Source organism: Xenopus laevis, chromosome 4L, assembly GCF_017654675.1.
Source record: "Xenopus laevis strain J_2021 chromosome 4L, Xenopus_laevis_v10.1, whole genome shotgun sequence".
Classification (NCBI taxonomy): Eukaryota; Metazoa; Chordata; class Amphibia; order Anura; family Pipidae; genus Xenopus; species Xenopus laevis.
The window spans coordinates 44374760-44430142 of NC_054377.1; the positions used below are offsets into that span (position 1 = coordinate 44374760).

A 55383-nucleotide genomic window follows, 5' to 3' on the forward strand; every position below is an offset into this window, starting at 1 on the left:
TACATTGAGATGCCATAACACATGACATAATATATTGACAAATACATGGGTCATACAGTAGAAGTGGTAGAGAACTTTGGCCTAGTCTAAGCCATCATGTGGTGATGGTCTTCATGGTCTGACTGGATGTGTAGCAGGCACTTTAGTGTGATATCAAGCCAATTTCTGTCCTTTTTACTTTGTAAAGGTCCAGTGGCTCCATTAGTTCCATTGTGAACCAGGCCATAGATGACTACTTCCTATTAAGCTGTTCGAGTATTGACAGTAGGAAAGTAGTCCTCGGCATTCTGGTTCTACAGTGCCGATCTGACAGAGGACTACACTGCTTCAATTTCTGGAGAGATAACTGACAATAGCACAGAAAATAAAATTATCAGAAAGGTAAATCGCTTTATTCAGCATGGTGTCATATATTTTGGGCAGAAGTTATTGGGTTATTTCTGGATTCTCCCATTCTACTGTGCAAAAACTGGTTTATGATATTAATATCTTCCACTTTTGGTCCAGCAGATTTGAAGTTATATATACTAGGCCTTCTGTACAAAAACCAGTGCATACAGGAAAGAGAAATAAGTAGGAATCTTCCGAAGTTGCAGATTCATAATATTTCCATTCCTACATTTATGAAATGTTAAGATGAATAAATCAGTCACTCTCTGACCAAGGTTAGCTGAGTACAAACTAAGGGCCGTATTACACAAGTGTTTTACTTGATCTGTATATTCTTTTACGTTTATTTTGGCAACTGTACAAATGCTACTTTTTAAATTGTCCACGCATTTTTGCTGATTAAGCAAATTTGGGCAGCAATGCAGATTCCATGCACCCCCTATGGGGCTTTGTTGAAACAGTTTATACAAACACCTTTGCAGGATGGAATTTTTAATATGAAGTGCATGTAAAAAAAAAAAAGAGGCTGATAAAGTCACCTGTATAAACTGCCCTTGAATTCTTGCCAAGCCAGTATATTTTAGGAAGGGGGGGGGGGGGTGTTTCTGGAATCTAAGTTTATAAAGTAGCAAGCAATTCAGGGAAGCTATGCTGAATAACATCTTATGGATCATCAGACTGCTAAACACTTAGATTTTATTCTCTGGCAGTATGCCCCATTACACTCAAAACCTAACCTGAACCCTGTCCCCTTCATGGTTCATAAATCTTGTCTCGGGGCCCCTAACTGGATTTCCCCTATACCCCTTGTTGTCCTTAACTCGGATCCTTGTTACTACAAGACACATCTGCCAGGGGAGTAATGCTATAAGACTGTGTGAGGAAACATTCAACTGTGAGAGCATTCAATGATGAAAGAAAGGTTTATGGCACCACCAATGGGGAAAAATGAAACCTGTATCTAGTAGCTGCTTCTCCCTGTACCTGCTAGAGTCAGGATGTATATATACTATAGCATGCTCAGGGGAGGTATAAAAGCTGTAGTTTGCAAAAAGAAATACAGTGCCTGGCTGAGTTTGGCTCAAGTATACTGGTATTTTTCTATATTGGCTATTAATCAATGTGAAGTTAGAACCTGTTTTTCCACATGAAAAGTACATTGTGGGAAACAGCAGAAACTGTGAGACACTGGTTGGAGTAAGTAGAAACGTCACCAAAGACAATGTGAAGGGTTAATTTTCTCCTAAATGATTAACAATACACAAACATGTCTTGCTCTTTCAATTTGCCATATGTAATACAGGTATTGGACCTATTATCCAGAATGCTCGGGACCTGGGCTTTTCTGAATAAGGGGTCTTTCTGTAATTTGGATTTCCATGTTTTCAGTCTACTAAAAAAAATAATGAGATAAACCCAATTGGATTGTTCTGTCTGCAATTAATTATAGCTTAGTGGGGATCTACGAAGTACTGTTTTAGGGTAGGACTACAGCGTGCAGCATCTGCATCCGACAGTCGTGTCACATCTGAACAACGCTGCGACTTCATCCGACATTTCTTACCGACTTATCTCTTACCTCATTTCCCTCGCATGTGACTTGTCGCAGCGAAAATGTCCGTATAGTCCTACCCTTATAGTTACAAATAGAAAGGAAATCATGTTTAAAAAGTTAAATTATTTGATTTAAATGGGAAATGGCTGTCTTTCTGGATGAGTTTCCAGATAACCGATCCATAGCTGTACTTGTTCCAGCAGTGTTCACAGTAGCTAAGGCATTAAGTAGCGTATGTTACAAGGTATAGTCAAAGCAGCACAGCAAATATATAGTGAATAAAGTACCCCCTCTTGTAAAATATAAGGATATTATAAGTTACCAAGGAGTTTCATGACCATATAAAAACACGAGGCCGAAGGTCGAGTGCTTTTATACAGGTCATGGAACTCCGAGTTTACTTCTAATATCCTCATATTTTACAACTGGGGGTACTTTATTTATTATAATACACAAATTTCAGTGAGTCATGTGACAGAAATGACATCAGAACTCACCGTTTATAACTGATGACATCAGAACTCACCGTTTATAAGGATATAATACACAAAAGCCATGAATATCTTGTAAATTATATCCTTATAAACGGTGAGTTCTGATGTCATCGGTTATAAACGGTGAGTTCTGATGTCGTTTCTGTCACATGACTCACTAAAATTTGTGTATTATAATAAATAAAGTACCCCCAGTTGCAAAATATGAGGATATTAGAAGTTACTGAGGAGTTCCATGACCATATAAAAGCATGAGGCTTAAGGGTGATTGGTTTTTATACAGGTCATGGAACTCCGAGGTAACTTCTAATATCCTTATATTTTGCAACTGGGGGTACTTTATTTATTATAATACAGAAGTTTCAGTGAGTCACGTGACAGAAATGACATCAGAACTCTCCGTTTATACGGATATAATTTACAAGATATTCATAGCTTTTGTGTATTATATCCATATAATACACAAAAGCCATGAATATCCTGTAAATTATATCCTTATAAACGGTGAGTTCTGATGTCATCAGTTATAAACGGTGAGTTCTGTCACATGACTCACCGAAACTTGTGTATTATAATAAATAAAGTACCCCCAGTTGCAAAATATGAGGATATTAGAAGTTACCTCAGAGTTCCATGACCTGTATAAAAACACTCGGCCTTCGGCCTCGTGTTTTTATATGGTCATGAAACTCCTCGGTAACTTATAATATCCTTATATTTTACAAGAGGGGGTACTTTATTCACTATATAATTTACAAGATATTCATGGCTTTTGTGTATTATATTTGGTATAAATTCTTTCTCCTGACTTTCATACTAACTCTGATATGCAAATTGGTTTTAATATAGTCTCAATACTATGCAATAACCAGAGAATTCCTGTCCTGTGGGACATGCATGCATGTATTGCATGCTACAGATTGTCTATAGGTGCCTAGTTTATTGAGGCAGTTCACACAGATAAACCTCAATGAAACATGTTGAGCATCTCCCTGTTTGTAAGTAGTTCACTGTTGTATGGTTGTACACTTTAACATCAGGCATGACCCAGGACAGAACTGCAGTTCCAAGACTGCTGGCCTATTGAAGAAATATTAAAGTGCCTATAACCCTTCAAATTAAATTTGCCTGACACATTGATGACCCAGGGGAGAATTTCATATGCAAGTGACTTCCCCAGTCAATTTTTTCTGTATAGTGTGCTCACAGTGCAAATACATTGCTGTTCTGAGCTCTAGAGAGTTGAATCTGCCTCCCCAGATATAGTTAATCCATATTGGAAGCAAAACCAGCCTATAGGGTTTATTTAATGTTAAATTAAAGCATGAAGATCCAAATTATGGAAACATCCATTAACTGGAAAACCCCAGGTCCTAAGTATTCTGGATAACAGTTCCCATACTTGTATAACCAGGAGGACATAATACAAAAAGGGAAGGGGACTGGTATATATCTTTGTAGAGCAGTGGGGCCCAAACTGCAACAGGAAGGCCCAGAGTAGCCACAGGGGGAAAGGTTGCTTTGGGGGTAAAAAAATCTTTTTTAGTTAAATGTCACAATTTAGTTAAATGTCACAACCTATTACATACTGTCTTTGTTCTGTGTCACCAGAAAGTGAAGCACTGAATGCACATTATAAAGGGGAGCTTCTGACTTTGTTTTGTGTTAAAACTGCCTTAAAGGGGACCCGTCACCCAAAAAAATTATTCCAAATCCTATTTTATCAGATTAGTCAAGGAAAATGAACTTTAATTACACTATATAAATTATTTGAATCTTGTTTCCTTCAGTCTGGGATTTCAAAATTATAGCAAGCAGGCAGCAGCCATTTTGTGGACACTGTTATTAAGACAAGCCTTGCATCATCTCAGAATTTTGTTTGTGCACCAGAATGGGGGACCCGATGTCCATCCCCATGCCCTGGCCACACAGTTATATGGTAAAGAGAATGGGGGAATGTGTGGAGAGCTGTGACATCTAAGAAGTGCTGAATTGAAAGTGAAAGTAATTGTCTGCCCCGCCTCTATGCCACGGGCATAGAGGAGGGGCAGACAATATTTGATTGGCAGCTGAGATTTTTAAATGAGCTTACAACTGCTATGAATGCTTAAATAAAAAATAAAAATTGGATTACATGTTTAATTTGAAAAGGACTTTTATTATACAGATTTTTGTGATTGGGTTACAGGTCCACTTTAATATAGCCAGCAAGAAGTAGTGAGTGCTGTAACTTCATTTGTGCTGCGTTGTACAATTATGACGTGGCAGTACATATAAGAAGCTTGCACCACTTGCCAGTACCTTCACATGTGAAGTTATTTTAGTGCTCCTTACACACAAAACCCTAAGACGCTGGAAATGTAGTGCAAACTATTCAAGGGTTTTTGGTACATAAAAAGAAAATATTAAAGGGGTGGTTCACATTTAAGTTAAATTTTAGTCTGTTACAGAATGGCTAATTCTAAGAAACGTTTCAATTGGCCTTAATTTTTATTTAATTTGGACCCTAGCAATCAGATTGCGGAAACTGCAAACTGGAGAGCTGCTGAATAAGGGTAGGACTACATGGACGTTTTCGGCACTATCCGATGCGACACGACCGTCGGATGCAGACGCTGCACGCTGCATCTGCATCCGACAGTCATGTAGCGTCGGATCAACGCTGCTATAGAATGCGACAATGCATTCACTTACCTTGACTTTTTTGCATGCGACTTGTCGCAGACGTTTTGTCGCAGCGCGCCGGATCGCACTGAAAACGTCCATGTAGTCCTACCCTAAAAAGCTAAATAACTTAAAATCCCAAATAATAAAAAATACATCCAATTGTAAATTGTCTCAGACTATCACTCTACATCATACTAAAAGTTAATTTAAAGGTGAACAACCCCTTTAAATACATTGTAAACTAGATGCACACTTACACATATACTTTGAGGGTGTATAGCACTTTAAATTTGGCTGTGTTTTTCTCTTCTGTTAACATGAACTGACCCCATTTCAGGTTTCTTGGGCAGGGACTAACTTGGCAGATGAAAAGAACAGAAATTGCAGGTGGTACAACATGTACAACTGTGGAATAACGGAAAAGTATAAACACAGCCAAAATCAACATGATACAAATGCAGGTTGCTCTGCAAGAAAAATCTAATGAAAGGGACACTTGTTAGAAAAAAATAACACCATACCCCATTAATTTTCCTCTCAATGTTCTTTAATGGCACAATATGTTTAGTGAGAGTATCTCAACAGGCAGTGTGTATGCTCAAGTCTTTTTGACATAGAAAATAGATATTCTCATTGAATATCTATTCATACATAGTTAAGTAGTAACTGAAGAAGTTAAAAGTCACACCCATAAAGTTCAACTGTTGAAATAAATTCTAACTAGAAGGAAGGAAAAAATCACTGGAGAAAAAAATCCTTCCTGACTCTCAAAGGGCAACTGGATTATTCCCTGGACCAGTTTACTACTAAGACAATTAATTTCACCGGACATTGTTTCTAATGTATCTGCCAATACAATCACTTTTGAAAGAGAATTCCACAACTTCACACCTCTCAATTTTAGAAAGCTTTTGACAGCTTTCCTATAATCTCAAGGGAAGCCCATTATCCCACTCTTTTAAGTACATCTTCTCCACTATAAACAAAAACGTGGCCAGCTATTCTTCATAATTGAGACTTTCTAAATGTTTATCAGCTTTTTCACCATTTTCTGTACTCTCTATTTAACTTATGTCCCTTTAGAGCACTAAAGAGATTTACAGCGTTTTTTTAAAAAAAAAAAAACGACTGTTCCAAATTAGGAAATCCAAAAAGGACTTTCTTGGTTGATATGGCAATTAGCCAATTGCCGAGTTACTGTCTCACTCCGACATCACTTGTTCTACCATGTGACATCTCCAACCTGCCCCTGTGATGTCATTGTCCCAACCCCATGATGTTGCCAGCTGCACTTAGTCCTTCTCCATCAAGAATTTCCCTACTGTACTCCCATTAAAGGGATTGTTCACCTTCGGGCTGATCCGATCATGGGCCCTAGGACCCAATGATCAGATCATAATGCTGCCAATATGGGCAGTCGGAATGTGGGACTGCAACATTGAACAGATGCGGCCACGATTTTCGGTCAGATATCAATCGGGGAAGCCCGTCGCAGGGCCCAATAGGCATGGCCACCTTTAGTTGTTTTCAGATTGTCCACTAGAAATAAAACCTTTTTCAATTGCTTTCCATTCCATTTTTTTCCCCCAAAATCTAAGTTTAAACTTGGTGTTTGTCTGGCAGCTCAGTAATCCAAGGGCAATATTCCGAACTGTTATAATTTTGCAACATTTAGTTGATACATTTCTCAGCAGCACCTAGCAGTATTAGCAACTATTGTATCAATTATAGCAGCTGTCTAAATGAAACGCAGGGATTCTGCTCAGCAGGGACAAAGCCAAGAAATGTATCAACTACAGATGCACCGAATAAACTATTTTGGATTCAGTCGAACCCCGAATCCTTTGTGAAAGATTCAGCTGAATTCTGAACCAAACCCTAATATGCATATGTGCATCACAAGGCTAAAAATGTTTTTTGGGACAAAAAAATGACATGATTCGGATTCAGTTTGGCCAGGCAAGAGGATTTAGCTGAATCCTGCTGAAAAAGGCCGAATCCTGGCTGAATTCTGAACCGAATGCTGGATTCCTAGTATCAACTAATACTAATGTATCAATTTAGAAGAGTTTACAGAGTCGGCGACCCCCCAACCTCCCAGAGCTGCTTTAGAAAGAAAAAGAAGGTTAAAAACGAAACATTTCACTTCAATATTAGAAAAATGGTCACAAATATAAAATAGAAAGTAATAGGAAAAAGTCCTTATTTCTGGTGAACTATCTGAAAACAACTGAACTGAAAAATTAGCTTGCCTATTTATAAATGGAAATACATTACCTTACATTTATCAATACTGAATCTCATCTGCTACTTTGCCTGCAGAGAGGACACATCTGGATGGACTGAATTTTTCTGCATAGTTTTGTGTTGTCAGCAAACACAGATACGTTGCTTTAAGCTCCCTCCTCTGACTCATTAAAAAAACAGATTAAATAGACATGGGACCAGTATATTAAGGGGTTAAAGATAAGGGCAAAAGTAAATGAGGGTTAGTGGTTATGGTGGCAGCTAAGGAAGAGCAACTCTCAGGTACCTATAGAGAAAAACATTTTTTATTCTAAAGCCTTCATCCACCACTGAATACTGTGGCAAAATCCAGAAGCGGAGCTAAAGGCACTGTCGGCTCTAAACACTTTGCATACTTGCATTTAAAAAAAAAAACATTGTTTGATGTTTTCTATTGCTGTCTGTAATAAATAAGATTTTTCTATACATGTCTAATAATAATTCTCGAGGTAAGCAGTATTGTAAACTACCTTTGTACAGATACAGTTTTGTAAAGAAGGAAATTACTTATTAACCAATCCTTTTTATTACTATGAAACACAGAATGAACCCTGTCTATACAGTATATATTTCTACAATGCTTTCAACAGTGTGCTTTTCCTAAATTTATTTTTTTGAGTTTTAAAAATCAAGCCACATGAGCCTTTTGTCCATCAGGTTCCAGTACACCAATCAAATACCTTTTAGCATTGCCAGTATGCAGGTCACACAATGTAGCCTACAATTATACCAATCTGTGATTTATGTCATAAGTGGTGAATTTCTAAAGCACACCATATGAGACATGTTTCCAAGTGTGCGGGTAGGTTTTCCTAAGTGATCCATATAAATGACTGTATGTTGGGTAATGTGATGTATTTAGCTCGTCTTCCATGTTGCACAATCAGCACTTCCATTCTTTCAGTGTATAACACCGTCTTGTGTATTCCATGATAAACACCTGCCTACTTAGCATTTCCCAAGGCATTGATATATATACAGTAGTGTATCCAATAAGGTGGGTCGATTCCTTAATAGGCAATCAATAAACAATTTACGCTTATCACAAACACATTCTAATGCTTGTCAACATCGGGGTAGGCATGTCTGTACAAGCACAGTACTTGAAATATAAGTGCTCTAGGTTTAGCATCTATCTGCATTCTGCCAGGGGTAATGTTCTAATCCATGTCCCCCATAAGGAATAGTCTCTGTGGGTATCCGCTGGGTACTCTGGTTTCCTCCCATACTCCAAAAACACATAGAACAGAAACAATATTGGCTGTTAACATCCACTGGCCAGACCATAAAATAATGGGACCACAAAGATCAGTGTAATTTTCCCTTTTGGTATTTGGTGAAAATTACCAATATCCAAGTGAAGACAAACATTGGCCAGTGTTGATAATGATACATTCTGCTGTCTCCCCATTCATCTCTGTGTTATCATAGGATAACAATTTTTCCTTTTTAAGTTGCGCCTCACTGTATTGCATGAAAATTGCATAATATGACTATTATCCACATGGCCAACTCTCTTAGAGGAGCCACCTGGCAACTCGCCTCGTTGGTGCAGTGCCCCTGATTATCCAAATAAAAATGTTCTGCTAGAGTGTATGCAGGCCTTTTTGGACATAGTCAAGGGTATTTGGCTACAACAGTTTTGCCTAAAAGCACCGCCATTCATATGAACATTTGCCCATCCGTTTTTTCCACTTTTTTTTTCATTTCATGATATTATCAGTTTTTACACTGGTAGTATCATGAATGTGTAACCTGAGCACACCCTTCTGAGAGAGAGGGCAGGGCAATATAAAGAAGGCATACATCACTAAAGCATTAATACGCTTTTTTTCAGATTTTGTTCACAGAAATAAAGACTTTTTTTCAATTGCTTTCCATCTTATTTTTTAAAATTTTTCTAAAATTGAAGTTTCAATTGAATGTTCCTGTTTGGTGTTTCAGTTTCAGTGGTAGCTTAGTAATCAGATTCTGAACTGTTACAATTTGCTACATTTCTCAGCAGCATCTGTGGAATATTAGCAACTATTGTATCAATTAAAACAGCCTCATTTAATGAAACTAAGCTCAGCAGGGACAAAGATAAGAAATGTATCAACTAAATGTGTCCATTTAGAACAGAGTTAGTGACCCCCCGCCACCTAGAGCTGCTTTAGAAAGACATAAGAAGGTGTAAAATTAAACTCTAGACTTCAATATGAGAAAAACTGTCAATTTTTCCACTTCCATGCGTTTTCGGCAGACTCCGACGTGCTGCGCCAAATCAGATTCAACGGATTTAATGTAAGCAATAGCAATGTTGGATGGTGTCACAGTGTTCATCCAACAAGAGATGCAGACAATGCATGCTGCGTCTGCATCCGACAGTCGTGTTGTGTCAGATGAACACTGCAACAAGATCCGACATTTGTATATTACCTTATTTTCAGTTGTATCCGATTTGACGCCTGCATTTTGGTGCAGTGCATTGGATCTGCCGAAAACGCATAGAAGTCGTCCGTGTAGTTCTACCCTAAGATGCACAAAAACAATGCATAATTATTACCCATTATATTTTAGTTCTAGGAGTATACAGTGGGCCACAATCAGGGGGGCACGGGGGAGGAATCCTCCCGGGCCCAGAGGATTTCAAGGTTAAAAAGGCCCCAGCCATGCTGCACATCCCAGCAGGGGCAGGCCAAACCAACCAGGTGCCTTAAGCAACCCAGCCGGCCACCTTGATGCCCGCAGTGACATCATGCACTGAGGGGGGGCAAGCAGAATAGAGGCGGTAGTGGCAAACCTGGGCACCAGGGAGCACTGAAACTAGGGGTAGGCAGAAGACCCTTCAACAAGAACCTGCCCATCGTCCCCTCATTGTTGCACCCTAGGCAGGTGCCTCTTCTGCCTATCCCTAGTTTCGGACCTGCTTCACAGATTAGTCGGGCCCAGGCCCGGACTGGCAATCTGTGGGTTCTGGCAAATGCCAGAGGGGCTGCTATAAAGTGCCATAGAAAGTCAGTATTTAGTTGGCTGGTGGGGTCTGTTTGGGCCTCTGTGTAGGCTGATTGGGCCTCTTTGTACCTGTAATGCCAGGGCCTATTTTGACTCTCAGTCCAGCCCTGGTCGGGCACCTCTTGAGCAGGCACCGAAGTAGCCAAATTTGCCGAAGGAGCTGAAGCCACCAAAAGGAGCAGAGTCGCTGTCGCTGAGGAGAAAGAAGAAGGCCGTCTGCTGAGGAGGGAGAAGACAACCCAACCAACTTAAAAGGTAAGTTCCACTCAACACCAAACGGGGCGCCCCTAGGCCGTGTCTGCTCATCTCCCCCTCTCCGCATCTCTCTCCCCTCCCATCCGCCTCCCCTTCTGCTTCCCCCTTCACGTCTCCCTCCCCTTCCCCCTCCACTTCTGATACCCCCTCACCTTCCGCTTCCCCTCCCTTTATGCAGCAGTGTGCGTATGCGAAGTTGCGCAGGCAACTGACTTTAATGCCGCTGGACGGCATGCTGCCCTAGGCCAGGGCCTATGTGGTCTTGCCACAAATCCGGTCCTGCCCCTGTCCAGTAAGGGTTTTTTTTTTAAAACAACAGTGTTTGGTGGCCCTAAAAACACATAACTTGAAATCACAATGCAACACAAAGATCAGCCCTCCCCCGACAGCCACAAGTGGTGTAACACAAAGGGAGGCAGTCTCAACAACTCCTCAGTGGTCATGGAGGAGAGGGGGGCCAGTGAAGATTCTTAAAATGTAGTTTTTGTGCCACTTTCATGCTATATGATTTGCATCATCCAATCACAATTCAGTTATGCACCAGGCAGAGATTGAGTAATTACACATGAAGCAGACAAGATCTCTAGCTTGTTTATCCGCCATAAGGGTAGGGACACACTGGGCGATTTGGGGAGATTTAGTCGCCTGGCGACTAATCGCAGCGACTTTTCTCCCCGAATGCCTCCCCTCACTCTGCGCCTGGATAAAATGAAAAGTCGCCGGCGCTAATCACACACGGCGATTCGTTTTGCGAAATCGCCCGAAGTTGCCTCACGAGGAAACTTCGGAAAACAAATCGCCGCGTGTGATTAGCGCAGGCGATTTTTCATTTTATCCAGGCGCAGAGTGAGGGGAGGCATTCGGGGAAGATTGGTCGTGGAAAGTCGCGGCGATTAGTCGCCAGGCGACTAAATCTCCCCAAATCGCCCAGTGTGTCCCTACCCTAAAGCATGACAGAACTGCCGCATTTGAAAAATGCCTCTTAACTTGTTATCCCCCAGCTGAACAGAAACATGAAGACATATTTTCCAAAGGGACTCCGTTTACTTAACATTACACAGAGTTTACAGCGAGGGAAATGTTGGTTTTTGAAAAGTATGTCCCTTTATCAAACCCCTTTGTTATAAAACGACCCCATCACCCCACTCTCTATATGTCTCCTTTACTATCTCCCTCCTGCATGAAACCCTCAGGACTTCTCCGCAGGCTGCTCCTTCCGTAAACAGTCCGCCATTCCTTCTTCTTCTTCTTCCCTTGTTGTTACCGGGATCCTAGTCACTCCCCCGCTCTCCTGCATGACACTTGGAGGAGGGCGCATTTCACTTTACGGCAGCTGCTTGGAGAAAACGGAAGTTTTACGGCAGCGCCTGGGAGAAAAGAAAACAGAGAGGTGAGAGCGACAAAAAGCAGCCGGTGCGCTGCGAGGAGAGAAGGTTCTGTGTATTGACTGAATAGGAGCAGTGAATATCAGGAGCTGACATATTTGTACCCGCAAGTATCCTGACATACACCGGTAAGTACATGGGCTGGGAATGTCTTTGACTTCAGGATGAGGGTTTCTCCTACCTGCCAAATGGCGCTGTATGTAAATATAATACATATATGTCTCAACCCTGACAGGGAATGCTGGGTGTTGTAGTCTAGAGGGAACTGGCCGTAGGCTATAGAGCTCTGTACTTTTATTTGAATAAAGTAATGTCCAGTTTGCAGATGAGGGAGGGGTTATACATTCTAGACACAGAAGAGCTGGCTTTGTTATTATTCAAGTCCAGTATGGGCAATTCTGTGTAAAATAATAAATGCAGCCTTATTTAGAGTGAAAATATAATGTCATTGTTCTCTCATAAACATAATGCTCGTAATAAAGAACTTTATACATTTTATGGCCTTTCATTTGTGGAAGATGGTAATGCCATGCCGTGGAACAGAGCTGTTAATAAATAATAAAATTATTTAGTGAATAAAGTACCCCCTCTTGTAAAATATAAGAATATTATAAGTTACCGAGGAGTTCCATGACCATATAAAAGCATGAGGCTTAAGGGTGATTGGTTTTTATACAGGTCATGGAACTCTGAGGTAACTTCTAATATCCTTATATTTTGCAACTGGGGGTACTTTATTTATTATAATACAGAAGTTTCAGTGAGTCACGTGACAGAAATGACATCAGAACTCACCGTTTATAACTGATGACATCAGAACGCACCGTTTAAAAGGATAGAATTTACAAGATATTCATGGCTTTAGCGTATTATATCCATATATTCTTACTGTGTCTAGTGAGCCTTTCGAAATGGAATCTGTAAGTCTAATGAAATCATAGCTATAAGTTAATTTATTGTGTATACAGGCACTTGTCAAACAAGCATCTAAATACATAGTATCATCTGACCTAATACTTTACAGACTTTCTGAAAAACAATTTTGTCAGTAGAAAATGTGCTGCTCTTCTGACAAGCATTTTTACATTTACACACAGCGCACTCCCTGTCAGAACCACAGAGCAAACCATTGTGCTGCTATACTGTTTGGCAGCTAAATGGGTTAAATGTACACATTAAAACCTACTGAATTTTATATTTTCCTGCAGTTTACACCACTTTACTCCTGCCTGAATTTACACTTTATGGCATTTTAATGATGTGTTTCTGCAATTCCACTGAGAACTTTAAGAACCAGTAAAGCCAAAAAATGGAAGGATTGCATCTGCATTTAAATATGATGTGCTGTTAACCTTTCACTGGTGCAAAATTGTGTGTTTGCTGAAACTTGTATATAGTTAGTAACAATAAGTTTTTGTGTAACCATGGGGGTAGCCATGCAGTATTATGTGTCCTATTGGAGAAGGAACCTTGTGTGCAGCACATACATTAATTCACCTGTATGGACATAAATGTACAAAAAAAAGTAGCCATGTACTTTATCTGCATTTAAAATGCACATCCTATCATCCCTTAGCTGGAATATTCAGTACACTTGTGGTGGCAGGGGAATTTCTGCCACTTCAGATTATAAGAACATCAGAAAACACTCTGCTGCAGAACTGCCAGAAATAGAATTTCCAACACACGGTTAACCCCCGACTGCACTGACCTCAAAGTTGACATATTCAATGGGGTGGATAGCATGTTATAGAAATGCTGGCAAGCACCCCACATTAACTCTCTCTGCCGCTACATCAATATATAAATAAATATATATAATATATATATATATATATATATATATATATATATATATATATATATATCGGAAGGATATGTAGTAAAAGTGCTTACTAGGGAGCTATTAGTAGAATCCGACCACACAGTGTTTTGGGGAAAAAGAAAACCTAGAAGTGAATTTATTCACATCTGCATTGCTGCCACTAGTGTAGGGAAAGGTTGACTGCAGCTTTTGTTGTAGAAAAAAAGAATGTGAGCACATGATAAGTGTTGTGTTCTGCTACCCGTAAAGCAGATTAATTATAGACACATAATAAACTTCTGTTGCTCTGTTTCCCTGACAGTTTTTTCCTTGGTGACATTCGGGACCTCAGCTGATCCCTGGAGACTCTCTGCCTTGAGCCAATGCTGGATCTGGAGGTTGTACCAGAGAGATCTTTAGGAAACCAGCAATGGGAATTTACACTAGGTGAGGCTGTGAATAATAATTAATAGATTGCACTAGGCTTATACAAGTGTTCTTGAATGGTTGGGTGTGCTTAAAGATGCTTTGTTAAAAGGTGCATATTCGTGATCTTTTCCAGCACATTGGTTGGCTTTCCAATTTGAAAACATGATTGCAGTTTGGTCATTCAAGTGCTGGAGCGAAGACTGTTTATTATCATTGTAGACTAGCAGAGGTCTAAAAGACAAAGCTGCAGAGAAAGCAGCAGTGCAGAGAGAGGAATGAATACTCCAGTATGAAAAAAAGATAAAAAAAGAGATGCTGAGTCAAAGATATTCAGTATATGTCTATTTATTGGAAATATATTCCAACTAAAATTTAAATTATTTAAATATTTCTTTAGCAGTATACACAGAGGCAGGCCAAGCCATCCGGGCGCTCTATGCAACCTGGCCAGCCAGCTCTCTGCCCCAACTCGTGCGCACGAATGTGAACAATTGGCTGAGCATGCTCTGTCCACCTGTCTGCCATGATGCACACATAAACAGGTGCACGCACTGATGACCCGGCGGCGCAGAGGATACATGGAAAACAATAAGGGGACAAGGCCAGCAGAAGAGGTATGTGCCTGGCGCCCCCTTGCCACTGCGCCCTAGGCACATGCCTCCTCTGCCTACCTCTAGTTCCGGCCCTGCATTGAGGATGTTTACATTTGCCGCATGAGTGCTTCGTGGGGCAATACCAAGTTTTAGGACCCCTTTTCTTGATTAAAACTATTTCTGAATAAAGATCCCTTTCTTCATCTTAAAGGGGACCTGTCACCCAGACATAAAAAGCTGTATAATAAAAGTACTTTTCAAATTAAGCATGAAACCCAAGATTTCAATCATTTATAAAGTATAAGTGAAGTTTATTTTGCTTGAAAATACAGTTAGGATTTGGAAATAAAATAAAATTTGGAATTATTTCTTAGGGTGTCCTGTCCCCTTTAAGAGAGAGAGCATTATTTTGGTTGTGCCAAAGGTAATGCAGGTGTGGGATCTTATGGGAAAACACAATATCTAGAAATCTCAGGGAAGGCCATCTCTGACTTAGGACTGTAGTTCCACATTCCCCTTTTTTAGTAGCTTTCTGCAGCAGCTCACCCAATCTTAATCCACATGCCAATCCCCTCTTTTGCTGCTTGGTTTGCACGGCCTCTGACTGTGCACCCCCCCCCCAAAAATCTTTAAAAATGCGTTACTGCTCCAAAACTTTTTTTTCTGCATTTTGTGTTGAAATAAATGATGTACTCTATTAAGATGTATTTTAACCTGATCAGGTGAATCTGTTCATAGCTATTTAAACAGACAACATATGCATCTACTGAATATTTTCTGTATCTTGTGATCATGTAGCCCTTGTTGTACATGTGTATGGTCCTCTTTTTATTGTACAAAACAGCAGGAAGTGAAGGAGCTGTAGAGCTGTGGCTTCACTTCCTCTCAGATGACTGATGGAAATTTCTGTTTGGACCGATTATCATCAATCCAGCAGGATCCCTGTGCCAAATGACTAGATCACATTGTGCAAAACCACCAGGAGAAGAGCACATCCATGTCCCAATGCCACAAAACAACCAGATATTGGTCAGGAAGGCCATCATTTTGGGCCATATATGGGGCAGTAAGCTACCTACTTACTCAGGAGTGGTCAAGTTGGCAGAGACTTGAAGCTGACCATACAGTGGGCAATATTAAGCTACTGAGAGATGTTCAAAACACTGCTGCGTGTCAAAAAGCAAATGTGGGATTAGTATGTGTGCTGGGGTTTGGCTTGGTGACTGCACTTTGTGGTTCAGCTTAGTTCCTGGCTTCTTATCTATTTGCTCTACTGGAATTCAAGCAAATTTAATTTCCTGTGATAATTGTGTATTGCCACCAGGAATGTCATATGAATCGGTCATTTTGACAGATGTAACCCTTTACTTTTTACAGGATCAACAAATTTAAAATGGCAGTGACACTGTAAAATGTCAAAAAATGTCATGTAGTATAAACTCTTCACCTGCCAATGACGTCGGGGAAGTGACATACTGCAAACAACATAGTTTGTACTTTACCCACTTTAAGGTTATTGTAGGGGAAGAATGTATTGCTTTGAAACTTGTCTTTCCCAAACTGGATTAGGCTACAAATGCATAACAACATGTATTGGGATTCTTTACTTCTTAAGGGATGTGGTTGCCTTGGGCTGATAAATTTCTGTGCCTCCAAAGATGCCTCAGTATCTCACAATCTTCTTTGCTGCTGATTCGCAACACGTCATTTGCTGCTTTCAGTTACCTAAGCTTAGGGTCCAACTCACAATCAATTGTACAGATAGAATATAAAAGTCACAATACAAGGCTTATTCGTAATTCTTTCAGATTCTCATTACTTGGCTAAAATACAGCAATGCTAGCCAAAATCATTTTTAGGGTGTTGTTCTCCTTTAAAAGTAGAAGGAAAGATATAATCACTGTGGATGCCGAGTTGCTAGGTTCCCATAGTGATTATAATCACTAACCTCAGACCCTGTCTCCTATTTGCGAAAACTGCACTTGCTAGGGGCACTGTTGTAGTGAGCGCTGCCATCTTGCTTCCATTCTCTGTAGTTCTCACTGCTGGTCTGGGTTGTGCACATAGTAAAACAAAACTTTGCCTCCATTGTGAATGCTCAGTGCTAGGGCATCAGTGGGAACAATAAACAAGATAGCAGTGCTCCCTACAATAGTACTCTGGGTGTTACATTGTGTTTATAATTAAACACAGTGTTGCAGAATACGGGTGCTATATAAATTTATAAATCATAATGCTTGCCTTTAATCCTATGAGGTTTTTCATTCTACATTTCCAGTGATTCTAAAGTTGCTTGTACATATTCCCTTTTAAAAGCAGCATTTTTCTGACTGTTTACATTACACACTCTGCACTACTAGCTCTGACTTACTCAAGTAATTGAAATTCACTTTTTTCTGTCTTGGTTACAGGAATGCCCTTTGCTCAGGGAGTAGCCATCCTCCAAAAGAATTGCAGGACCATCAGAAATGTTCAGATCCTTTATAGTGATCAGGTAAATCTACACAAAATAATGCATTTTGGTCAGAAATTACTGATATAAGTTTTATACTTTTAGATGATAAACTTTACCTCCTGCATTAGTCATTATTTATGTGTGTTTTCAATATATACACCAAGCCAGTGTTCCCTCTAAGCTGTGGCCAGCGCACACAACAAATTGTGGTGAGCACAATTATGTTTGAAAACAAAACATTTAGCATTTATTCTGAACTGCACACACAGTTTAAAATGTGCGCACAAAATAATTTTTTACACATTTCCGAGACTCAATTAAAGGGAACATTGCATCAAGCTATTGAACAGCACTGCAGAATCATTTTGCACATTATTACATAATAATACATAATAATACCCCATTATGATCAACCTCAGTTTGCTTTGGTCAACAGAATTATGTTAGGAAAATTACTCTATTCAAGTACATATGATCATACAGTGTGGTTTAAAAAAAGCCAACATGTCTGACTTGCAGTATAAGACATACACACATCCATCTAACCATTCCATTAGCTTTATGGTTGAATACTGTATGGTTTATTCTTACAAGGAGACTCATTTGCAGGTTGATTATCGCCCCCAACCGCTGATGGAAGGCTCCGGCATACCAGAACTGTCTCTCGTAGCTAAAACCTAGAGAAATAGTAATGTGGAATAATAAAGTTATATTGCAGTTTTAACTGGAATGTGTAATTCAGTAATCTTATTCTATTCCCAAAATTATTCTGAGGAACCAAGAAAGTGTGGTTGATTCTAAATCAAAAGTGCTTTCAATTGCACTCTTCAGTCCAACAAATAGTAAACCAATAAGCCCAATGCATGTCAAACCTAAGCCCCATTTATTGGACTCGGGTGAATTGTTCCTCTGAAACAATAATGTTCGTATTAAATGAGAAGGGCAGTTAAAACCCTGGGGGGGGGGGGTTTATTTTCTCCTTTTGCTTTAAAAAATTCATATACTGTATTAAATTCATACATTTACAGTTTTGATAGGAGTGTTATTTACTTTTGCTTTAAAAGCCGGATTCATTTCCCCCATCTGCCATTTGGTACCTGTGGTTACTAAATGCCAACCCTCCTTTTGATCAGAAGGGTGCACTTTAAATCTATATTACTCACTGGACTGAAAGGTAGTGGAAAGATCTCAAAAAGGTTGGATACAGATGACTATTTCCAGCCTTCCAGATGTTTCAACCAGCAGCTCAGATCTGTTGGTCCAGTAGGATGTGGTGGGAGTCCTACAGGGACTAAAGGATTGAAGATGCCAGGGTCAGTTAAAAACACAGTTCTTTTCATTCGGCTTTTTGACTTCAGATTTTAGCAGTATTCAGCATAATGGGTGATATACTGTATTTACGAGTAATTAGGAAACTGCATAAGAGCTTTTGTGAATTAGTGGTGATATGTTTATCTATTTTACAGTGTCCTTTAAACCATGACCTCATCCTCAGCTTGACTCAGGATGGAATTAAACTGCTGTTTGATGCCTTTAATCAGAGACTTAAGGTGAGTTGTTATTTACACGAAGAATGGAAAAGTTATACAGAAGGTTTTCCCAACATTTTATTACACAACTTTCTCTTTTTGCCTAGGTGATAGAAGTCTATGATTTGACCAAAGTGAAATTAAAATACTGGTAAGAGTCACTACATGGTTTGATATGTATTGAAATTAATCATTGTATAACAGTTTGCTATGTTGTAACTAATGTTGGCCGGGAAGCACCAAATGCAGGATTTAATTTGCGATTCAAGCTAATTCCAGTGCTTTATGTAGAATAAAGTCATGTGATTAAAACATCTGGTAAGGAAATGCAAAAATTGTTCACAGATGACCCAACATCTTGCTTTTACTCAAATTTCAATATGAAAACTAGGGTTAGGATTTATGTTTGTTATTCGCCAAATACAAAAATTATATATATATTATACATATATTGTTTGCGCCTCTTTTTTGCCCCCTTATTCACAAAAGTCAAGTATTATCGGTGACTAGTTTTTCCTCTCACTTTCACAGTGGAGTTCACTTCAACTCGCAAGCCATCGCACCTACCATAGAACAAATAGATCAATCATTTGGAGCAACACACCCAGGAGGTAAGATGATACATGGTACATCCTAGATTTCAGACTGGTCTACTTGTCTTGGTATTTAAACTTATTTTCTGTTTCAGTATACAATTCTGCAGAGCAACTCTTCCACCTAAATTTCCGTGGTCTGTCTTTCTCTTTCCAATTGGATTCCTGGACAGAAGCTCCCAAGTATGAGGTTAGACATTTTTCTTGTTCTGCCAGAGCAAAGAGTAGAACCATGTAAAACTGGCTGTGAGATGTCATCAAGAATAGGTTTAATTTGTTTTAATTGTAAAATATGTTGCAGTAATTTGCAAACTTTTGATGACTAGACAGATGTGTGTTGGCTATTAGCAGAGTTTGTACAGTGAGCCTTGGACCAGATGTAAGCAAATGTCCGTTTTGATTTTTTTTTTAAAGCCAAACTTTGCCCATGGATTAGCTTCCCTCCAAATCCCACATGGGGCCATGGTGAAGCGAATGTTCATCTACAGCGGAAATAGCCTCCAAGACACAAAGTGAGTTGCAGTTACTGGAAGGAATAAAATTGTGTGCTTAGCTAATTTTTAGTTGTATTTCTTGCTGTTCTCCAATTTTTCTTTTACAGGGCTCCCAGTATGCCACTTGGGTGTTACCATGGCAATGTATACACAGAGAGTGTTGATGTTCTTCGAGATGAATCTGGACCATTGGGGCTTCGACTTCGTCTACTAAGTACTGGTATGAAAACTGTAAACATATTCATATATTGATGAGTTGCTATTCTTGCCCTTCATTTACTAAAATAAGTAAAATTTGCTGTCCAAGCAGTGCATTAGTTTCCCAGGCAAAAATGTTCTGCTTATTTTCAACATGGGCTGACATCAGTCTCGGCTCTTATAGCATGCACTCATCTGGAGTAATACCTGGTTTCTGATGAGCGCTCTGTTTACAAACATAACAATGAACATGATGATCTAGTGGGTGGGCTTGTAAGTTTGCTGAACAGGAAGGTTTTTTAAAAAGTTGGCCACAAGTATTTCTCCATTTTTTTTTTTTCTTTGGTGAAGCACGTTATTACTTTTAAGTCTACTCAGCTCTTTCTGTTTTTCTCAAAAGGCTGTGGCCCAGGTGTGATGGGAGATGCCAAGTTAAGAGTTTCAGAACGATGTATACACTTTGGATATTCTTGCCAAGATGTGATGAGCACTTTAGGGGCACCCCATAAAGTATTCTTCAAGTCTGAAGACAAGGTAAGGATCACAGAAGAGAGGTTAGGAAATAAAAAAAAAAAAAAAAAAAAAAAAAAAAAAAAAAACAGAAAGCATAGAAAGTTGAAGTTACACATTGTAACCTTGTAGATCTCCTAAATCAGATCTCTCCCCATATATTGCTCCCATGCCATGATACATTTAGTTTGAAAAACAAAAAGACACAAAGTAGAGCGTAAATATTTTATAGCAATAAATGAGGAGAGATCTCATTTTGGAGACCCTCAAAGTTACGATGTGTAACTACAACCTGCTGTGGTTAGGAATAATGTTTTGGAGATATTGGTTTGCATAACAACTAGGTGTGAAGCTAAGGATGCGCCAAGTGCAGGATTTGCCAAGTGCAGGATTTGGTTTGAGACACAGCTGAATCCCATTACTTTTTATAAGATTTGTAAATGCTATCAGTCAATTTGCATCAATTTTAGTGCTTTGAACTTTCAATGGTAAATGAGACTTTTCATTTTTTTAAACAGACATTTAAAGGGAAAACTCAAAATTTTAGAGGAAAAAAACCCTAAAATTTTTAGAGATTTATTATACTCCAAAGCTGCTAAAAATCTGAATCCAGAAATACTCCACCTATAACCTGTAGAAGTCAGTGGAAGATGTCCCTGAAGTTGTTTAGTGACAGTGATCTGCGCTGGATAATCTGATAAAGTTGGGGTTTTCAGGTGTGAACTTGAAAAGATCGTTTGATTCAAGCAACAATTTGTACAATTTGACGTGTCGTACGATCGTGAAGCAACTTTTTCCTGAACCAACTTTTATGAGCCGATTACTTGATAAATTAGCTAAATTCATGGATGGGAGTTAGGTCGACTTTGTTTTAATAAAAAAAATGAGATTTGAGTTTTAGTAAATACCCCATATTTATTTGAAAAGGAAAATGTTTTATCACTAGTTATAGGTCACAGACTACATCAGCAATAAACTAATTTCTTGTGATTTCAGATGAAAATCCATTCCCCATCTCCTCACAAACAGGTTCCTTCTAAGTGCAACGATTATTATTACAACTATTTTACCATGGGAGTGGTAAGTCTAGCAATTGAACTAGCATTTATCAAACGTTTGATTTATTGTTTCACAACTAGACTTTGTGCTCTGTTGTATAAAAGTTTGAAATAAAACACTTTACCAATACTTAGTTAAAATATCTTGTGTCTAAATGTCGTAGTAAATCTATCTACTCGGTAATATGCACAAAAGCTGTCAAACAAATTTTTAACAAACAGGGAAGCATGTCCTGTGTCACACAGGACATTTTAGATGGCTGTCCTTTTGATGTTCTAAAAATGCATATTTAGTAAATATGCCCTATTTTGCCTTTTTATTTCATTATAAATAATCATTAAAATAAAAAAAAAATATAGGTTATTACAAGGGAGTTTTATGTACAGTTTATAGTTCATAAGTTTACATACCTCTGGCAGAGTTTGGCAGAGCTTGTAAAATGTTAACCATTTTTGGAAAATCTGATCCGGCAAAATACCAATATAATATTATTTTGGAATCAGGTGACACTATCTATCATCACAGAATGGTGTGTGTGTTTTTTTAATCATAATTTTTGAAAACACGCCGATTGTCCTATTCAGAAGTTTACATAACCTTGAATGTTCGGGCTGATAATATATACTCAATTGACACACACAGGTTGATATTGTAATGAAGGGGAAGTACCCATGCTTGTGCCTTAGCTTTTGAGAAACCATTTTGCATTTCCGTCATGGCTACATTAACTGGTTACTGAAGCACGGGGAAAACAAAATAACTGCCAAAGCATCTGCAAACAAAAGTAGTTCAACTTTATAAAGCAGGAAAAGTATATTAACAGTTCTCCATTTGAAAATGGCAAATAGTGCTTTGCAGTCTTCAAACACAACAAGTGGAAAATTAGGGATTCTGTCAGGCAAAAATATTTTAGATGAATATACTGTATAATGATCTTGCACACTAATCAAGCACAAAAAAGGCAAGTGGTACTGCAATTAAACTTCTTTATTAAAGATTTATGTGGAACTCCTAAATATTTTAGACACAGCAGCCAGGGAAATTTATTGGGATGCTAAAAAATGCAAGAAACTTCTACTGAAATACAGGCTTCTATGAAGCAAAATGGTGTGTCTGTTTCAGCATGCACAAAAAAAAAACCCTTAAAGGGGTTGTTCAACTTTAAATTCTTTTAGTATGATATAAACAGTGATAATCTGAGTCAATTTGCAATTAGTTTTAACTTTTTATTTGTGGTCTTTGAGTTATTTAGCTTTTTATTCAGCAGCTCTCCAGTTTGCAGTTTCAGCAATCTGGTTGCTAGGATCCAAATTACCCTAGCAACCATGCATTGATTTTAATAAGGGACTGAAATATGAATAGGGGATGACCTGAACAGAAAGTTTAGTAGCAATAACAATACATTTGTAGCCTTACAAAGCATTTGGTTTTTAGATGGGGTCAGTGACCCCCTTTTGAAAGCTAGAAAGCGTCAGAAGAAGGCGGCAAATAATTAAAAAAAACATTAAATAAAAAAAAAAATAATGAAGACCAATTGAAAAATTGCCCAGAATTGGCCATTCTATAACATATTAAAACATAACTTGAAGGTGAACCACCCCTTTAAAGGGGCCCCATCACCCGAAAGAATTATTCAAAATCCTATTTAAATCCTAAATTAAATGTAATTACACTATATAAATTATTTGAATCTTGTTTCCTTCAATCTGGGAACTCGTAATTATAGCAAGCAGGCAGGAGCCATTTTGTGGACACTGTTATTAAGGCAGAATCTTGTTTTAGCACCAGAATGGGGGACCTGATGTCCAGACAATATTTGATTGACAGCTGAGATTTTTAAATGTTTACAACAGCTATGAATGCTTTAATAAAAAATAGAAATTGGATTTCATGTTTAATTTGAAAAGGGCTTTTATTATACAGCTTTTTATGTCGGGAGACAGTTCCACTTTAAGTCTACTAAAAACATTTAGACATACTAGATAAACATTAGATTGTTTGCCACCAGTATGGATTCGTTCAGCTTCATTACCATCAAGTACAAGGTACTGTTTAAGTATTACAGAGAAAAAATTGTTTTTAAAAATAAGAATTATTAACTTAATATGGACTCGGTGGGGGAAGGCCTTCTTGTAATTCTGAGCTTTCGGAATATTGTGTTTCCAGATAAGAGATCCCATATCTGATTGAGCATTTAAATTATTGAGCAGGAAATGTAGTTCAAATTCACAGACAAGCCCATGGTCCCATATATGTGCACAGGGTCCCTAAAGGGGAAATCGTGGAGGGATCCCCTAATTTGGCCAAACCAGTGAAAGGGTGACCATAGACGTAACAATTACGGTCTTTCTTGGAAAGGATCTTTGCAAGTACGATTGTTTGTTTCAAACACACGTGTAGAGCTGAATCGTCAGATAAAGAGATAGAAACTAGAATTCTACCTGTATCTGACGATTCAGCACTAACAATGGCCGATGTTTGGGTGCCTTAAAAGACACCCAATCAAAATTTTCCGTTCAGCCGATGGATGAGCCGACTGATATCCAAGTCGATATGGGTCGGCTCTTTTCCCACCATACACACTGAATATTAATATATATTACGGTAGAACCCCAAATTTACGTCTTTCAAGGGACTGTGAAAAAAAAACGTAAAACCCGGGAAAATGTAAAATAAGGTGAACATGTTAAGGATACAGATATGTGTAGGAGTCTTTTTTTTTTTTTTTTTTTTTTTAACTTTAAAACATAGTTAGTAGCTTAGTTATTTAACATGCTTCAGCAACAAAGTAAAGCTATTTCACCATCTTTGTGACTTTCTCCCGTTCCTTCCTTTTCCAGTCTTGTACGCTGGTCCCTTTCTCTGCCTTCCCGTACTGCTTCTTTCCCCCGCCTTCTCTTGCACAGCAGCCACTTCACTTGTCTTTTCCCCGGTCCCTTCAACCTGCCTCTTCAGATGGCTTTTAACTCTTTCCCCCAACCCCTCTTTTTCCAGAACACCAGCCGTTTTTGTGTCTACTCACAATATTGTGCCCCCGGGTCTCTTTCTCCAACTTTAGTCTGCCCGCCTGTTTTCTCAAATGGTTTCTTGCTGCTTTCTTTCACTCTCTCGCCCCCTCCTTCTTCAATTGAGCACCCGCTCCTAGTAGGGTTCTTGTGTCCCGGTCCCTTCTGCTCCTCCAGCACAGCACCTCCCATGAGCATGCCAGGACACACATGCGGCTGCATGCAGTAGAAACTTTACAAGGAAGTATGAACGCTGAAAATAACAGGAATTTTGCAAACATATAGTTCTTGGCAAGGGACAGGGCTCATATATCAATGCCCGGGGATGTAAATTTGGGGTTATACTGTATATAATATATTAATAATATTATCTGTATGTCTATGGCCACCTTTAGTCTAACAGGAGAGCTGGGTATACAAGGTAAGGTTGCACTGTGATTCAAACTTCCCCAGCTAGGTGCAGTTTTTTCCCCTAACCGGAGCCTAGCAGTTGGTGGCTTAACATTTTGGCATATAATTGAGATTGTGAGATTTTAATAAAAAGGTAATAATGTGGCAGCATTTTGCCTTTTGAATCTTCAGGAGCTAAAAGACCTTGCATCAACCTGTTTGCTTTTCTCATCGTAACAAATGACAATAGGTTTTATAGATATGATATAAAACCATTTTGGAACAAATCTCAGATGTTCATTATTATGCTGCACTGTGTTCTGTTTTTGAGGTATGACTGAGAGCCCAGCAGGCACTGATTCATTGCATATTTATGATGTTTGCAGGATATTCTCTTTGATGCAAACACACACAGGGTCAAGAAGTTTGTCTTGCACACAAATTATCCTGGACATTACAATTTCAACATGTGAGTAGATCGGAGAAGTGCTAAAGCATGTGACATGGTTTAAGACTAGGTTTTAGAACTAATTTGCATTGTATTTGTGTGTGTAAAATGGAGTAAATAAGCTGATACATTCACTTATTATAAAGTTGTTGTTTTTTTTGTTTGTTTTTTTTGCTGGTACTCCACTGTTCAATAGACTGTGATAGCCTAGTGTCACATAAAATCATAACTGAAAGATTCTAAAAATGTATTGAAATATCAGTCAGGAAATCAATAGCAAAGACTGTATTGTTATAGACTAGAGAATGGCAACTATCTTTTAAATACAAATAAAAAGTGATCATGTTGTACCTTCTGTTATGTGAATATAGTGCATACATTTTACGAATAAATATTTTATAAGTAATGACCTCCCTAAGTGCAATTTATGTTAATAATAATAATAATAATAATTCACCCAAAAGTTTAGTGAACATACAGTGGCAAAATGCAACAGGTCAAGTGCCTTCATTCATATTATTACATTAATTGTGTTCAAATATGTATAAAATAAATGATTTATATAGTCGCTAAAATAACAAGCTCACTTTCTGTTTCTGCAGATACCATCGCTGTGATTTCCGGATTCCTTTAACAGTAAAGCGAGGTTCGTTGTCTGTCATCAACTTAAACAAGTACAGAGTGAATATTAGTAAATGGTCAAAGCAATTATAGTTTTAGTACTGTAATCAGGGGCGTAACAATAGAGGAAGCAGACCCTGCGGCTGCAGGGGGGCCCAGGAGGTATAGGGGCCCCACGAGGCCCTAATTCATATACAATTTCAATAAATATTGGAGAAACAAGTCAACCTCTAAACATTTTGGGGGCCTGAAAAATAATTTGCTGTGGGGCCCAGTAATATCTAGTTACGCCACTGACTGTAATAATAAAAAAATACAGCCCAATCTGACCATTTGAGGCTAGTGTAAATCATAATAATGTTTTGTCTTTTATCTGGATTGGGAATGCAATTGCCCTTTGCACTATTTGCTTGACTGCCAGCCAGATAACTGTGGTGTAAGATAGCTGAAAGTCACAAGAGCAAAGCCAAAATGCTTTCCCAACTAGCTAAGGAACCACCCTTCCAACATAATAGGTGGGTATGTAATAATAGGTGCAACGATTGTTCTAATATTTGAAAGCAAGCATGTGGTTGCTCTGCGTTATTAGTCCTGGAGCAAATTTGCACCTTGTTCTACATCCTGTATTAAGTTGTGCCCAGTAATGAAAGACTTGACTAATGCCTCCATTTTTTAATTTTTCTGCAGCTCCCCATGCCACCCGTTAGCTAGGGTCACATTTACTCTAGCAACAACACAGTGATTTAAATTTAGAGTGGAGTGTGAGTAGGAGAGAACATCTACAGTTAAGTAGTAAAAGGAACAATAACAAAGTAGCCTTAGGGCAATGACAGGCGTAGCTAACCCAATTCATCTGGATTAAAAGGTATTTTCTGGTGCCCTGTTATGTGCAGGAGAGATGATCTCCTTCAGACGACAAAGCACCGTGTGTGGCATTGCCTTTTCAGAACATTAACTTTTTTGGTTGCAGGGCTAAGGGACCTGACAACTAGACAGCGCTTTAAAATGCAAGCATAAAAAGGGCACAGCAGGAAGCCAAATAATTAAAAAGTCATAAAAATAGGCTAATCTTTATCATACTGAATGTAATTCTTTTGAGTGGTGAACATGGCAGCTATGACCAGCACCACTCGATGCTGGCCAAAGATTGGTAGTTGTATACTCTATGATATATGGCATTCGTAAGTGTTTCATAGTGTTACTATCATTTAAGTTTCTATTATATAAGTGGAAATAACACATTTTTTTTTCTCTTGCACAGATAATTCAGTAACCCAAACAGAAATATGTACCACATACAGCAAGGTTAGTACACACCAAAATCATTTAGGGTATATACAATCATTAATTGTAAAACCCTACAAGAGAGTGCAGTATGTAAGTACCAGGCAGAGCTTTTACAAAGTTATTCTTTTCTGGGTAAGATATATATGCGTAATAACATTGCATAATTGATCTGTTTACGCAAGGCTGATAACAAAATACCCAAACTTTGCAGCACAGTGCCATCTTATGAACTTGCTCAATAAAAATGACTGCACTGTGTTTCTGACTCATGGCTTTATAATTGGGGTGTGTGTGTATATATATATATATATATATATATAATTTTTTTTTTTGGCTGGAATAGATCAAAATTCACTGACTAAGTTGTGATTTGATTGCAGTGGGACAGTATTCAGGAGTTTCTGGGGCACCCTGTGGAGAAACCAGTTGTACTTCACAGGTAAAAGATACTTAAGAACATTTCTGGAACTGCTTTTACCTATTGCTTTAATATCTAATGCAAATCAGGGTTTAGTTTAAAACAAATCATAGTAAAACATGTTTGTGTCTGGAAAAAATGTTTTTGAGCAGTGTTAAATGTTTTTTGTTTTTTTATGTGTTATTTTTCAGTTTTAACATTTTGTACTTTGGGCCGGTATTTTACTGGCCTGGTCTGTAAAAATGATGGTTGATCCCAATGTTATTAATAGGGAAAAAAGATAAATATATAGGAAGGCCGGTATTTTTTCCCGGAAAAGGTGGCAACCTGGCAACCCTACGTGTATGGGGCCCTCTGACAGGCCTGCCTGACTGATATATGGCGAAAATCACCCAGATATCTATTGGTCAGGTTTTACCACCAATAGCCTGTAGGTGTCACCCCCCCCCCAATAGACTGTATCCCCCTGAAGGTGGGCATATTGGGGAAAAATCCGCTCATTTGGTGATAATCGCTTTGCTCTGACCACACATGACAGATCTGGCCACTGAACCCAATCACTAATTCACTGGATCTATAGTTTCCCCACAACTGAAGTGCCAAAGAGGGCAGTCTGTAATGCAAGGGAATTATTTGTCTAATAGTAATCTGATCATCTACTTGACAAGAACCAAACATGGAGTAGCTTCTATCTCTCTGTTTGCCCTGTTTAGCTCAAGAAAAAAAAATTGTGGGTAACACAATTGGGGAAAAAAGTATGTTCAGACCAAGCCATATTCAATCAACACAATGCGGGATACAGTGCCTTTAAAGTTACATTATGCCACAGAAAAAAATCTTGAGAAAGCAAAAACTGAAAATGCTATATTTTGTAGAGCCACCTTTGCAGCAATACAGGCAACGGCACAAGGAGATGTTTGCTGCCTGAAGTAAAAATGCGCCACTGGTTACAAATGTCCCTAATTTTCTCCCATATATAATCCTGCCCACCTACACTGGTAGTGGCATCTTACTATGGAGTTGTTTTTGGTCAGTGGGTACTGGGCATCTGGCCTGCTAAAGCATCTGTGCTTTTAAAAAATATCATTCAATTCCAGTTTTGGTATCGGTAAAATACAAGAAATTTATCAGGAGTGTCTGTTTGTATGTCCTGGATCAGGTGCATTTATGTCATGCAAGTCTGACCTCAAAAGGTAAAAGTGTACATTAGGGTGAAGATTAATCTCCCTGAAATAAATCTCCTCCTTTAGCGGGGGGGACTAATCTGCTCTGAAGCCATTCTTCCCTATGTTTATCTACATATGTATATCAGTGGAGGAAAAAAAACTGTGTATAACTGCAGAGGCATTCATCATGAACATTCAATTAAATGTATTATTATTAAGGATATTGCTGAACACAGTGGACAGTGGAAAATGGCTTGGCTAAGGCAAGCAGTGCTGCAAACTCCATTTCGACCTGCAAGTGAGAAATGTTCTGAGCAGGTCAAAAAGTAACCTTGAAATGTTATTGTCTATGCTAACATAAAAAGAGAGTACTTTCTCTTTAATCCCAAAACATCATGTCTATATATTATACATTTATTGTACTTCCTCTTAGTATAATAGTGCCACAGTGTCTGCTATAAAGTAATGGGGATTTCGATAAAATCTTTCTTGTTCTATTATGAGTCCTAGGGCAGCTAAATGGATGTATTGGGAGGTAAATCTTGCATCTTTTTTTTTTTTTATAATATGAGAATGAGCCTGCATGTTGGAAGAGTTTATATCAACAGTCATACGTTCATTTGCACTCCTATATTATAGACAAAGATCTTTTAGCTTTGTATCTAAATACAGATTCATCTACAAAAAAGAGATTTTTTTTAGCTATATACAGTAGGTCCTTCATAATCAACACATTATAAGGACAAATGGATAGTTTTACATTATAAGCAGGAAACTACTCTTGTACAGACTCAGACTTCAGCGATACAATTACTGTCTTAGAGTGAAAGCGAGTTCTAACATTACATTATACAGAGTGAGGATAATTAAATACAGGTACCCCATAAGAATGAGAGAATATACTCAATGTATAATGTGATAAATTTAAAGCTTTCATAAACAAATGTCCTTTAACCTTTATGAGGCGGAACCTTGCTCCTTGGCAAAACGTATCTATATAATGAGGAAAGACTTGAGGTAGGGCTAACTGGTTTAATGTGAGAATTAATCTAATTTACTGAATATGTCTTTAAGTAAGCTTAATAGAGATATGTCTTGCAAAGTTAGACTGGGCGGATACTGCATATTTTGTGTGCCACATAGAATTTTGCATGAAATTAAAAAAAGAATTGAATTTAACATTTCTAAACATGCTTGTCCAATCTGTTTCAATTTTAGGTCATCTTCTCCAAACAACACAAACCCGTTTGGATCCACTTTTTGCTTTGGCCTCCAGAGGATGATTTTTGAGGTCTGTATGTCTCAGATTATTTGTACATCCTGCATTATTGACAGAGAATGCAAATGCTTGTTTATTATGCAAGTGCAAAGCACAAAGCTGAGCAATTATTTTGCTCTCACTTCACATCATTCACAAAGAAGCTTGCACATATACATGTTTTTTTAGAAAGATACTCACACAGCAACATTAAAGCCCACAGAGTCTTTTTTTGGGAGGAGGGGTTGCTCTATTGATTCCCATGAAAAAGTGCAAATTAAGGTACCGACACATAAAAGCTAATGCGATTTTATAGGCTTTTGGACACTAGTTTGCATATCATTTCCTTCTGCCTAGACTGCAGCACATGTACATTGATTACTCCAGAATTGATAGAAGGATAGGTCATGTGAATAACCTGGGCTTGGAGAGGTGTACCCGCTTTATGACGATCACGAGGGTGGGGGGCCAGAAGTTGATGTGGCTTGAGGTCACCGAACACTAAGATGGTATATGACGAGATTTGTCATCCATGGTTACATTTTCAGTACTGCAGCAATTCTCCTGAAAAAAGACTTTCCATAGGATAACCTTGCGATTGCTGCAGGTAAAACAGATTACTCGCAGAGATTTGGGCTTAACAGTAGGAAAATGTGAAGAAAGGCATTTTCCAGCAGGCGACAAATCTCCTTGTGTACCATTGCCCTAAAAGAGCAAAAGACAAGAAATCGGTGATACATGGCAAGCAAACCAAAATTGACTGGTGCGTTGAGTTTGACTTTCATAACAGAATTGTTTCAGATAATGCATACTTATAAAGTACTTTTTCTTCTACTTTTAAAACTTTGCCTAATGCCATTGTACTGGCTTAGCCCACACTGATATGTGCCCCATGGATCAAGTTAACCCTGGAATTAAATCTCCCGTGAGGAGGTGATTTCTTTCAGGGTTCCCTAAGCATGACTTGCACCAAGTGATTTGCATGTTCATGCCTGACTTCTGTGTACCAAAAGTTCACATAAATTGAAAAAAAGTGAATGCAATTTACCACCACGGATGCGAATTTTCTCCAGTATTAAAAACTGCACAAAAGTTGTGCCTCATACTATTGTGCTGGAATTCTGGGAAAATGCTGCAAAGTGGATAAAAATGTGGATGTACGGTCTCCTGCATTTCATGATTTACCTGCCTTTTGTGTTTTAGGTGATGCAGAATAACCACATAGCATCTGTTACTCTGTATGGAGCCACACGATCCAGCGGGCAGCAGAAACCTTCCGAGCCAAGCCAATAAACCCAAAACAGCTAGCGGGGGAAGTATTGTCCAGTGTGCCTTGATTTGCACCCTGATACCCACGCAAAGCACAGCTTGAACTACCATGCTGTCTACTGTTGGCAGAACAGGGGGTGCTACTAGATTGTGGGTATCTACAACTGCCCTTCCATGTTCCTCCGTACTGCAGAAGGCCTCCTAAAAGTCAGTGTCGTCAGCGTTCCTCAAGCCTAATGATGTGAGAAGTCAAGGCTGGCAAAGCGCTGTATGCTGCATCAATAAGCACAAGCACATGTGAGACAGGAGCAGGAAGCGAGGAGCCTGCACACTAGTGTTACTCAGTTCACCTGATCGTATGCTATTATATATACATGTATGATTATTATAGTTGCATGATACTTTACATGCAACTGGCGTGCTTGTATGTATGTATGTATGTATGTAAGTGTGTGTATGTATGTATGTATGTATGTATATATATATATATATATATATATATATATATATGTGTATATTTATTCACACATACACATAAAGTATGATATGTATATGTACATATACACGCATACATATATCAAGTGACTAGAAACTCAGAACACCTGCAGAATCCTTGCATATTTTTCCAGAAATAGAATATATTTCTTGCCATGTTGTAAAAACAAGGGCAGGCATGTTTTTGCTCTCCAACTTCTGCAGCTTTTTTGCAACTTTTTTTGCAAATTTGACAGAATCTGGCTTAGGATCCTGGGAGTTGTTTTTCAGCACTAACAGGGAAAAACACAGTTTGGCTATACCTTCTGTAGAGCACAACATTGCTGTTATTACGTAAACATCCATTTCTTCTGCTTTTTTGAATAAATGTAAAAGCCCTTTGCTTTCTGACTTCTATAATGTCAGAAATAGTCAAGTGTATGCAATATAAAGCAGAAATGGCATGAACTGGTTTGGGTATTTCAGCATGAAGTTACGTGCTGCTGCACGGTCAACGGTTTTTTATTTTTTAGGACATCGGTAAACTTGTCTGTCTTAAACCCATTGTAGCCAAAGGCCACTACAGACATTGTAAACAGTAGACACCGAAGCATATAGTTCTGGTGAATGTGAGCACCTTGTGAAGTAGGTACCCTGTATTTATTATCCTCACTGCAGAAGTATCCTGCGGTGGTTTTTTCTACTTCATGTAATGTTCTGCAGGTTACCTCTGAGATGTGAGCACAAAGATGAACTTGCTTGTTACTTGGTTGCACCATTTGCACTACATACACTTTACTTGATCAGTCATCTTGTCCACTGGGCAGCCTTTGAAAGTGGACCCAGAAGACAAATTTATGTGACAGGGAAGATTCCCCCACCTTTTTTTTTTTTTTCCTGCACTATTAATTACTTGACCTACGTATCATTTTATTTTTTGTCCTGAACTCAAATCATCTCTGTTAAATCCATATTCACATTCAGTGTCCGTCTCTTTTCCACTTTTGATCATAATATGATTTCCATGATTTCTTCTTTAAAATGTTTCTTTTTTTTAAGGGGAAAGTCAATAGCCTAAACTAAATCGTTTCAGTTAAATTGTAAACAAAACACGTGCCTCTTTGTCTATCTCCTTATAATTGTACTGGATTTTTTTGTAGAAAGTCATACCTATTGCAACAGTGTTTCATTTGAGGCCAAATACCCCAAAAATACATTCATTTTAGGGGGAAAATGTTGTTCTCTATTCTAGACAGCAGCCAAAGACCAGCTCCTCGCAAGGAATATTGTTTATTTTTTAGAAGAAAGGCACAGTATAATGCATTGCTCTGCAATCTGAATCTCATGGGAATACTACTGAGGGATAGGTTCCTGCGGCCATGTGACCACAAGAGATTGGAAAAGAATGGCAGTTCAGCAACGTGAGAAATAGAATATTGCTAATAAGATGGATGTCTGTGCACTGAGCAATGCATTCTGTGCCTTTTTAGGCCATACCTGTCTGTGCCCAGCAAACTCGGTATAATTTACTGGAATCTGACTACCTTTCTCTATGGTTAAGCTGGTTAAAAATGTGGAAAATCATGTACGTCTTGTAGCCAAACAAGTGTGGCGGTAGACAGGCAGTGAAACAATAACATACCCCCACTTGTACTATTTTGGAGTAGCAACTTTTGTGATACATGGACAAATTTAACGTATTTCCCAAATATATTGTGTACAGAACTTTGTATATACACAGACATTTTTTTTGTACAAGTAACGGGATATCAACTAGTAGGAGATAAAACCAACGGGAAAGAGAGAGGAGAGAGCCAGGACCAACCCCCAGGATAATGTGATGAGGGCAAATTCACTACTTTCCGTCTTCCTCCTATCAAATTGTGTTCCTGTTACACTTACTAGTGGACTAGTATTGAAAGTTTCTACAGCGTGGCCTTGTCATGGCAGCCAAAGGGATTATACAGTTAAAGCTGAATGTTCTCTGCTGCACATTGTCCTGTGGTTTATTGTCCAGGCCTCGGGTAGACTCCTCTTATGGTGAAATTGCTGCTTTTCTTTATTTTGTTTACAGTGCTCATCCTTAGTATTATGTCCTATAGGTCACATGACATTACCTGCCCAGGTAACTGGCTGTACAGGAAAAGCACAGCCTAGTCTTGGCTTAGAAGACAGAAGCTATAACTGTATATTTATGGGTGAATATTAGCTGTTCAGCCAAGTGTATGGTATCCCTTATGGGGTGCTCCTTTGTGCAGTGGAGGCTCAAGAAACGATGTTTTGATTAAGATGTTTGTAATCCTGCTTTTGTTCATATTATTTTGTTGGTTTTATATGAATTCTTTTGGAATCTGTAGCCCCAAACAGCATGTGTACCTATAGGCCAATAAAGGGAGACCCTTTGTCACAAGTCTTTTTTTTTTATTGTATGTGAGCACATTGTTGGCCCACTATCTAAAGCATTTCTCTACAGGTGCATTTCATACAGTGATTGGCTGATCAGTTTAGAAGGTCATTTGAGTCCGTGTGTGTGTTTCTCATTCCATAAATAGTTGTATACAATATACATTTTATATTTACAAATGATTGCTCCTTATAATGAAATTTGGGAGTATGTTTTGGTGCTCTTAAAGGACATGGAAAAAGCACCAAAACTATGTTATGTTTATTTTGCCAAGGTGATAACTAATTAGTTCTGATAAAATCATTAATATATTTAAAAAAAATGTATAGTATTTTATGTACAAATACAAATTAAGCTCAGACACATTTCTGATGCTACAGAATTTTTGCTGCATGACTTGTTGGTGTGCCTGCACGTCTGTGTGCAAACGTAAGACCAGTAGAAACATACCCAGTACTTCTGGTTATATACAGTATGCAGAGACCACTGAGAAGGGAATGAGAAGCTGATTCAGTAAATTCATAATCACAAGCATTTAGCCCACAAGAACACTAAACTGGAGGTTAGCGTTTGTCAGAAGAGAACTCTGCAACTCCATTATTTTGTATAGGAGTTCTGTTCTGGTGATTTTCAACAAATTGCCTGTCCACCAGTTGATAAATATGTTTCCTGTTTTTAGCCTTTGCACCACTGACCAGAGTGAAGCTGTCTCTAAAAGTAAGTCTACTGTAGAAAAGTACAGAAAGGATACTGCATGTACTAGTTATATTATGAGAAATAAACCCTGAGAAGAACCCAAGCCCTTTCCACAAGTCAACCTCCTGAACTGAACTGCAGCAGCTATGATGGTATCTACTGCCCCCATCATTGCAATCTCCCCACAGGAACACGAGTAGTTGGTGCTGATCTGAACCCTACGACAATTGCACATTCTTGGTGTCAGGGATCATAGTGAAGAGGACCTGAAGAAGCACTAGATGGTATTCAACAACCCCACTGTGCATCTGCATTTTTCTAACCTGGAAAGGTTATAGGTGCTGTTTGATAAGTCTTCTTTTTTGTCTTCACATCTATATGGTTGAAGGCAGTGAGTCTTTTTTTTTTTTTTTTAACCCTTTCTTTTTTTTCTTTAACCTAAATTGAAGGCATGCTGAAATCCTTCAAAATTCCTGGCAGATTGTATTCAGCTTCCTAAATAGCATCAATATTGCTTACGCTAGCATTTCCCAGTGTCTGGTTTCCAGATGTTGCTGCACTACAACTTACAGCATGCCTTATTATAAGTTGAGTAATGCGACAAGATATAGTCCCTCAATATCCAGAGACCTGAGGGTTAAGCAACCGTGGCTTAAAGGGGAACTGTTATCCTAAAATATTTTTCCCCCACCAAAGGTGCACCAGCACTAGGACACACGTACCCGGTGGGAGCTCCCGGTTCAAGCGGCCATGTTGGGGCACACACATGCACAGAATGAGTGAATGCACATGACAACTGCCGCTTATTATGCGCAAGTGCACAGGGGCCTCCCCCTGGTGTCCTAGCACTGGCGAGGCCATTTGAAGTTCTCATCTCAGCATTATCAAAGGGGGGCTATTACAAAAATGGAAATTTAATATAAGCTTCATCAACCGGAAATAAGAAACGTTCTAAATATTAAGGGGGGTTATTTATCAATGGTCAAGTTGATTTTTACCCAAAAAATTCAAGTGAATTTTTCAGTCAAAATTCAAATTTTCGGGTTAAAAACAATAAGTCTAATTTTTCAATATTTATTAAGATGGAAATAGCTTGAATCTGTAAATAATCCAACTGAAACCTCTTGAGGTCATGTAGAAGTCAACAGCAGAGGTTCCTTTAACAATTTGAACCATTTTCAGATAGTAGCTAGTTTTACGTCTGACTGGCTTGAGGAAAAAAGGTGTAATTTATGACTACAAACAGGTCTGGACTGAAGTTTAAACTAGGCCCTGGTATTTTAAGTACACAGAGGCCCAAACAGCCTCCATCAGGCTCAATAAATAGTGACTGTCTATGGCATCTTACAGCAGCCCTTCTAGCATTTGCCTGTCTACAGATTGCCAGTCCAGGCCTGACCACATATGGAGCCACCACCAACCCCAGACTAGGCAATAGGGTTCCCTGGAGAATCTGTGCACCACCCTATGGAAAGCCAAAGGAATTCCAGAATCCATCCAGTGGTGTAAATCGAGTGCGCTGGGCCCGGAGGGGAGGGGCCCGGCGCACTTCAATCCCCAAGCGCCCTCCCCCCACCCACTCCACACACTGGAGTCTCCCAGCTGCCTGCATCCCCTTTCCTTGCCACAGGTGGAGAGCGGCTGGGGGGTATACTTTTCAGCTCAGTCCAGCCCCCTCCCCCAGCCCGCATGGTCTGCTTCCTCTATAGTTACACAACTGAATCCATCACTTCACAATAGAACAAGACGAGGACGGGGTGAGTTTCCTTTCAATCTGTGGAATCAAGTATGTCTGAGATGTCTGAGTAAAAATAAAATCTATGTCTGGAAGTTCACTGTTTATGCACATTTTCTACAAAAGCTCAGCTGAATGAGCTTGTATCAAAAAGGTGGTGTATATATTTTTAGTGAGAAGAACCGACCAGCAGGCTCTGTTTGTTTCACTTGAGGGTACAACATGTATGGCACAACCTCACAAATTAGATCTATAATGTAACTATGGGACGTGGAACTTCCTGGAAACCTCATAAATTCCTTTTTAAACTAGCAATTTTTAATTTTAGACTGATTCTTGTACTTGATGTAAACTAAAATTAGCATAAATCCACATTTAAGGGCACCTGTCATCTTAAAGGAAAGAACAGTAACATCAAAAAATGAGTGTTTTAAAGTAATAAAATTATAATGCAGTGTTGCCCTGCACTGGTAAAACTGGTGTGTTTGCTTCAGAAACTCTACTATTGTTTATATAAATAAGCTGCTGTGTAGCAATGGGGGCAGCCATTTAAAGGAGAAAAGGCTCAGGTTACACAGCAAATAACAGATAAGCTCTGTAGAACATAATGGTGTTATCTGTTATCTACTATTTAACCTGTGCCATATAGCCTTTTTTCAATTTCCGCCATTGCAACACTGCATTATATTTTCATTGCTTTAAAACACTTTCATTTTTTGGTGTTACTGTTCCTAGGAGAACTAAACCCTAAAAATTAATATGGATAAAAATTATATATTTATGCTATATTTTATATAATGAACAGCCTAAAGTTTCAGCTTCTCAATAGCAGCAATGATCCAGGGCTTCAAACTTGTCTAAGGGAGTCACCATATTGGGGCACTCGCATGCGAGTAATGCGTAAGTGCTGCAACTTGCTCATAATGCACATGTGAAGAACGTCAGATTGAAAGGTGCCAACGCCAGAGTCTCACTACTTGCATGTGCGCTACACAACATGGCCACCTACACCAGGAACTCCCCCTAGTGCTGGCAGCCTAGTTCTGGTGGGGACATTTTAAAAATACCCCCGTGCCTCTAGTGGTGGAAAATATTTTAGGGTGACAGGTAGCCTATAAGGGCAAAACAATTATTTTTGCATCCTTAAAGCATAGTGCTTCACAACATTTCTTAATGATCCCATTATGCAGAAAACCCAAGGTTCTAAGCATTCTGCATAATAGATCCCATTTTGATATATTTACACACCTTGAGGTACTGACCTGCTCACAGGAAAAGATTTTTCTATTTGCTGATAAATAATGTTACAGCAAAAAATGCTTTTATTTCTGCAAGGTATGACAACATTAAACGGATATTTTTGAAAGCTGGTGTATATATGTTTTTGGAAAAAGTTTTAGACTGAGAAGTTTATCTGTGGTGAGACTGGAGGCTCTTTTTTATTGTTACAGTTACTGTGCCGTGTAATCTTTGGCCAAATGTTTGGCTAGTGCATGACTCCATGGGTGTTGGAACCTTAAGTCAATTGGTGACAGCTTTAACCCTCTGTTTTGCTTTCTTCCAATGGAATGGTTTTTTAATCCTCTGTTTCTGGGAGCAGGGCAACTGCTGACCATGGAGGAGATTCCACATCAACCAAATCTCTGCTGGCTTTAGACTGTGCACAACCATAAGGTCCCGGTAGAAACAAGGATTAAATGTCTCCATATGAGGAGCAGCTGAGGGCTTGGTGATTCCAAATGTTTTAAAACCTACATGCATGACTGGTTTAAGGTTAATCCTTTGCAAACACATGCCCAAAAATACATCATCAATAGGGAAGAGCTCCACTTCTTGGCAGGCCTGGGACAACTTTTTCATTGTGATCCCTGACATCAAAAACCCTCCTCCTCCTGCATATGGTGGGTACAACCCAAGACCGTACATTGTTTCCGGAATGTAGTATTTGCTTTTTTTTGAACGTATCGGTCTTGCTTGATTTATAATGTCTCCTACGAATAAGTCTTCTGAGGCATTCTGGTTTTGCAAATAGTTGATCAAGTTTTCTACGTTGACAAAAACATCAGCATCCCCTTTAAAGATGAATTGAGCATTTGCACAAAACTCCTCTGCCCACCTAAGAAAATGGATCTCTTTTAAAGTGAGGTTGAAGAAAGTATCAATGAAATCCCATAACAAAATGTCCTTGTAGTAGTGACTCTCCTGGTGCATAAGTGACTCCCACATGGATACCGCAGTCTTATTCTTTGGAGTACCTAAAAGAAACACTCTCTGAACCCTCACCCCGCTGATCATACCTTCCCGACCCCAGGTTTTTCTTACACTTTCACGCCGGTCAAATTCTTCTACTATGGATTTTACAGCAATAAGAAGGAAGGGATCAGTTGTGGATCTCTTGCATTTGTTGGGTTGGTTAATCATGAGGCTGAAGTTTCGATAATCTTTACTCCTGAGGTACAGTTGAAAGTCAAAGGGAGGCTGAGTTGTTGGAGCCTTAGGCTCCTCATTGCTGGACTTATAATCATCAGAGAGGAGTTTGGTCTTACCCATGCTTTTAGGTTTTTCCAAGTAACTTTTTACGTTCCCAGTCTTTACCAAGCTCTTTGATTCTTTGCTTTTCTTATAGTAGGCAGTGTCTTGATTATTGGTTGATCTCATGAGACTGTAGAGTAAAGTGCAGAGCACAATCACTAGGAGAAGGGTGCAGAGGACATCTCCCTTTATTCGAACTCTCATTGTTTCCAGAAATTGCCAAGGATTAAAGACTCCCTGATTCACGGAGCAACAAGTGCGATCCCATCTGAAACAAAATCAAAACACAAACCTGAATGGATCATTTTGTTTTATCATTCAGTAGCTGATGCTCAGCTATTCTTACCTCTTCTGCCATTACAGTACTACTACTACCAGGAAATATATATGCCATCTATATATGCCAAAATATACGAATTCTGCATCAACTTAATTAGATTTTTGACAGCCTTTTTGACAGCCTATTTATGCCTTAGAATCAAAGTGCCTACACAGGCATAAAAATATCTTCATTTCATGAACTTTCATTGTATATATATGAAGGAACAAGATATGAGTGGCTCACTAGTTTGGCAGAGTGTACAGTAAGTATGGAGACACACCTGAGAATGGTTTACTAACATGATTCAGATCATTCCAAAGGTTTATCCTTTGTGAAAATATTAGAAATCAATATGCCAGCACAGGACTGCGTGGTTTACACTGCTTTATTTTTTGTTGTATATGTTGTCCTCTATATTATGACATCAATTGCTGTCTGATTCCAGGTACCACTGATCTACGTAGAGTTTAATGGTTTGTAGGCCAAAGAGTAGTGTAGATCTGCAAAAGAATAGCATGATGAAGCTCTGTTGTGGGATAATCAGGCATTTGCTGTCCATGGAGGCCTCATTGAAATGCCCTTCCTGATCAACTTGCTAATTGTGGAGAAGTAAATAGTGATACTTTAATTTGTCTGCAATGTGTTCAAATCTGTTTCAGTGGTTACAACTCACACGGACCAACTTTTCTTTTTTTCCTTCATTCCAGCTGGCTACCTACTGCACGTTTCTTAGTCTACTCTGGCTCTGTCTGCACCTGTGAATAATGTATTTAACTAGCTTGCTTGTATTAGCAACTGGAAAATGTGCTTGGTGTTAAATGTAAATATATAAGGTACATTCAAAGTCATCTGTATGTACTGGAAACATGCATTTGTGCTATAATGACTGAAAACCTGAAACCACAGTCACAAAAATTGGAGCGCTCACCTCCCAAACAAACACCGTTGAAGTGCCAGGTGCTGAACTAAAAGACCCAATCCTGTCCTCGGGTCGCATCAATCCATAGACAAAAATTAGCAGCACACTGTTAAGTTGCAAAAGTGCTCAAGTGCATAATTTATTTTGCCCATAGCATACAAAGGCAACGTTTCGAGCCAACCAGGCCCTTTATCAAGCCCCGTGTTACACCATTAACAATCCTTTAAAAGTGAGGGGTTGGGGTGTGTACATGTGCTCCACCCCCATCCCACAATTAATTAAATAGATTACATATTGAATAATAAATTAAATATTGAATAATAACCTTTCGACCCCAATAAGTTAAAAATCCTTTATGATAAACCAGTGTTAATAACAAAGGTGTTAATAAAAAAGTGTTAATAAAAAGTTAAAATAAAATGTCCAGCGTGAATTCCAAAGACAGTGGGTTTCATCAATTGAGTCCGTTGATTTTCAAAAAAGTCCATTAGTGATCGCAAAATCTCATATTTTGATACTCAAATCACTTTAAAACATATAACAATTATTGTACATTGATAAGGTGATTTTGCATACCTGAGACGCCCATGACAAACATACTCAGCACTGTATAATAGATTAAAGGGGTAGTTTGTCTTTAAATGAGCTTTCAGTATGATGTAGACAGATATTCTCATGTAGTTGTCTTTATTTTTTTGTGGTTTTTGTAGAGCAAAACTTTTGTAGCCACCAAGTCCAGTCACCCCCCATTTGAAAACTGGAAAGAGGCAGGAGAGGGCGGCAAATAATTTAATCTATAACAAAAGACCAACTGAAAAGTTGCAGTGGATAAGACTTTCTATAACATATTAAAGGCCAACTTGAAATGTAGGTGAACTATGCCATTAATTGATTCAGAAACACTGGGGACGTGCAGGAGATTTTAAAATTTCCTGTGCGTCAATCCCCATTGCTCTAGTCCCAATGATGAAAATTTGATTGAATTAAAGGGAGGGAATGGGGTGACAAATATGTTTATCCAGCCCTGTATGCTTCCATTATCAAACCTCTTTGTTCCCATAAAGAAATAGGGAATGACCATGAAGTAGGCCAAATGATCAGAAGCGAGTGGGAGGGAGACTGGGAGTTTTCATGGTATCCCAAGAAGCAAGAGAAGCATGGTGTCTATGTGCAGTTTCTCCTCTGTCTATAGAAAACTGCAGGCTCACGAGAGATTGAGCTACCGGTTATCCCATCTCTTAAGCAGAATGGTAACAAATACCCTAGCAGCTAAATAACAGATAATTTGTACAGGTTTATGCAGAAAACTGTGCAGCCCCAAGTCCTTAATATTACATTTATATCTGGCTCTCTTGCATTTGTATACCGCTGAGACTGTAAAGCATGTTTGTGTGTTTCTGTCACATTATGGGGAAGCTTTCCTCTATGATAGAGCACAGCCGGTCTGCGATGCTCTGTGTAAAGTAAAGGTTTGTGGATATCCAGGGGCGTAACTATAGAGGAAGCAGACCCTGCGGCTGCAGGGGGGCCCAGAAGGTATAGGGGCCCTACGAGGCTCTAATTCATATACAAATTCAATAAAACTTGGTAAAACAGGTCAATCTCTAGACATTTTTGGGGCCTATAAAATTATTTGCTGTGGGGCCCACTGATATTTAGTTACACCACTGTGGATATCTCTTTAGTGAATATAATATGGATACGTGAAATTGGCGTGACGTCAAATTGGGCGGGGCCACGCAACGGAGACCCGCGTACGATAGAAAAAGGTAAGTTGCAGGGGATTGGGGGCAGGCCGAGGGCTCCTTTTGATCGTATTACAAATTTACCGGCAGCTACATTGGCGGTAAATTTGTAATACCGGCCCCGGCCTTGGCAGGTATTTTACCGGCTAGGCCGGTAAAATACCGGCCGGGTGGCAACCCTAGCCTAGATATAAATCTTCCCTGCTTGGACACTCCCAGCTAGGGTAGTAGGTAAGTGATTATAATCACTGTGGGCTGCCTAACATTTGGCACCCCTCGGTAAATTGCTCTTTCCTTCTCCTTTAACAAAGTGGTGAGGAACTGGACAATACTTATAATGAGCTTTCAGGCCGTCCACACAACTCTGGATGTGTAATTTTCACTGATATATATATATATATATATGCGTCCTGTGGGTATCAGCACTCGATACTTGTATGAGTTTGAGGTGCAGGATCAAATTAATGATACAGGTGATGCAAGGATCAGCACACTCATTTGTAGAAAAGCAAAGTGTATTTTATTTCAACACAGCATTGTGTCCAACGTTTCGGTTCCTCCTTGATAAAGGTTCCCAGGAGGAACCGAAACGTTGGACACAATGCTGTGTTGAAATAAAATACACTTTGCTTTTCTACAAATGAGTGTGCTGATCCTTGCATCACCTATATATATATATATATATATATTTGCACTAATTTGGTATACTTTATATATCACTGACTTATTTGGGAGAACTATACAGAGATAAGACATTATTCACATCAGGCCCTGCTCCAGTGGAGCTTGCAATATAAAGTGATAGATCCATCTAAATGAAGGGGTTGTTCATCTTTGAGTTAACTTTTAGTATGATGTGGACAGTGATACTTTGAGATAATTTGCAATTGGTTTTCATTTTTTATTATTTGTGGTTTTTAAGTTATTTAGCTTTTTATTCAGCAGCTCTCTAGCTTGCAGTTTTCAGCAATCTGGTAGCTAGAGCCCGAATTACCCTGGCAACCATGCACTGATTCAAATAAGAGACTGGATATGAATAGAAGAGGACCTGAATGAGAGCATTTGCAACATTTTATATTAATAGACAACCTAACATTTGTTGGATCTTGCAGTAGGGTTACCATCTCACCCCTTTAAAGTAGGACACAAATACTTGATCCATGACTCCAACTTGCAGAATATTATTCAGTAAGTGTCCTCTGTTAAAGGGGTGAGATGGCATAATAGGCGAGTGTAGGATGTTGTATATAGGCCTTGCAGCCTTTTCATTTGCATTTTGAGTTGTATTTTTTGCTTTATTTTTATACTATTTGTTTTTTGTCAAATCTGTCTCATTGACAGTTATTCTCAGTCACCTTTAAGAGTTTATACTATACAAAATCCCACTTGTTTGTCAAGCCATACATAGCCATAACCAGTAAACATTATACAGGTATGGGATCTGTTATTAGGAAACCCGTAATCCAGAAAGCTCTGAATTACAGAATGGCCGTCTCCCATAGACTTTATTTTATCCAAACAATCCACATCTTAAAAAATTATTTACCTTCTCTCTGTAATAAAAAAACAGTACCTTGTACTTGATCCCAACTAAAACATAATTAATCCTTATTGGAAGCAAAACCAGCCGATTTGGTTTATTTAATGTTTATATTATTTTCTAATAATAAGATAGGAAGATCTATATTACGGAAAGATCTGTTACCCAGAAACCCCCAAGTCCCGAGCATTCTGGATAAAAGGTCCCATACCTGTACTTATCACTAATATGGTAGAGGGATAAAGAGAGCAGACACAGGACTTTTTCACCCCAAAAGTGGCAAACTTACATGGACAGCCAAGTTCTGCAGTTAAAACCATAAAAATTGTAAAAATGTAATTTGTACTTACAAGTTATGATGCAAACTGCAAATTTTATTAAATGTTTTTTTCTTATAACACAGGCATTTGTGGGTTTTTTGTTACAATATATTAAATTAGTCTGGCAAAATTCTTCAGATTAAATGGATATTGGAGTTGTTCCTGGGTTTGATTGGAATAGTGTGTTCTTCATTAAGTCAAAGGGGGTTTGTTCATGATGAAAATATGGTTCTCATCCAGACCAAATTAAGTGCAGACCGAGGATTGCTAAATTTTATCTTATAAATGGCTCAGATTGTCACTGTTGATGTTGGATTACTATAACTGCCTCATTTATCAAACAGCTTAGCTTTGGTAATGGTAGTTCTATAACATCACTCTAATCACCCCAAAACAACAAACCTTCCTTCCTGTTCCCTACTACCTGGTTTATAAACCCAAACTAACAGTGTCTGCAGACTCAAGGATCCAAGCTTCTACAATACCTTTTTTACTAAAATATATACTCTATCCAAAAACACCCCTCTAGGTAGTTACTCAAAACCAAAGAAAAACATACTTGTATATCTATACACAAATCATATTTTTAGGAAATTGGACATTTATGTCATACCTTCCCCACTTAAAAATGGGACCCTGGTATTTGGCATTTACTGGCTACTAGCCAATGACCCAGTCTCCATTCAGTGGTGCTTATACAGGGTCATAGTTCTCCAGTCTTGACGGTCCATCATTGTCCTATCTGCTGCATTTTTATGGGGAAGTTCTGTCTTGCTGCTCCTTATATTTGGAATGCCATTCCTGAATCTCTGCGGAGAGAATCCTCCTTCAATGTCTTTAGCACTAAACTCAAACACTACCTCTGGGAGCACCTGGATAACCCTTGAACTGGGAACTGGCAGTTATATGACACACACTAGAACCTACAGCACTTCTGTAAATTACCCTCCCATTTAGACTGTAAACCCTATGTGGCAGGGTCCTCCATCCTTTTGTCTCCTTGACACTGAGCACTTAATATGTATTGTAATTATATTTTATATTTATGTAAATTGTATTTCTGATAATGCACTTATTGTTACTTATTATTCCAGTGACCCACATGTTTGTTACTACTAATTTATTGTTTTGCTCTACAGTGCTTTGCCCTCAAGGAGCGCTATACAAATAAAAATATACATACATACATACATATTTGCAGTGCCAGAATTTCTCTTTGTCAATTTGGGTTTCAGAAACTTTTGTTGTACGGGGCCCCGTGATGTCTAACGGCGGCCCTGCTTACAATGGTTCACAACATTTACAGAATGTTCTGTAAAAATAAAGAGGGGGGGTTGATCAAGGCACATTCCCTGGCCCCCTGACTCATAAATAATCTAGTATCTATGCAAGGGGGTACCTCCCTGCATGGTAGCATTTCATGGGATAAGTGTGTCCTGACCTAGGCATTGGCTTCAGCCAGTGGGCCATCCGTTCAAGTATTATGACCACAGGTAAATATTTAGGGACCACCATATGGGTTTTACCTTGATGTGGTATAGTGGCTTACCCTTTTTATGATCATAACTTTGTAACTAAAAACCCCTGTTTTTGTAAATACATGCACTTGCATAGATACTAGATTATTTATGAGACGGGACCAGGAATGTGCACTGATCAATCCCCACTCTTTTTTGTATGCTTGTAGCTCGTGGCCAGATCAGAAACACTTCCATTGTATTTATATATTTTCACTTAGCTTTGGAGTGCTCCCACAAACCCCCGTTTTTGCATTGTTGCAGAGTTATTCTGCTGGAAGTCTAGCAGTTATGCTGCAGGCCAAGCTTCCATGTGGTTGTAGCGCCCCTGTACCCATCGCTTTAAATGGTGGTCCCATGCATTTAAAAATGGGTGTTAGTCTGGACAGTCTCTCTATCTTTTAAAAGAAGCAATTGGGGGAGGATTAAACCAGTGCAGCCAATGCTGTGGTCTAGGCAAAGATAAAAAAATGTATCAACTAAATGTATGCAGGGTCAGACTGGGCCTCACCCATATCTGCTGGATTCTTCATCCCGCAACCTCCCCTTTTCAGGCAGTCGTGGCAAACATAGTGTGCGCATGTGTACACGCTGCATCTCAGTGCGGCTGTGCAGTAGAGGGGGGCCCTGGTCAGCAGCCCCGGTGGGCCCCGGGCCTAGGGTTGCCACCTTTTCTGGAAAAAAATACCGGCCTTCCTATATCCAGTATTTATCTTTTTCCCTATTAATAACATTGGGATCAACCTGCAACTAGGGTTGCTACCTTTTCTTATATTTTTTACCGGCTGGTGGTGGGTGAGCCATGACATAAAAAGGGGTGTGGCCATGACCCGGATTGCAGAAGATGGAGAAAAAAGCTGAGTTTACAGGGGATTGGGGGAAGGCCGAGGGGTCTTTTTGAAGGATATTACAAATTTACCAGCAGCTACATTGCTGGTAAATTTGTAATACGGCCCCCCCGGCCTTGGCAGGTGTTTTACCGGCTAGGCCGGTAAAATACGGCTGGGTGGCAACCCTAGTGGCAACCCTACCCGGGCCCCCAGTCCCACCCTGAATGTATCAATTTAGAACAGTTTAGATCAGCAAATCCCCCCTCCCAAAGCTGCTTTAGAAGGTGAAAAATGACACTTTACACTTCAATATTAGACAGCCACACACAAAATAGTAAGTCATTGGAAAAAAATCTTTATTTCTGGTGAACTATCTGAAACTAACTGAACTGGAAAAAGTAATGAAAGATGAACAACCCCTTTAATTTGGCCAGATCAGTAGCACTTCAATTGTATTTATATATTTTAACTTAGCCTTTGAGTGCTCCCACAACCCCCCTTTTTTTGCAAAATAAAATTCTGTGCCCTAAAACTTTACTGTCTATGGGAAATAAGCCCTAGTTAAAAGTAAACTGCAGCATATGTTCCCTTCTCAAAAAGAAAAAGTCACGTCTGAGAAATGCCCTGGAATGACTGGTTACCCGATGTGTTGGGTTTACTGTTATTGTGAGTTTTAGGCAGTTAACAGCAACACCATAAAGTAATAACTCCAGCACCTAAGGACAATGCTCAGTACTGCTGCCTTCTATCACTAGCTGGAATTTCCTGTTTTATTTTTGTCATATTTAACTAATAATGAAAGCATCTGTTTGTACAGCTTGCCATGAAAATCACATGATAACTAAATCCCATGGGAAACAGATGCAATCCTATCATCTTTATCTGTACATAAATCACTAATAAAAAAAATTCACATTGTCACTGTATATGATGACTGCAATGAACTAAATAAGTAAATTAGGGTTCCGAGGACAATAAAATCCTTTGGGTTTGCCACAAGTAGTGTTTGGTAAAGGGGGAGGCGGAATCAGCTTGTGTTCTTAATTCCTTTCCAACTCTGTTTAACAATAGGAAAGTCTCCTGGGCCTATCAATCAATGTATGAGGAGGCATGAAAAAGTTTGGTTATAAAAACTGGAAAGCATCTATAGGGTGTTGTTATGGGGCGGGTTGAGGTTTGTGTGTGGCCTGTTATCTAGAGCTCCAAGCAAAGCACAGCAGCCTTGTCATGCTACAATCACATTTGCATAATTCCCAGAAATGGGGATTTGTGGTTTACGTAGATTGCAAGTTTGGCTGTACAACTCAACATTTTCATAAACACGTAGTAAGAACTTTAGTAGAGTTCCAAAATGAAATGCATTCGTTAGGATTAGATCAGACTTAATAAAACAGAAGTGCTTAAAACATATATTTCGATATATCCATAATCAAATTGAAATGTGAAAGAGTCCAGTGTAGTCTGGATTAAGCCTTAATAAAATACTGAACACTTTTATACCATTTCTTGGTTTAGGAAATTATATATTTTTATATTCTTTTGATGTAAAGGCATCCCAAAAGCAATTGCCTACTTGGAGTTAAAAGCGGTCTTCCTACTGGGGGGGGGTATAGAACAAAACACTGTAAAGAAAGTGATAGCCTCTAATCAATAGCGTAGTGATTGTTGGTGTAATAGCTAGTCACAGGGATATTGTGGGATTCAAGAGATCACTGATGTAACAGGTATGGTATCCTATTTCTGGAAACCCATTATCCAGAAAGCTCTGAATTATGCAATGGCCATCCACAATAGGCTCAATTTTATCCAGATAATCCACATTTTTAAAAATGATTTCCTTTTTCTCTGTAATAATAAAACAGGACCTTGTACTTGGTTCAAACTAGATTCAATTAATCCTTATTGGAGGCAAAACCATTTTATTGGGTTTATTTAATGTTCATATGATTTTCTAATTGACAAGCCAATATGGAGCAGGCACTCAAAAAAGGCAAACTTCCACCAGGCAACAAGTCATAGTGAACAATGTTTATTGTGTCCTCAGCCTGACACGTTTCATGTCATCAACACTTAATCATAGGTTTATCATCAGCCTATGCTTAAGTGTTGATGACACGAAACGCGTCAGGCTGAGGACACGATAAACTTTGTTCACTATGACTTGTTGCCTGGTGGAAGTTTGCCTTTTTTGAGTGCCTGCTCCATATTGGCTTGTCGGTTTGTCCGCCCCCCGTGCTGAGGGCTCAGGGCGGTGCACCTGGGCCACTTCCTTTTTGTGGTGAGTAATTATTATACTGCTTGGAGACCCTAATACTACAGATGTCTTTTTATGATTTTCGAATTAGACTTATGGTGTGAAGATCAAAATTATGGAAAGATCCATTATCCGGAAAACACCAGGTCCCGAGGATTCTGGATAACAGATCCCATTCCTATACCTTGTACGTGATCCAAACTAAGATACAATCAATCCTTACTGGAATCAATTTCAGCCTATTTGGTTTATTCAATGTTTACATCATTTTCTAGTGACCTTAAGGTAAGATCCAAATTATGGAAAGTCTTCGTCATTCTGTACGGTGCATATTGAAAAACAAGTGGGCTCTACTAACACAGGTACTGTTGGCCTATTCAGATATAATACTATAGTCTCTAAATTATACACAATCAGTGCTGGGCCAAAAGCTAGATGTGCCCAAGTCATACACCTCCCACACATGCCCCCACTTGTCACCCCTTTTAGTCATTAAGGAAGTAAAAACTAAATTTCATGAAATGCACTGATATTTGGCACAACAGAGTAGGAACTTGGGGAAGGCATGCAGAAGGGGTACATGCCCAGTGCCCCACCACCACCATTGCACCCAATGTTATGGCCCTGGACACTATACATACTATCACATATTGCATGTCATTTTATTAGGGATGCACCGAATCCAGGATTCCGTTCGGGATTCGGCCATGATTCGGCCTTTTTCAGCAGGATTCGTCCGAATCCTTCTGCCTTGCCGAACCGAATCCTAATTTGCATATGCAAATTACGGGCGGGGAGGGAAATTGCGTGACTTTTTGTCAGAAAACAAGGAAGTAAAAAATGTTTTCCCCTTCCCACCCCTAATTTGCATATGCAAATTAGGCTTCAGTTCGGTATTCGGCCGAATCTTTCGTGAAGGATTCAGGGGTTCGGCAAAATCCAAAAAAGTGGATTCGGTGCATCCCTACATTTTATATAGTGAAATATAGATCAGGTAGAGTCTGGTTGAATAAGGTTGTTTCATAGGAATGAGTGTTAGCGGCAGATATGAAAAATAACCTGACAGGTAACTGTGGCATTTGGGAACAATACAATCAAACATTTTGTTGAATATGATGTCTGCCAGTTGTGGCTGTTGTATCTACTAAATTGTTATGGTTTAGTAGCACATTGCAATTGCTGTCTGCTGGAATCAGCAAAAAATTAAATGTTAGGTTGAACTACATGAATATATTCTGTTTTTATTTGTTCATTCTGTTTTAATAGAGTTGCCAAGAATTGCATGCTAATAGAAAAAAATGGAAGCACCAGTATGTAAGGGGTTCCTAAAAGAAAAAAGCAGAATAGTCCAGGGCAAAGCATTCATTATGTTTCCGCCTTCTGTCTATTCTTTTGGTATTCATGATGCAAAGCTTAAGCGATAGAGCATTGTAACAAAAAGATTGTCCTGCTGACGATGCATCAGCTGGATCCAATATTCACTAATGGAATGAGATCAGTTATTCTCTCCATTTATAGTGAAAGATGAAAATGAATCAATGACAGATGTCTGCTTTTATTGTTCTTTGTTCCCCCGGCATGAAGACAACCCTTACTCCACCTCTCACATCATACAGAGAAGGGTTATCACTTACCCTCATAGTTCTACTTATTCCACAAATCCTTCGGTCTCTAATTTCATGGATTTCCCACCTTAGAAGAGACAAGACCAAGCCACGGGGAGCTGTAAGACTCTGAAACTAGAATCAGTGCTGGAAATGATGTGGCAACAAACATGAAATCCTTCCCCCTCTTGGAACAGCAGAAGCAGTACTGTGCAGCCAAGGAAAGTTGCCGAATTCTGGCCAGTTTATCTGTCAGACAGAACACCAGAGAGAGAGATGATCTTGTAGAAAAGTAAAGTCACTGCTCACTGCAGTACAATCCCAACAAATCTGAAGTAGTTGAGCCTCTAGGTTTCTGTCTCTTGAGCTGTGTGTGTGCTTCTTAACTCAGACTGCCAAATAAGCACATCTGGATTGGTTTCAGCCTGCGCATTCCACAGCCTCTTGTATGAGAAGGGAAGTGTTTCTGCCCAGAGGTCTTTGAGCAGGACTGGACATGCATTAGTGTCTGGAGATTCCAATGGTTCTCTACCTCACCTGCACATTCAACTGGAAAAGCCATCCCACTAACTTTAGGGATCCTACAGAAAATGTAAAGTTTGGTGATACATTTTATTGGCTAACTGAATAAGTAACAATTGCAAGCTTTCAGAGCACAGGCCCCTTCTTCAGGCAAAATGCAAATTAAAGGCTTGAAAGGCACATAATATATATACTGTTAGATCATTGAAAAAGGGTTTATGGGCAGTAAAATAGAAAGTTACAGATAGACAGAGATAACTTGTAGAGATAATAAAAGTAATAAGGGTGGGTTGTAAACAGTCCAGGAGTCTGGATTCAGTCAGGTCGCATAGCTTGAACTAGACCAAGACAGAATAGGGTAAGGTTAACACAACAATGCAAATTAGGAATTGGACAAGATATTTTTTTTCAATGGCTAACACGGTACAAAATCTCAAAATTTAGGGATCCTGTAAGAATTCTTTAAAAGAATCTATTTTGCAGTAGAGATTTTTTTTTTCCAATTTCAAGACATATAGACTCTGGTGCCCTTGTCTGCAACAGGTTTTGATTCTGCAGAAATCAAATTGGACTCTGGCCATGGTGTTTTCTCTCTGCAGCAGGTGACAATAGGAAGCAAGTGTATGTGGCTCTAAGAGTGGCATCATGCTACACAGTCACAGCTATAAAACACTTGACATCTCTTCTGATAGGACATAAACCTATAAAATATATAGGGAAAATTCAACACCAATTTACCGGAATTTTCTTTTCCTGGGTATTCATGGCAGCAGTAACTCAATGTGTTATTCCAGCAACTCATAGCAGACATAATTAAAGGAATAATTAAGCAATCGCAATAACATGCCTATATATATATATATATATATATATATATATATATATATATATATATATATATATAGAGAGCGCTATAATAAATTGTCTCTCGAATTGTGCCACAGATGAGACCTTTCTCTCAGGTGCAAGCCCTCGCAACGGTGTGGAGGCAGGGTGTAGTGAAACTGTAACAATGTGCTTAAGCACAAGAACTGGGCGCCAGTGGTTCTTTTATACTTAAACAAGAACTGAGTTTATTAACAGAACAATCCACATAGGAGTACATAGGACATATAGCATAAAGGATTATTTTATACTCACAGCACTAAGAACACAGCTTGATCCCTGCAGGCAAGGGAACAGTTACAGCAGTAAGCAGCAATTGAGGAGGTACACCCAGCTTTCAGCCTTCTCCCTAAGTGCTGCAAGGAATGGATAGCACACCCAATTTGGGAAAACCAAAATTCATTTATTATAAAAAAGAAAAACAATCTAACAGAAAAAAATTTACAAAACAAAAGCATAATGAGCCCAACGCGTTTCAACCTTAAGGGTCTTCATCAGGGGCACAAAAAATTAACAAAAATCAAAAAGGCAGAACGAGCCTTACTGTCTGTATCATTTTATAGTCCATGCTGAGTCCATTCGATAGGGATCCGGCGTCTGACGTCACTTCCGCCCCTCTGCTCGTGGGGGGAGAAGCAGCGTCACCTAGTATTCTGGTGGAACGCAAATGCGTTCCAATATAGCGTGCGTCCTACATCTAACATTTAGAGATGCGGATCACTCCCCTGACGTCACTTCCGGTTAACTCAACTTCCAGAAATAACCCAGCGTCTCCTCAAGATCCAGTTGGAACGCACATGCGTTCCACCATAGCACCAAAGCTTCACACATTCAGGAAGGGTTATATGAATATAATAGAGACTGTCAAATGTGATTCTTGAAGCAGTCCACTAGCAGAAAAACAAGAACAAATATCAATAATATATTAATGAATACCCATGACCAACAACAGGTTATAGGAGTGCATAGCATTATGGCATCATTCACATTGGCACAGTAGTAAATATCACACCCCTCTATTAACGTGAACCATACAAATCGTTAACAATGCTACGGTCTCAGAGCCCATAAATCATGTAATTTTCATTAGAGGACAACTAACAAGACAAGTAATAAAAGACCTATCAATGGGAGCAATATGTTCTCATCAGAATATACTAAGTAAAATGTGAAACAAAAAAAGGGAAAAGAAGGAAAGAAAAAAGAAAAGAAAAAATCTCCCTAAGTGCAACCCAGGGGAAATCTCTACATCCCTAAGTCTATGCACTTAGGGGCAAATTCACTAAGCCGCGAAGCGCCGAACGCTAGTGTTAATTCGCTAGCGTTTGGCATTTTCGCTACTGCGCAAATTCACTAACGAACGCTGGCGTAGTTTCGCTAGTGTTACTTCACAACCTTACGCCAGGCGAATTTTCGCTAGCGATGAAACTACGTAAATTCACTAACTTGCGCAGTGTACTGAACGCTACCTTTTACGCTAGACTTCCTTCGCCACCTCAGACCTGGCGAAGCGCAATAGAGTAGATAGGGATTGTTTAAAAAAAAGTCAATTTTTTTTCTAAGTCCCAAAAAAACGCTGGCGTGTTTTCTACATGATGGCTGATAGGCTGAAAAAGATCGAAAATTTTTTGGGGCTCCCCTTCCTCCCCCCTACATTTCCTGACTCATGGCAACTTACCTAGACAGTGGGCACATGTGTAGGGCAAAATAAAATTTTTATTTGCTGATTTGAAGGTTTTCTAGGCATTTGTAGTGCAGATACGTGTTCCTCCATTGAAATTTGAATTTCGCGCCGTATGCAAATTAGCCTTCGCTAGCGTAACTTCGCTTTATATAGCGAATCAACGCTAGCGCAACTTACGCTACCCCTGTGCGCAACTTCGGATTTTAGTGAATTTACGGAGCCCTGGCGAAACTACGCCTGGTGAAGTGCGGCGAAGTGCGGCGAAGTGCGGCGAAGTGCGGCGAAGTTGCGCCTGGCGCAACTTCGCATCTTAGTGAATTTGCCCCTTAGTCCCTACTTCTGGGCAATTCGTACCTGGAATCTTAATCTCTCTGACTCTCATCGTCGGAGCCTTGAGCTGCTCAACTATATAACCTATCTATCACTCGTAGAGTGATCTATGAAAGGATAATTCCGGTAAGTTGGTGTTGAATGTTACCTTTTCCCTGGCCATCTATGTCAGCATTCACTCATTGGGTTAATACCCAGTCAGTCAGCAAATTTTTCTAATAGGTGTTTGGAATAAAAGCAGAAAATTATGTTAGAGCACCACCTTTATTCTTATAAGAAGCCCTCACGTCATCTGTGAAGCTGAGAAGTTCTAGACCCAGTACCCACCTCTTCATAAAAACTATTACTAAATTGTTCCGCCATGGTTCAGTATTTTAAGAGGTTTTCTCCATCTTTGTGGTTACTGCCAGGTGACCCATAAATACTATTGTTATTTATGCGTATATGTTAGGGTAAATGTAAAAGATGTTAGTACATTATATTTGTTCCATGATATTATGCAGTTTTTCATATACAAGTATGGGATCCCTTATTGGGAAACCCATTATCCAGAAAGTTGGCAGTCACCCATAGACTCCTTTTTTATCCAAATAATCCAAATGTTTTTTTCATTATTTTCCTTTTTCTCTGAAATAATCAAACAGTACCTTGTACTTGATCCAAACTATGATCTAATTAATTCTTATTGTAAACATAAAGATCCAATACCCGGAAAACCCCAGGTCCCATGCATTCTGGATAACAGGTCCCATACCTGTATTCTTTTAGACTTGCTGCAATAAACATTTCAGTTTAGACAATGTGTATATTTCAGCAATTGAATTAATATTTTAGTTCTTTTCAGCACAGTTGCTTTATATCAACATGAGCAAAGCAAATGTTAATGCAATAGAATCAAGCTATAGACACTGAAATGGCAGAATAAAAGCAGAATCTCATCTCCACTAAATAGCCAGCCCAGCTATCTTTATATTTGCTTTGGAGCAGACCCAACTAACTCCAGTAAGGCTAAAATTGTATTTAAACTATTTCCAAATAGTGGCAAACTCTTCAGAAATACACATTAAGGATTGTACCACCAGAAGCACCATTGCATAATTAAACATAGTAGTAAAATACATATTGTATAGCTCAATTAAACATAGCAGTTACCAACTGTATTGGTTACTGCAATGTAAATATATTAATGTTCATAGTTACCAAGTACAGGTCTAGGACTTATTTTCCAGAATATTCGGGACCTGGGGTTTTCCAGATAATGGATTTTCTGTAATCTTCATACCTTAAGTCTACTAGAAAATCAGTAAACATTAAATAAAACCAATAGGCTGGTTTTGCTTGAATTATATCTTAGTTAGAAGGTCATGTTTTATTATTATAGAGAAAAAGGAAATAATTTTTTAAAAATTTGGATTATTTGGATAAAATGTAATCTATGGGGACAGCCTTTCTTGTAATTTGGAGCTTTCTAGATAATGGGTTTCCAGATAACAGATATACCTATACATTTATTGTAAG

At 38.9% G+C, this 55383-nt stretch overlaps 2 protein-coding genes across 2 annotated transcripts; one reads left to right on the plus strand and one right to left on the minus strand.

Annotated features, from left to right (window-relative positions):
- The first annotated feature begins 11998 nt into the window (after positions 1 to 11998).
- phaf1.L (phagosome assembly factor 1 L homeolog) lies at positions 11999 to 34436 on the plus strand. Its single transcript, XM_018257856.2, has 17 exons — positions 11999 to 12154; positions 14153 to 14277; positions 17264 to 17346; positions 18774 to 18857; positions 18944 to 18987; positions 19368 to 19447; positions 19525 to 19619; positions 19844 to 19941; positions 20031 to 20143; positions 20522 to 20655; positions 21628 to 21711; positions 25472 to 25554; positions 26136 to 26179; positions 27416 to 27459; positions 27822 to 27880; positions 30244 to 30316; positions 31487 to 34436. The coding sequence occupies exons 2-17, from the start codon at positions 14214 to 14216 to the stop codon at positions 31574 to 31576; spliced, it is 1272 nt and encodes a 423-aa protein (XP_018113345.1). The 5' UTR covers positions 11999 to 12154; positions 14153 to 14213; the 3' UTR covers positions 31577 to 34436.
- A 3724-nt stretch (positions 34437 to 38160) lies between these two features.
- b3gnt9.L (UDP-GlcNAc:betaGal beta-1,3-N-acetylglucosaminyltransferase 9 L homeolog) lies at positions 38161 to 50913 on the minus strand. The gene is made up of 2 exons (XM_018257859.2): positions 50475 to 50913; positions 38161 to 39661 (listed from the first exon to the last, which is right to left on the minus strand). The coding sequence occupies exon 2, from the start codon at positions 39595 to 39597 to the stop codon at positions 38383 to 38385; it is 1215 nt and encodes a 404-aa protein (XP_018113348.1). The 5' UTR covers positions 39598 to 39661; positions 50475 to 50913; the 3' UTR covers positions 38161 to 38382.
- Between the last annotated feature and the right edge of the window lie 4470 nt (positions 50914 to 55383).

Excerpts from the sequence above, each read along its gene's own strand:
- phaf1.L (XM_018257856.2), top strand. The coding sequence starts at position 14,214 with ATGCTGGATCTGGAGGTTGTACCAGAGAGATCTTTAGGAAACCAGCAA. Across the intron at positions 18,988-19,367 it reads AAAGTGAAATTAAAATACTG|TGGAGTTCACTTCAACTCGC; the intron begins GTAAGAGTCACT and ends TCACTTTCACAG. Across the intron at positions 27,881-30,243 it reads AAACCAGTTGTACTTCACAG|GTCATCTTCTCCAAACAACA; the intron begins GTAAAAGATACT and ends TTTCAATTTTAG.
- b3gnt9.L (XM_018257859.2), bottom strand. The coding sequence starts at position 39,597 with ATGAGAGTTCGAATAAAGGGAGATGTCCTCTGCACCCTTCTCCTAGTG.